This window comes from Nicotiana sylvestris, chromosome 11, assembly GCF_000393655.2.
Source record: "Nicotiana sylvestris chromosome 11, ASM39365v2, whole genome shotgun sequence".
In the NCBI taxonomy this organism is placed as follows: Eukaryota; Viridiplantae; Streptophyta; class Magnoliopsida; order Solanales; family Solanaceae; genus Nicotiana; species Nicotiana sylvestris.
The window spans coordinates 54701672-54773760 of NC_091067.1; the positions used below are offsets into that span (position 1 = coordinate 54701672).

Consider the following 72089-nt stretch of genomic DNA (forward strand, 5'->3'; position numbering starts at 1 on the left):
CTGATACGTCGCCCCCACATTTTTTAGTCCGAAAGGCATCACTCTGTAGCAGTACGTTCCCTGATGAGCGGTGAAGGTTGTCTTCTCCTGATCTTCGTCTTCCATGAGGATCTGATTATATCCCGAGTATGCATCTAGGAAGTTGACCAACCCATGCCCGACCGTTGCGTCAATGAGTTGGTCGATATGAGGAAGTGGAAACGAATCTTTCGGGCAGGCTTTATTTAGGTTTGTGAAGTCCACGCATATCCACTACTTCCCGTTCTTCTTTTTCACCATGACCACATTGGCGACCCATTGAGGATATCTTGACTTCCTGATGGAGCCATTTTCCAACAACTTCTCTACCTCTTCGCGAACTGCGTCATTTATGGTGGCATTGAGTTTCCGCTTGATTTGTCTCACAGGGGAGTGGAATGGGTCGACTTTCAGCTTGTTTGTTGCTATCTCCTTTGGTATTCCTGGCATGTCTGCAAGCAAACAGGTCTACATTACTTTTCAAGAATTGACGGAATTTACCTAGTTCTTGGAGCTTGTGGTCGATGAAAGCTTTCTTGCTGTGGTCGTTATCATCGAGTTGGACGGGGTCGAGGTCTTCTACGGTTGATCCTGTGGCTTCTACGACTTCGGGGTCTTTGATCACATCCTTCTCGTCCTCGCTCGACCTCGACCCTGTTGATTGCTATGCTTCTTTAGCTTTACCCTTCAATTGTTGGGTGTGTGTGTGCAGTCTTGGGCGATGCAGTAGCATTCTCGGGCGGTGTATTGTTCTCCTCGGATGCTGAATACCCCCAAGGGGTTGGAAAATTTGATGACTTGATATAAGCTGGAGAGGACGACTTTCATGGCGTGTATCCAAGGTTGACCTATGATGGCGTTGTACGCCGTATCCTCATATATATATATAATATAATTATACATTTTATATAGAGTACCTTTTCTGCTATATAAAAAATATATAATTATACATTTTATATTATATTCAGGATACTGATTATTCGTTGTAGATTAGTTCATAGGCGGATCTAGGATTTTCGGAGAATGGGTTCACCATTACTTTAAAAGAAAAAATTGAATTTCCGGAGAATGGGTTTACCATTATTTTAAAAGAAAAAATGTTTATAGGGGATTCAATCCCCTGACCTTAAGGCTATTGGAAATAAGAGATCAAAACCAGTGCACCACTTGATTTCTTTTGATTATAGGTTCCATCAAAGATATATATATATATATATATTTATTTTTGCCAAATTATGTACATCATATATATACTTTAACCCGAGAATTACGGATTCACGTAAACCACTTTTTACACTGTAGATCCGCCTCTTATTAGTTGTCCATAGTGTTATGCCAATGATAGTTTGGCGAAGCAAATGAGTGGTACAAGGGAGAGAGCAGGAGGATAGTGTAGCAAAAGATGGAAACCAGCTTGCCCACAAAAGTCGTTTTGAGCCGTTTGAAAACAGGGGACCCATCTACATCCAGATTTTCAAATTTATTGAGAGGTTTGAAAAAGTTAATTTGACTCCTCTCTTTCTATATCTGCCACTCTCTCTGTAGTTTATTAAATGTGTTTTTCTTGAAAGTAGAAGAGGGGGGTCCTGGTCCTCTCTCTATCTGTATCTTATTGTCTGTACTAACAAGGGTCAGTCGTCAAGATACTCTCCTTCACACTTTGATACTCTCCTTTTCCTTTAGCTTGAAAAAAGACCAAAAAAGTGCTTCTCTGTAGAGAAGATGAGTGCTTCAAAGTTCATAAAATGTGTAACAGTAGGTGATGGTGCTGTTGGCAAGACCTGCATGCTCATTTGTTACACTAGTAACAAGTTCCCCACTGTCAGTTTCTACTTAACCAACCCCCTCCTCTTTACCTCTTTTTGTGGTTTTACTTGTTCCTCTTTCTTTCTTTTTCCTTTTTTTTCTTTCTTTTCTTGACCTTGTTGAAGTAGCTAGCTAATAGCACTACTCTATTGGTTAACCTAGCTATTTTGGGCTTTTACTTGCAGGACTATATTCCAACTGTGTTTGACAATTTCAGTGCTAATGTGGCTGTGGATGGGAGCATTGTCAATTTGGGGTTGTGGGATACTGCAGGTACTTCCACTTTTTATTTTTTATTTTCCCAAATGAAATTAGGTTTCTTAGCTTCTACTTGCTAATGGTTTTCTAACTGTGTCTTAAAGGTCAAGAAGATTATAGCAGGCTGAGACCATTAAGCTATAGGGGTGCAGACATCTTTGTGCTAGCTTTCTCTTTAATCAGCCGAGCCAGCTACGAAAATGTTCTAAAAAAGGTACTACTACTATTATCCAACACTTTATTGGTCTCATTCTTTGAAAAATGAAAAAACTTTCTCCTCAACAAATATGTTGGTATATCTTCAACCTGCAATTTCCATATAAATCCATAGATTTACTCCAATAAAAGCAATTCTCAGTTACAAGGATTTAATTTTATTATGAATTGTATGCAGTGGATGCCTGAACTTCGTCGTTTCGCACCCAATGTTCCAATTGTGCTCGTCGGGACAAAATTAGGTATGTATTGAACTGATATAATGACGATCATGATTTACTCTTTGCAGAGATTTCTTCCTAGTCCATAGTATTATAACCTGTGATTAATTTCGCGACAGATCTTCGAGAAGATAATCGGTATCTAGCAGATCATATGGGCTCAAACATTATAACACCTGCTATGGTACTGTGACTATATCATTTTGAATTTGAAAATGCTCAGTATAGATTGTACACCAATAATTCAGTTGGCTCCACTGCAGGGTGAAGAGCTAAGGAAACAAATTGGTGCAGCAGCTTATATAGAGTGCAGCTCTAAAACACAACAGGTATATATTTCAAGTGTGCTACAAAACAAATTTTCCAGAATTTCTACAGTATTATCAGCTACATGTTGACTGCTAGGAAAATTTTCGCTATTAATCATAAAATTTGCCTTTTTACTAAACTGTTTTATGTATCTGTCAGAATGTGAAAGCTGTTTTTGACACTGCAATCAAGGTTGTGCTTCAACCTCCTAGGAGGAAGGAGGTGGCGAGGAAGAAAAGGCGCAGAAGCACTGGCTGCTCAATTGTGTAAGTTCAGCATTTTAATATGTATCTCGTCAGGACAAATTGGACTTTATGCTATTAAACATCTGTATCCTTATCAGTTAGCCTGATCGCTTACATTAGCAACACAAAAAGAAACTTAAGTCAGATGCTTCATCAATTGCAAACCACAACATTGAACTCACTTGGATATTTTATTAAACTAGCAAAATGAGTTTGAAAAAAAAAACTATAACGGTCAATTTACTTAAAGATACTTATCGGAAATATGCTTCATCAGAGCATGTAAAATTGGAACTAGTGTTGTCTGATTATAAGTAAGCAAGCAAGGCAATTGTTTCTGGCTTAGGTGTGGTGGTATGAAGGGTTTTCCAATTTTCCGATATTTGGTTGTCTTATATGTTTTGGAAAATATTTTTCGTTATGAACTCATTTTCCAATTTCCTCCAATTGGAGAAAATGTTTTCCCTGTCAAGAGGCAAAACATTTTTCAAATTTCTTTTTCAACCTTCCTCACCCTATTCTTTCATGTTATGGAACACAAACTTCAACGTTCTTTTTGTGTGAAAAATTGTAGCAGTATATTAGTTTCTTTGGGTTTGTGTGAAAATTTAAAAGAATAATTAAATTCTTGAATAAAATAAAGTTTTGAAAAGATTGGGTATTTGGTGTGGTTGGGGGGGGGGGAGCACAAGAAACTATTATCCGGAAATTGTTTTTCACTCACCAAACAAGAAAAAATAATTGATAAAATCACTCATTTTCCATGGAAAACATTTTCCTTTCATACCGAACACACCCTTATTGATCAGTGCTTTTCTAGTCTCAGTTCTGTACGGTTTGCTCCAAAATTCTAAGAACACACTGAATCTTTCTCTCCATATGCCATAATATTGAGGCATCCTTGGTTGCTCTCACTAATGATAGGCATCTGCAGGTGGTCCATATTTATAAAATCTTTTAATTGCTCTGTCAATATTTTTAACTCTACAGATGAAGTATGAAACCATGATATATTTGTTGATCTTCTATTTGTTCAATCTCTAATGTCTCACTTGGTTTCGACAGCAGGGGGATCGTGTGTGGAGGCTGTGTCGCTTAGGAAAGTTTAGGTTTGACGCTCGTCATATATATCCTTTCCAACAACTACTGACTCGAGTGCTTGCCCGTTGTTTTTCCGTGGTTCTAAGCGAAGGCCGGAGATTATGATATGGCTGAAGAATATAGTATTGTATTATCTGTTTTGTACCAACTAGTCGTGGATAAGCAGAGGGAATTGTTGATTCCTCAGGTCATGGTTTTTGAATATGTGCTTCTCGTGGATACATTGTGCCTGCTTTTACTAATGGTTAGATCAAGATGACTGTCAATTGGTAAAAGGAATATCTTCTTTGTGAGGATCATCTGCATATTTGCCCTAAAATGCACTTTATCTCCATTTAATGTTCTTAATGAGTGTCTAACATTTATCATTTACATCTAATATTTCGCAAAGCATAAAGTAGTCAGAATAATACTGATAAAATATCATATGCCAAAGCTAATATACCCACAACAGTCCTGAAGCATCTAATAACATCTAAATAGGACGTAAACCAAATGTGTCACGCCTCAATTTTGAAGGAGCACATGGACGACACTCGATATCTTTAACTTTTATTGAGCGAATCAACTAAACATATTTACACCCATCATCGTGAACATACAAGCAACATCTCATAAAACATGCATAATATTAAGTGGAACATATGGCTCAATAGCCTAAAAATATCTAAAAGTCATAAACTATGGCTTATAAGCGTCATATATGTTGGTATTACTAATAATAATAGTACTGCATAGTTAAAGATTACTTTGTGGTCCCTTTTTTTATTTTTTTTTTTTATTTTTTTTTATTTCAGTTCTTTGTCTTTTATGAAAGACGAAGTGTCTCTCATTAATCGTGGAAAGTTTCTTTCTTCTCTTTATATTGAATTTCTCTTTGTTGGGTTTGTAAAGAGCTAGTAAAATGGAGTGGCCTCGCGTACGTGAGAAATTGGTGCTGAAGGCAAAATGGGTCGATTTTCCCAACCCTCCCCCCACCACGCGCGAGATATATGTAAGGCCTAATCCAAATCTGGTTTTGCTAAAAAAATATTAATTCTTCATTTTTTGAGCGTACCAGAAAAGTGTCCAAATGCATGCTTATCAAAATATTTCCAAATTCATTCTCTTTGAATTGAATTATGTAACGACCCGACCGGTCGATTTGAGCATTTGCATTCCATTCGATGGTTCAAGGGCATGAGCAGTTTCGTATGATGTATTATGACTTGCGTTTATCGTCGAGTTTAGTTTTTGGGTGATTCAGAATTGATTTGGAAGAATGATTCTCATTTTAGAAGCTTTAAGTTGGAAGGGTAGACCAAGTTTGACTTTTATGTATTAGACCTCGAATCAGAGTTTTGATGGGTCCATTAGGTCCGAATGATGATTTTCGACTTGGACGTATGTCCAGATTTGCATTTGGAGGCTTCTAGAAGGTTTTGGCACTATTTGGAGGTTTGAAAAGTTCATAGGCCTGATTGGAAGTTGAATCTGATATTATCGGGTTCAGATTGTTGTTCTGGGGGTTGGAATATATTTGATATGTCATTTGGAACTTGTATGCAAAATTTGGGTTAATTCCGAATTAGTTAGGCTTGAATCGGACGCTTGGTTCGAAGTTTAAAGTTTAAGAACTTAAGAGATTAATCTTGATCGACGATTCGTGGTTTTAATATTATTATGTGCGATTTGAGGCCTCGAGTAGGTCCGTATTATATTTTGGGACTTGTTGGTATGTTCGGACGGGGTCCCGAGAATCTCGGGTGAGTTTTAGGGTGGTCTCCAACCATTTCTAGGCCCTTTTTAGTTGCTGATTTTTGGCTACATGGGTGTGAATCGCAATCGCGGACATTTGGTTCACGTTCGCGTCGAGCAAATTGTTGTTTAGGCTTTGTGAATCGCGATCACATGAAAGAATTTTTGTTGTCACAAGACTGACTTTGGAAGCTTATATCTTGTAATCTATAAAGAATTTGGAGATAATCCAAAAATAAAAGTTGTAGCCCTTTATGTCTAGTTTTCAGAAAATAAAACTGTTTGTCATTTAGAGTTGTGCACGAAAAGTTATGACCAATATACTAGAGGTTGTCTGGAAGAGTTGGGCAAGCTTGTTGGAATTTGTTCATCGCAATCACGGAGACATGGCTGCGATCGCGAAAGGTAAAAGTTGTGCTGGAATTTTTTGAATCGAGATCTCGAGGTTGGCGATCACGATCACAAAGAAGGACCCCCGACAGTGCATTAAAACATCAAATTTTGGAATTTTAAGTTTATTTTCTTCACTTTTTGAGTTCTTGGAGCACAAGCAAAGCGATTTTGGAGGAGATACACACCCAAATCTTGTGGGTAAGTAATTTTATCTTTGTTTTGATTATATATTTTATTTTTTCATGGATTATTACACCTAAATCAAGGATTTGAAGAGAAAAAATTGGGAGGTTTTTGTCTAAAGTGATTATTTCAGATTTGAAATCGATTCGGAGTCAGATTTAAGTGAAATTAGTATGGTTGGACTAGTAATTGAATGAGTTGTTGGAATTTGTGAGTTTTGTCGGGTACCGAGGTGTGGGCCAAAGTTTGAATTTTTGGTTGACTTTGAGTTTTTGATTAAAGATTCGTATCGTTTGGGTTTGTTCCCTTTCGTATTGTTTGATATTTTTGAGTTGCTTTTGGCTAGTTTTGATCCGTTCAGAGGTCGATTCGCGCGAGATGGCATTTCTAGAGTATTGTTTGGCTTGCTTGAGGTAAGTATCCTATCTAAACTAGGTTGAGGTACTAGTGATCTAAGTTATTAGCGATAGCTACGTGTTATGGGTGCACATATGTGTGGGGTTTGAGCCCATGTGCGAGCCCTAGGGTATTTGTACACGCTCGGGGTAGCGCTTAGACTATGACATGTCTTGAATTGATCTCTGATGTATCTCTTATTTGTATAACCTGGTGTGAGCTATTTGAGCCACGTTTGAGGTTGAGTAGAGTTTAATCACCTGATTTAGCGTGATAGCTGCTATTTTGTGATGTATTCACATATTTTGAGTTATGATATCACACTTGCACATGCATACACCTTAGAATGACACTTATACCTGTCCAGAATTATGAAATTTGGTGTTCTTTGATCATGTACATGTATTCTTGCATATTTGCTTTATGCGTGATATAGTTTGGACTGGTAGCCTATGACCACGCTGGACGGATTATGATATTGTGCATGTAACCACGTCAGGCGGATTGTGATATTTTGTCTGTGACCATGCCGTGTAAATTGTGATTATTAGCATGTGAGTTGTCCGTGTGGTTGTTATATTATTAGCACGTGAGTTGTCCGTACGGATCCAGATATTGATATTATTGGCACGAGGGTTATCTGTGCAGCATGTGAGTTGTCCTTGCGGTTGATATTATTAGCACATGAGTTGTCCGTGCAGCGTGTGGATATGGATTCATTCCCCTTAGGTTCACCCTCTCATACTTTTCTGAGAAATGTAGCCATCCATCTTAAAATAATGGACGCATGTTATTTGTGTATTTATTATTATTTTTGTCTCCCTTTTTTGTCTTCTTCTTCGTGTTCTCGTATGATACTATTTTAAAACAAGGAAAACCTGAGAAAGAGGGTTTCTACATAGAGGGATTAATAGAAATTAGAAAATTATGGGCACTTCGACTAGTACAACCCCTATGTTTTCTTCATCTGCGAAATAATTAAAAAATTATTTACACTATAATATCTTATTTAGTGAGAATGTGAATTGATCTGATTTTTTCTTGGGGGAAGGGATGAGGGGCTACATACTTAATAAATCGCTTCAAATACATCAAAAAAAATTAGAAAATAGTTTGTTACTTTTCCACAATTGAATAACTCATACTCATATTTATTCATTAATCAATAGACTGTTTTTTCCAAATCAATACTCACCATTGTGGTGGGAGGCTTAGGTGTGACCCCAACCTGTATATTAACAAAAAGAAGTAGCAGAGTGCGGGATGGGGACTTATAATCTCATCCCATCCCACAATACAAAATATAAGGCTCTCATTTTCTATAGCTATCATGCTTTGTACATACAAGAGGATGTAACACACGATATAGGTTAGGATTAAGAACTATTTACAGAAGCTATACAACAAAATGGTTCTTTCTAGACTTGATTCTAAAATTAATCAGTTGGTCTCTATCTGTCTTCAAGGTAGCTCTCACCTTCCCGGGTAGGATGTTAGCCTCAATGAAGAAAGTATATGATCTTCTTTGTAAGCTTCAATTAGCAAGATAATCAGTTGTGCAATTGGCTTCTCTAAAGCAATAAGAAAAATAGAAGTTGCCTTCCTGTACCAACTCCAAAATTTGCTCCAGATGTGAGAAATTTGCCATGAGACGAAAGAAAGGTTGTTGATAGCATTGATTAAAATATGTGAATCAGATTCAACAAAAATCTCCTTGTAACCCTTGTCTAGACACCATTTAATTCCCATGATAATGGCTTTCTCTTCAGCCATATTACTTGTGCAAACACCAAAAAATCTAGAGAAAGCCATCACCAAATCTCCTCTTTGATCTCTCAAAATACCACCTCCTTCTGCTAGGCCTAGATTTTCTTTACTGCATCCATCTGTGTTGAGTTTGAGATATCCATCATGTGGTTTTCGCCATTTGACAGGGATAACATTGAGAGCTGGTTTAATCTTTTCCAGAATAAAGTATAGATGCTTCCGTTATTAAACTTAGGAAGAGTAACAAAATTGTTGGTGATAAGAGTAATCATATAGGATTGAATCTGGTAGATTAGCCTTTGCATAGAGCTACTCCTTCACCATATCTACCTGCACACCTCCTTTTTCAGATCTCCCAATAGATAATGCTCGGCAAGCATTGCAAGATAAATTCTAGAATTGTATTGCTACTTTTAGTGAACTACCACTTAATAAGAGTTTTCCTTAAATCACCAGTGAAGGAAACTCCAAATGAATTTCTAAATACATTCCAGGCAACTAGAGCACCATCATTTTTCATAAAGATATGATTAATAGTTTCAGCTTGTGGGATTCTGCAGCATGAGCAACAAAAAGGTCCAATAAAACCAAATTTGCTGGTGATATCATCGGTATGTAATGTTTTATTTAAAAGTCTCATCATGAAGAATGAGATTTTAAAAGGAAGCTTTTTGTGCCAAATTTTTCCAGTTGTAAAAGTGTGTTTCTTGGTCTGTTTTAGCTCCTGCTATGCCGACCTGCAAGAAAAAGCTCCAGTATTAGTATTGGTCCAAATAGGTTGGTCTTTTTTAGTTTGTGTAGGAGGAGGTAAAGATATAATTTCTAATGATATCTTCAGGGAGAACTTCTCTTAGTTTAATCATATTCCAGGAATCCTCCCGGATAAAGGATGATACTTTTTCCTTTCCTTTGCTATGGTCATTAATCAAATTGGCCAATGGGCCTTGATCCAACCATTTATCCCACCAAAATGAAGCATCCCACTTCTCAATCTCCACGTGATATGTTTTTTTGTATCCTCTTTTATGTCTATCAACCTCCTCTAGATTTGTGAGTGACCAGATTTTCATGTAGCTACAACAAGGTGGAGTTTGTTACAATACTTGGCTTCCATAAATTCTGTCCACAGTGAGTCTCTAGCCCTTAAATTCCACCAAGCTTTTGAAGCAAGAGATTTGTTGATGTCATGAATTAATCTAAAAGCTACACCACCCTCATTCTTGTCCCAGCATAATGAAGCCTATGAGAACCAATGGTGTTTGTTATCTCCCTTAAAGTTTCCCCAGAAGAAGTTAGAACATTGTTTCTCAATTATCTCCAAAGTGGTCTTAGGTAGATTGGTAGTAGCAAGGATATGCATAGGAATAGAGTAAAGTACTGCTTTAATTAGAACTTCTTTGCCTCCAAAGGACATGATTTTGCCATTCCATCCTTGAACTCTTTTCCCAACTTTGGCTGTAAGATCATTAAAGTATTCTACTTTTTTTCTCCCTATGTAAATAGGAGCACCCAAATAGGTGAAAGGAAATTGTTTCTTGGAGAAACCAGTTAGTTGATTGATGGAGTCAATTTGTGTGTCCCACCATTCGGATGGATGTAGAAATGGGACTTGTTATAGTTGATAACTTACCCAGAGATGTTGCTATTATCTTAAAGACGCTGGTTGATAATATAGATAGATGTATTATCAGTTGAATTGAATAAAATGGTGTCATCTGCATAAGTTAAGTAAGTAATGCAGGGACCAATGAAATCTTGGCATGTTGTAATTCCATTCAACATTCTAGAAAGAAGCTCATATGATATCACAAAAGAGAAGGGAAAATCGGATCTCCTTGTCTGAGGCCCTTTGATGATTTGAAAAAACCTTTCCTTGAGCCATTTATGGCAATAGAGTACTAATGTTGGAGATTAATCTGAATACTAGATCTATCCAAGTTTCATTTAATCCTAATTTCCTTAGCATAAGACATATGAAAGACTATGAGACTCTATAATATGCGTTTGACATATCTATTTTGATTATGATATCATCCATTGTTGTCTCTGCTCATATTATATGCAAGCTCCTGAGTAAGAATTATATTTTCAGCGATAGCCCTACCTTAGGATATATAATTCTTGGTAGTATCTCTGCTAATCTGTTATTCAAGAGCTTAGAGATAATTTTAGAATTCATATTTTCCAAGATTATTGGTCTGAGATCTGCCATAACTTCAGGTTGGTCTATCTTTGGAATGAGGACCAAACAAATATGTGTAATGTATTTGGACAACTCATTTCCTGTGAAGAAGAAAGAAACTAAATTAGTTAGATCTTGTGAAATGATCTCCCATGCTTCTTGGAAGAAAGCAATTGTGAGCCTATCAGGTCCGGATGCTGAGTCTGGATTCATTGAGAAGATAATTTCCCTAATTTCTTCCTTTGTGGGAACTTTGATGAAGTTTTCATTGTCTTGATCCCTGATCAAGTTGGGCATGCGATCCAGGCAACTCAAATCAGTTTGTTCTTGGGGTTTCTTGAATAAGTTTTCAAAAAATCTAACAGCTTCATTAGCTATTTGATCTTCATCATCCATCCATTGGTCATCTTCATTCTTGATCCTTTGTATAGTCATTGTTCTTCTTTTCCTGGTGACAAAAGCATGGAAGAAACCGATGTTCATATCTCCTTATTTAGCCCATTGAATGTGTAAGCACGTGATTTTTGCCCTATATGAGAATTACTCCAAAAAATTCAAAAATAAAACCAGACCTGGTTTTAATTCGGGATTAAAACGTGCCTATCCCGTTTCGATTGTCCTTTAATTGGAAAAAACTCCCTTGCACCCCGCGGGGGCGGAAAAAGGAGGTGTGACAGAATGTTAGTCTTTTGTTTCCAATTGGCCTGCTGAATTTTCAAGTGTCTTGTAAGTTCTGCTTTTTTATTATTAAGAATAGCTCCCTAGGCACTGATGTGAGGTTAAGGTTTTAACCAATGAAATATACTATCCATAAACATTGTTCTCCAATAATATAATAAGGCAAGAAAGCGGAATTTTTTTAAAAAGTAAATTGGAAAAAGTGCCCCCTTTTGATTAGCCGGTTTCCAAGAGGGAGAAGGTCTATGACAATCTCAGCCCTACTCAAAATCGGTTATTTGGCCTGATCGAGCAACCTATGAACAGTTGTCGCTTGCATAACCTACCTCCCAGACCAAGGGAAGAAGGTATCAGTTCACTTTTGAGAGCCTTTTTGTTAAACCAGTTCCTTTACTCTTTTTGAATAAATTACAGTCAGTAAAGTAAATCTGGTGGAAGGGGTCCATAGAATAAAAATTGCCTTTTTTTTCTACTTTTAGAATAGAGAAAGAGTCGAAACTAAGGGTACACTCTCTAGAAGATTTGCTCGAAGCTTATTTTTTCACTTGGCCTCCTGCTATCTTGAAACCTCTTTGCTTGCGGGGGCAGGAGTGGAAAGAGCGCTTCGCGAAATAATCGTGTGGCACATTGAAAGGTTTCCCGTTGGGGTTTTCGACCCTCTAGGTCTCCACCTACTTGTGGAATAGGGGGGTTCCTTGATATTAAGGTGTCAAGGCGGTCGAAGAAAGCCATAGGTAGAAACAACGGATGCTTTGATCATTCGATTGACTCCTTGCTGCCAGTCCGTGCTTGCTGTCATGCTGGCAAAATCAGGGGTTTCAGTCGGTTTTACCTACTATTGGATTTGAACCAATGACTCTCTCTGTATGAAAGCGATACTCTAATCGCTAAGTCAAGTAGGTCAAACTGAGTCAAGTCACCCTATAAGAGAAAACCGCGCAACCAAAGTAGCACTTACTATACAAGGGGCAGAGCGCTAAGAAAGAGAAAGTGTTATCACTATACTAAATGAAGCAGCGACTAGCACGCTAAGCTAAGATCAACCAATATTCAAACGTAGAGCCTTTCTTTATCGGTCGTAACAAAGTTTTAGTTTTTACGAGGGTACCCCTAGACAGATTCAATCCCAAGGGTCAATCAAGCCTTTGAAACTAGTGAAAGTAGTCGTCACAGTCTGAGTTCCTATTTTCAACGAGAGTTTCTTAGCTTATCAAGTTTTCTTTTCTTCACTAGGAAAGTTATCCGGTAAGCAAGATCTTTGATTGATGTGCCTGAATAAGGTTGATCAACGGTAGCTTCTTGGAGCTTTCTCTATGCCTTAATTGAACTGCCCCGCTCTTAGCTCGGGTTCTTGCTTAATGAGGCATCCCTTGTTTGGTCTTGGATTGGACTAAGCAGCAATCCTTACTGTGGAAGCAGACCTTGTCATTATTCTCCTTCAATGCTAGTGGATAAGTACATTAGAGCTGGAATGCTCATTTATCATGTATGTGGATTACTTGGTCGATTACCTGATTGCACTAGTCTCATAGCCCTCTCTTTAGCGTCCCGCTATTCCTTCTTGTTAACACAGAAAATCTAATTCATTCTAAGGTAGAGCTCTTAGAGTTCTCCTTAAAGTGAAAGGTAGTTCTTTAGTTAAAACAAGGAGAGTAGAAACTGAGGGAAAAAACCTATGTTCTTACGCGGGATGGGAATAAAGGCTACTAAGAGCGGAACTCACAACCTAAGTACTAAGTAACCTTAGAATGGGGATGCCAATCTTATATAGAAAATACCGTTATCTAAAGTAACCTTGTAGGGGGGCTGCGTATAGCATTCTAAGATCTCAATACGAGAAAGAAATCAGACCTATAACCTTACTACAGTGGCTTGTAGACTTGCTTTGCTGCGGAAAGCTCAAGTGAAAACCTATTAGAATTGTGGGCCTCACCCGTCTACTACTCGACCTTAAGTAACTACAGTTAGAAGGATCCATCCAATAGCTTAATGACTTACTTGGGTCATCTAAGAGGTAAGGCCTCCTCCGATCGACCCTAACTTTCATTATTGAGCTAAATGAGTTCCCTAGCCCTTCAAGTTTACACGCTGATCCCTCTATGATGGCATTATTTTTCCTCTCCAACTTTAAGATATTATTCTAGCACAAGCTAGTGAATTTTCAAGTGTCCATTGAATGTCTTTAGTATTGCTCAGAGTTTTTCACTATGGGCTATTCTTCTAAGTTGTCAATTTTCTTCTCAATATCTTTAGTATCTGCGAATATATCCCCTAGCACTTTCCTAGACCAAGAAGATAGTTTAGAACTTGAAATCTTAGTTTTATAATGGAATTTCCAATAGGGATTACCCTCAATATGAGTATTGCAAGCTTCTTTTATAAGTTCTCAGAAAACTATCTTTCTTAGTCCATATATTCCGAAACTTAAAGTATTTTAGCGGGGGTGTCTTATGGGCTGCAACTTTAAGAGGTAAAGAAGCATGGTCAGAGTTAATCCTCGATAAGTGAATGATTGATGATTTGGAGAGTTTATTAACCCAAATGTGATTCACTATTGTATATGGTAAAATCGGAGGGTCCAATTTTCCGTCGTTACGATGCCTCGTAAGCACGTCTCGAAGGCTCGAGGCTACGGTCGAGTTTCATCCCTCGAGGGCCATCGACGCTCGACCTTAAGGCAGTACAGACCGACGATTACTGAGAGAAAATAGGGAGTTCCCAAGGTGCATAAATAGGGCTGACAAAGTCTAGTAGACTAGTCCAGAAATGAATCAAGGCATTAGCTAGTTGTACCATCTCCATATCTTTGTAATTAATGCATTTGTACTATGTTAGGATTCCCTCTCATATATAAAGGGGATCCTTGTCATTTTGTAGACATCTGTTGCTCAATACTAAATACACTAGAACATTCTCTCTACTCTCTAACATATTCTCTTGATCTCATTACTTGCATTTATTATTCATATCCATTGTGTTCTATTTATTGTTCATCATTTATTGCCTATCATTGATCATTAAGAGCCTTCACCATAGCTCTCATAAAGTGTTAGTCCTCCCTCAATCGCTCTAAGCTGGTTACCCAACTTGACCTCGAGGTATTATAATCGATAGCTCGAGGCCCTGATCTCCAACTATTCGGTTCGATTGTCATACCATTTCTAAGCTATAATCTTAATTTCTAACCTTTTACCAAACATCAATTGCTTAACAACTAGCATAAAAATAGATCACGTATTTTTAGAACCTCATAATCAAATTTAATTGTTATTACCATTTTCACGGTAAACAGTTTGGCATCTACCGTGGGGCTAAAAATAATAGTGATTATTTTCTTGCTGGTTTTACTACATAACGCAAGTTATCTTTCACACTTTTTCTTGCCCAAGATCATTGATTTTAGGTCAAAATGTCTGACTCAGTGAACAACAATCTTGAGAACCATGGAGAGAATGGTGTGGATGTTCCAGGTGCTAGTGTACCACCACGAAACCCTGAGAACGCACCAGAACCAATTCCCATGGACACGGTCTCACGCGATGCCCAACACGTCGATATAAGCTCCATACTAATAGGAACGTGCACCAAGGAGACCAACAAGAAGCTTAGAAAACCCCAACTAGAGAAGAACGGGAGGTTAGCCTTCACATTATTTTTGAAAAGTTACAGGCACAACAGCTAGCGATTACTCAGCTGCAAAGTCACCAATAAACTCCCAACACGATAGCACTGAGGACAGTTGCCCCAGTCGAGTAGGTACCGAAGAGATCAAGCAACAACGGATCGGCAGCCGACCCCGCCATCGTAAAGATGCTCGAGGACCTCATAAAGAGGATCGAATCAGGCGAGAAGAAGATAGAAGCTAACGACAAGAAGGTAGAGACCTACAATTCCAGGGTCGATCAAATTCCGAGAGCACCACCGATTTTAAAAGGGGTAGACTGGAAGAGGTTAGTGCAAAAGCTGTTCCCGCAGGAAGCAGCCCCAAAACCTATTCCAAAGAAGTTCAGAATGCCCGAGCTTCCAAAGTACAATGGAACCTTGAACCCCAACGAGCACGTCACTACCTACACTTGCACAGTGAAGGGCAACGACCTAAAGGACGACGAGATCGAGTCTGTCTTGCTAAAGAAGTTCGGGGAAACACTCTCAAAAGGGCCCATGATGTGGTATCACAACCTAGCTCCTAACTTTATAAACTCATTTGCCATGCTGGCAGATTCTTTCATAAAGGCACAGCCGGGGCCATAAAAGTAGCAACAAGGAAATCCGATGTCTTCAAGATCAAGCAGAGGGATAATGAGATGCTGCGTGAGTTCGTATCTCGCTTTAAAATGGAACGAATGGAACTACCACCAGTCTCCGACGACTGGGCAGTGCAGGCCTTCACTCAAGGTCGAAATGAACGAAGCTTAATGGCTTCGAAGCAGCTGAAACAGAATCTGGTTGAATATCCCGCCGTGACCTGGTCGGACGTTCACAACCGATATCAATCGAAAATCAGAGTCGAGGACGACCAACTAGGAGCCCCCTCGGGCTCATTATACCCAAGCAGGCTTTTGGCGAAGGATCTAAAGCCAAACAAGGAAAGGTACCGGCCATACATCGAAGACAGGAGAAACGCCCGAGGCGCAACATACCCCGTAATGATCAAAGGATGGGCCGAAGCCAGAATCCTCGAGGACCCGTCAACAGAGATGAATCCAATAGGTACACAGGGCTAACGGAGGCACCTCGCTTGTCGGAATACGACTTCAATGTCGACGTATCAGACCTCGTGTTCACCATCAGTAAAATCAAAGACGCCAGGTGGCCCAGGCCTGTGCAATCAGATCCTTTGTAAAGAAATCATAACTTAGTGTGTGAATTTCATAACATGCAGGCCACAGGACCGAGGATTGCCACCAGCTCTGAGAAGAAGTATCCCGACTACTCAATAAGGTCACCTCCGAGAATTCCTCAGCGACCAGGCCAAAAATCAGTTTCGGGAAAGAGAGGCAACTAAGAAGAACGAAACAAATGAACCACAACATGTCATCTACATGATCTTGGGAGGCATAGATGCCCCACAAGAGCCCATGATGAGAAGAACAAAAATATCCATCACCAGAGAAAAGCAAACTCGGGGTTACATACCCAAGGATGCTCTCACATTCAGCGATGAGGACATCGAGACCTTGTCTCAGCCTCACAACGACGCACTGGTAATCTCTTTCTTTGTAAATACATAATTAAACGTGTACTTGTGGATCTAGGTAGCTCGGCTAACATTATCAGGTCGAGGGTGGTAAAGCAACTTGGATTGCTTGACCAAATCGTTCCCATCTCTCGAGTACTCAACGGATTCAATATGGCGAGCAAATCAACGAAAGGGGAAATCACCCTCCCAGTCAACGTGGCCGGCACAACCTAAAATGCCAAATTCCATGTCATCGAAGGAGACATGAGGTACAACGCCTTGCTCGGAAGGCCATAGATACACTGCATGAGAGCAGTACCATCCACCCTCCATCAAATGATGAAATATCTAACAAAGAAGGGGATTAAAACCATCTACGAGGAACAACATGCGGCAAGAGAAATGTTTGCGGTACACGATGTGACACTGACACCAGTACCTTCACCATCGAAGGAGCCAAAGGGTAATCAAACAGTAAAATAGCGAGAGTAAACTACGTCTTCAGCTAAGCCCAACTAAGCAAAACAAAGGACCGTACCGAGTCCTCGTAATAAGAGATTGAATCACATCGAGATCCAAAGCGTCGTCAGCAGTAAGGTATGGCCATACCCCTTTTTTCAGTTACATTTTATACTGACCTAAATGTAGGTACCCAATCAAAACGGCCGAAGCGCTTCCCAACTTGAAGGCCTTAGGTTTTAAAAGCATGCGTTGCCCTCTTTTCCTTCGACCAAGTTTTTATCCCAAGAAGGGTTTTACCAGCAAGGTTTTTAATGAGGCAACATCTATATGCTACCTAAGGAAGACCCAACAAGTATTTAAGGCTTCTTTTGCAATCAACCTCAAATACTGGGGGTATAACCTGGAAGGTCACCTACTCGGAGAAGCCAAGATGCGCTAAGTTGGGTCTCGATAGGAAAGTAATGTACTGGGCCAAACGGTCGAAGGAACCGTGTCTGCATAGAACAACCTAGCTCGTAACAGCAAAAACATGTATACTTGTACCAAGTAATCAAAGAAACTCGGTATTTTTGCAAAAATGGCTCCTTTGTCAAAAGCATCCCGAACACTTGAGGACTGGCGTCAAAAACTCAAAACAATGTGACCCCCGGGTCGGAGCTCTTAACTCGTAAGCCCTCAATGAGGTAACATCAAGAACACAAAACAACTCCAGAGCCAAAAATGTCCCAAACACTCGGGGACTGGCGTTGAAAACTCAAGGCCACTTGACCTCCGGGTCGAAAACTCCAAAATCGCAAGCCCTCAATGAGGCAATACCAAGTTTACAAGTAATGGCTCCTGAGCCATTAAACCCTCGATGACTGCCGCCAATTGCCACCCCCATCGACTTATCAAAACCCGAGGCCATAAGACCACATGCGGGCAGCCTCAGTCTCGTAAGACCTATATAAGGCAACAACAATATCTGTAAGACCTCAAGCAAGACATGAACCACACTTGTACCAAGTGACAATATCTGTAAGACCTCAATAAAGGCATGAACCATACTTGTACCAAGTATCCAAAACTGTAAGACCTCAAAGGCATGTAAAACTTGTAAGACCTTACTAAAGGCATAAACCCGATATCAAAGTTAAGGTTATATATCAAACTTGTAAGACCCTTAAAAAGGCATACCCTCGATATAGATGCTAAAAATACTTCACTCAGGACTGAAAGGCTCCAGCCAAACACAAATGACTACGGTCACAAGGCTGTACCAGCCAAACTAACATGACTCAGGGATGCCCAACCATCACTATAAAATCAATGCCTTCAATTACTTCGAATATACTTCGAAAAGAACCGATTAAATAGGCTACCCTAGACATAGGCAAAAGAGCTTCGACTATGTCAGCTCCTAAATACAAGCTTCAAGATACTCAGTCACTGAGCTAAACCTCTCGAGGTGCTCGATCATCGCCATATAACGACTCATAATCAAGGTTTTTATCAAACCGTCGAAGAGTCAGGCAAACATTATTTCAAAAAATCCTTATCGAGGGAAAAATAAAGCGTATATTATAGGTTGCATCGACCCAAAGCATAAGAGCCACTAACGCCAGCTCATATAAAAGGTCACATCGACCCAAAGCGTAAGAGCCACTATCACCAGCCCACATAAAAGGTTGCATCGACCCAAAGCGTAAGAGCCGCTGTCGCCAGCCCACACAAAAGGTCGTACCGACCAAACGCGTAAGAGCCTAAGGGCCAGCTTGAAATTCAAAAACTTGAGGGTCGAATGAGCTCGAGTCGATACCCGACTCGGAGACTGAACTCAAAAAAGTTGACCAAACATGCCTAAGAGTATAAGCATAAGAGCTCGAACGCCGGCTTATACTAATAGGTCATATCGACCAAGCGTGTAAGAGCCTACAGACCAGCCTAATGAGCCTCAGGGTCATACCATGAAACTAAGTATTCCTTTTAACTCAAAGACCAGTTCATCTAGCTAAAATCAATGCAAAACGAAATGCAGGAGAAATGAAACCGCGAGGTTTTCCTTTTATACATATATGCGAGAAAATACAAGCTCCATTTATAACGTACTTTGAAAGTACTATGTACATAAGTAGAAAAGGAAATCTACGTCCCCCTTGGGGACTATGGCCCGTCGGCCTCATCCTTGCTATCCTCAGCGTCAGACAGAAGTGAATTAGCGCCATGTTCGTTCGCCTTCGCCCTCTTCACCTCTTTCGAGAGGTTAAAACCCCTAGCATGGATCTCCTTGAGGGTTTCCGTTTGATATTTACACCGAGCGTATTCCTTGCTCTTGCCCTTGCGGTCAAAGTCCTTCTCAGCTCAGCTTGAGGATCGGAAGCATTTTTCAAATAGGCCGCCACTTTCTTGTCAGCCTTAGTTCGGCTCATCACAGCTTTAGCCCGGGCATCCACAACCTTAACCTTTATCTTCAAAAGCTCAGAACTGAGCTTTGTAATCATATCTGTTCGAACCAAGCTATTATCACAAGCTAAGCGAAGTTGAACCTCAAAGGCAGAGGCTTTAGCCAGAGTACCCTTCCCCGCTGAAACCTGAACGTCCGTCTGAGCCTTTAACTCATCGTACTCGTGCTTGGCTCAACCAACTTCATTCTAAAGATGTTCCAGGTCCTCCGTCTTTTTCTACAACTAAAATAAACAAAACATTAGCCTCAGGAGCTAGAAGAAGGAACACACACTCCCTCAGAACAAAACTACTTGCTTCTTCAGGTAGCTCTCATAATTCGAGCTTTGACTCGCCTCATACCTTAAACGTGCAAACTCATCTTCCCTTTTATTGCGAAGAAGCCTAAGGGATTTCTCCCCATCAATGGTTTTTCGCAATCTGGCCTCACGGCGAAGCAGCTTAGATTTGAGCTTATTAAAAGCCCGTGGAAGAGAAACATGGTAAGAAAGTAAAAATTACAAAACTATAAAACCAGTACGAATGGCCTGAACCTACCTCTGAGCAAAGCCGCTAAGCTTCCTCAAGAGTTGAGCATACATCTACTGGCCTGGCTCCATCTACCCCAGTAGAACCGCCCCAGTTTGGGACACGATCGCTTGATATACGCGCCCCCTGGCATCGAACATCCCTTGAAGTGACTTCAATAGGAGAAGAAGCCAACGGCAGAGAACCCTCGCTCCTTGAAGCACCTTTGACGATAAAGAAAGATGGCAGAGGAGAAGGGACCGTTTCTCTGGAGCCAAAGACCTCAGGTGCTGTAGGTTTAGCTGATACGCCCTCTCTAAGCCTTCGGGTTGTCTTGCTACAATCATTATCGTCCTGCAAAGGCCTCTCCTGCTTATTGTTATTATTATTATCATCCCTCAGTCCTGAAGATGGCGGTCTTTCTCCCTCTCCTAAAGGGCACGACCTCGCTTTAAGGGACTCCCCAATGTCTATGATGGCAGAGTTAGTACGCAGAAAGAAAAAGCACCCTTCCGAGAGAAGGGGGTGGGGAGGGGAGAGAATCACATAACATGTACCGTGGTGTTTTGCCTCCCACCTATCCTTAGATAAAGTGTTGCTCCCAAATGCACACGCAAGTATACATGGTCGTACAAGTAATAAAATGATAAGCCAAGTGTCGAACCCACAGAAACTTGTATCAACTACTCACTAACTCACAAATATTATTATTCAGTCAAGCTAAATTCGATTTCAAGAGTTTAATTATACTAAACTACAATCCTAAGTAATAACTGAATTATCAAGCAGTAGAGTGATTGTTTTGTATTCAATAGAGACAAATATTCCAGGGTTGTGATCGATTCACCAATTCTATTTTGTTCTAGTTAACTCTCCCTCTCATACAATTCACTCATGGTTGCTAATTAATCGATAATTGCTCTCATAGACTTCTCCCAAAGTACTACTCGCCTATTCAAAATAGATTAATGCCTATATTCCTAAGGAGTCAATCTATTAAGAATGCATTAAGATTATGATATTTAATTAAACACGATGACTAGATATATTCTTGTCCTAACCACAAATCCGCCCCTAAGGGTTAAGATCATGCTCTCTTCAATTCTTCTCTAATCTAAACACGGCTTTACCAAGCATAACATAGATAGTAAGTAGAACCTAACCGCTGGCCAGACAATTAATACATTAATCACAGAATTGAAGAAACAACCATATATTAGTGAATTATAATCAAGGTTAAGTTACCATTAAACAACAATATTCATGGCTAAATTACAACCCCAGAACAATGGGTTTTTAGCCACTCATGATACTAGAAAACAATTGCATAAGTTTTGGATAATTGAAAATACTAGAAAAGATGAAGAAATCTGAGATGTTCTTGCTCCCGGGTGTTTCTTTTGTGTATCTTTCCTCCAAAGTGGCGTCTCTCCCCTCAAAAATAGGCTTAGTCTTTCTTTTATACGTGTTGGGTAGGTCTAGGGCCAAATAAACCGTGTCTCGGGCAAAATAGGACAAAATCATGTCATCGACACCTTGGGTAGTGCCAGGCGCCCACTAGGGCGCTGCCTCAAACTTCTATTCTGCCTCCAATGCCACAGGTGGCGCCAAGCGCTGCCTGTGGTGCCCAAATGATCAATTCATCCTGTTTTGGCTCAAATCTTGCGCGTTTCGCCCCCAATTGCTTCCGAATCATTCCTACACATAAAAACACTTCAAATTAATATAAATCATAGAATTTAACATCCCAACTTCATGAAACAAAAGTAAAATATGAGGAGATATACATAGAAATATATATGCTTTAAGCTAAACATCAACAACCCACACTTAGACTCTTGCTCGCCCTCGAGCAATGGGACTATCCAATAAACCCCCAACTACGTACAAGTCTCAATTATAGAGGATCACCTTAACTTTTAATCACATACTATACCCTTGACTATGATCAATACCGGCATACAAGCATGAACACACAAAATTTCACATTCTTCCCGTTTAAGCATGCCCAAGTATAACCCTTCAATTCAATCAATTTCAACAACCTATTTGTCACCACCCAACCTAAAAAGCCGACTTGCAACCACTAAGCCCCCTCAACTCATGAACTTACCCAACAAGAAAGTTTACAACATCACCAATCATTCATGAGATCATGTGCTCTTACCAACAAACAAAAGAGTGAATATAGATAGTCCACACATTCAAATATACTTTTGAATATAGATTAAGGACATCACACAATTGAACAAAATTCGCTCACTCTCACAAAGAGTTCATATGCATCCCGTGGTCGTACCATAAGCTTGCCCGTAGTGTATATCTCTACTAATTTAAGCTAGCCAAATCTAGGATCAATTAGGACTTTAAGGTTGTAATGTAGGCTAAGGGACAAGTATGGTACATTTAGAAATAGTGACTAACCCTCCTAAGCACTTTAATACACTACATTCCCAATTCAGACACATATTCTTTTCAACCAATTCACTTGCCATATACATCATAGCCCTCTTTTCAATTAAGCACTTCTATAATTCCACTAGCACAAATCATTACGAATTGGAGGTGTGTATTTTTTCTACATACTTTCACTATCATTTTTTTACTCTTGAAATTTTTCTTTCTCTTTTTTTTCACACACTCCATACATTAAGGTTCATTGGCTAGTGACTTTTGATTTCAACTTTAATGATCCAATGGGACCTTCCATGGTTCCACTCAAAAGCTACTCCCCAACCTCTAACCTTACTTCTTTTAGCGACTAAGTGCCTTAGGAGATAAAGGTTCAATCAATATCCAATTAAGAACAAAATAAGGATATGGCTTGTAATATGGGTGCCAAAAGAAAGGTCTATAGGCTCAAAGGGGCTATCAACGGAAAATTTTATTTTTATGTGACAAGCACATCCATGATCAAGCAAGAAAATGCCTACGTCATCTTCTAGATTAGCACAACTTACATCGCTTCAATTAACACACAGGGCAAGTTCTAGACTACACAGGATATCACAGAAAATCACAAATCATCACACATACGTTGCACATGACTCAATCAAAACGGTTCTGTTCAACTCTCAAGTCAAGCAAGCATACATAATTGGGGAATTTAAGCAACATTGTACTATGTGGTATACAAGTCAAACAACTGAGAGAGAACGTCACAAAACAGACTATTTACTTTACTTAGGCTTCACAATTCAACCCAAATGCACGGAAAGATAGAATGTATGTCCTAGCCTAATGTGCCAGCATCAACCATGTCAATGAGTATTTCAAAGAGACTCAGTTTATTCCTAAACTACTCCTAAAAAAATAAAGTATCTGGTTCGAGCTACATCCTTGGAAAAGAACCGGTGCCCAAAGAAACTAAGGAGCACTACCTAGCTATTCTAAAAATAAATAAATCTTTTTGGTATTTTTAAATCGGACTTTTATCCCTCAAGAAAATTGTCCAAAAGATCCATCGTCGGGAAAAGTCCAAGATTTTTCAAAACTTTTTTTCCTTTCTTTTGTATTTAAAGCAACTAAACTACACTACACTAACTACACTAGAACTACTAAAAGAAACAAATTATAACAAGTTGATACAAGATATATAGCTACAACACAGGTAATATTCCTCCCACCCTGCACTTAAACTATGCATAGCCCTCCATGCAAGTAAAAAAATGTAACACAGAGTAGGGTGAAAAGAAAACTCCCTGTCAGGTGGAGTCCACCTCCGCAGCATGCCCTCCACTAGCAGCTCTGGGCTCATTATCATCCTGTCCTAGAGGAACCAAAGCCATGGGCCCCGTAGCACCACCCCCCATCCTCGTCCTCAGTGTCTGAGCCCTTGATAGAGTTGGCGGGCTCCGACGAGTGAACGAGGATGCCAGGTACAATCCCCAACATCTCCTTGTATGTGTTGGACAAGTCATTGCATAAATGCATACGCTCCTCGTCTGAAATACCTACCCTGCTCATGAGTAAGTTCAACGAGTTATAATGTTACCTGTTGAAGTTCTCGTCTCATTCAATCCGTGCTGCAAGAGTGAGTTTTGACGACGTCTCCAAAAGAGATGTGATGTCCATAAGCCCGGACAGAGTCTCCACCACCTTATCATATCCGTGGTACTCCGTCACTCCTCGAAATAGCATATACTGAGTGAGTAAATTGCTGAAGAAGAACCGCCTAATATGGCGCCCAAATCTCGTGCGGGTCATCTCACTGATCATAATTGCAGCCACATTAATGGGTCGGCCGGTCATCAAGAAAAAGATGACACACACTCTAGCTCGAGTGCAGTCGCTGTTGTGCTCCGGCAGCATGAGTCTCGCTTGCACAAAATTCTGCCACACTTTGGCAGCTTATTGAAGTCGGAGCGAACCATAGAAAGGTGAATGTTGCTTTGCTTCCTTATCCACTTAGCATTGGAATCCATGACATAAAGTGTGTGACATATCAACTCATATTTTGGGCTTCTGATAAATCGTTGGAGTCTCCTTGGGTTAGCATTCTCAACCCCCAAATAGTCATATAAAGACTCTCTATCCATTGGTACATCCTTCCCTCTTACACGTGAAGTGTCCAATTGGTAATCCCAGTTAGCATACAGCTCTCGAACCATGCTCAGGTTTGCATGCCCTGGGCATTCCAAGAACTTATGAATATTTAGAGCTTGTAGCCTGCCAAGTACCTCCGGGAAGTTTCTTTCTAAGGCCGTCGTATTAATCCCCATCTTAGTAATGTACTGTCCAGATGGAACGAAGTCCATGTGCCATGCAATAGCTGCAAAATTGACAAAATTCAAACAAGGCCTCGGCCTTAATGGCACCTGCTGAGATCCCTAGGCGACCTATTTTCCTTTGGACTACCGTGAAGAGCTTTCTCCCTGCTTTCACTTTTTTGGGCGCGGGAGAAGTGTGGAGGACTTTCCAATGACTTTACCTTTGCTAGAACCATCACGATCCATAATATCATACAACACAAATAAGCACGATTGTGAGAACACTGCAAGAAATATGCCTACGGTTGTTGTGCAAGTCATGAAATGACCCCACACTTAAAACCGAAGGCACAATGTACACTATGTCACAATTTTGGATCCAACATGTACAAGTGTTGCACCCTAAAGCTATGGGTACTCAAGAACTCCCCATGCCACACAATAGTGATTGGTCATGGCTACGCAAATTCACATTAAGGTAAGCAAGAGGCATATGGTACGCACCTTTCACAACTACTAGACTATACTAAATTAGTCAAATTTATAAGATTGTACAACATACATTATATAAAATAGATGGTGTAGGAACTTGTATTGCATCAAAGCCACACCCCCTAGCATGTAAAAGCATCCCTACACCCCACACTTAGCCCAAATTCATGCACAAATATACTCGGTTACTCAGACTTTACCGGTATACCAAAATCCTCATTAAAGCATTTTAACAAACACCTTGCGGCATAAAGTGTGTGCTTCTTATTCAACAATGGCGGAATATGGTGGCCCTCCCAATTTTCAATGAAGTAGAAGGAATTCTAGTTTACTACTCCGTATACACAATAACCACATAAATTCGACCAGCACAAGCCATCCACCATAAAATTTCATAAAAACTACATAAGGAAAATATTTGGGGGAGTTGGGGCTCTTGGGAATGGGATATCTAATAATTCAAAAAACACACAAGAAAAGAAGAAGAAGAAGAAGAAGAAGAAGAAGAAGAAGAAGAAGAAGAAGAAGAAGAGGAAGAAGAAGAGAGAATAACTTACCTAGAGAGTGTAGAAGAAGGGCAAGAGAAAAACTTGGAGAAACTTTTGTGAGGAAGAGGAGAGAAATCGGGCAGAAGCACTAGATTTGTTCTGTGCGTTCCCTTCCCCTTTTCGTTGTTTTGTTTTGTGTTTGGGTGGGTTTGGGTTATGGTTATGTTGGGTTGGGAATGGATATGGGTATTAGGATGGGGTATAGTATTAGTGTAAATGGGTATGGGTTAGAAAATAAAAATTAAAAAAAATAGAGTTACCTGTATCACTCGCAGCCCGACACCTTGCACCCTGCCTGGCGTTGGGGTTTTTGCAGATACTGTTTCCAGTACCCCAGGCAGCGCTGGGCGCTGGCCTGGGCTATTTTTTCGATTTTTTAAAAAAGAAATCCCTATACCCCAAGCCTTTTATATACCCAATTTACATGTCCTACACCACTATACTTATCATTTCTACTCCTACAAAGAAAATACAAATTAAGAAGTTAAACTAGGAAAGTAATAAAAATTGGGTTGCCTCCCAACAAGCGCCTGATTTAACATCGCGGCACGACGCAGAGTCTCGCTTACTCATCAGCGAGTACAACATTGGTCTTCTCACGACTAATTACTCATCCCCAATAGTGCTTGACTCTATGTCAATTCACCAAAAATTTCCTTTCACCATTTAATGCTCGCAACTTAATTGCACCATAAGGAGTGACTCTCACCACCTTAAACGGGCCTGACCATCTCGATTTTAGCTTTCGAGGAAACAACTTTAGCCTAGAATTGAATAATAATACCAGTTGGCCTGGCTTGAAGTGACGCATCTTGATATGCTTGTCATGCCATTTTTTTGTCTTTTCTTTATAGAGCTTAGCATTTTCATAAGAGTGCAGCCTGAATTCATCTAACTCATTTAACTGCAAAAGTCTTTTCTCTCCCGCGGCTTCAAGGTTTATGTTCAGCTTCTTAATGGCCCAATATGCCTTGTGTTCCAGTTCAACGGGCAAGTAACATGCCTTCTCATAAACAAGCTTGTAAGGGGATGCCTCAATTGGCATTTTATATGCAGTTCTATATGCCCATAAGGCATCATCTAACTTTGCAGCCCAATCCTTCCTATTCACACTCACCATCTTCTCTAATATTTGCTTTATTTCTCTGTTTGACACCTCAGCTTGTCCACTTGTTTGAGGATGATATGCTCTAGCAACTCTGTGACGAACTCCATATTTAGCTAGAAGGTTATTCAACAACCGATTGCAAAAATGAGTCTCCTCATCACTAATTAAGGCACGTGGAGTCCCAAATCTCGAAAATATGTTCTTTTTCACAAAAGCAGCTACCACCATGGCATCATTTGTTAGCAAAGAAATTGCCTCCACCCATTTTGACACATATTCAACTACTAGCAAAATGTATTTGTTTCCTCTGGACGGTGCAAATGGTCCCATAAAATCTATCCCCCACACATCAAAAAGCTCAACTTCTAGGATGTTATTCAAAGGCATCTCATGCCTCCTTGTGATTGTTCTTGTTCTTTGACATTGGTCACACTTCTTAACGAATGCATGGGCATCCTTGAATAAAGTTGGCCAAAGAGACCGGATTGTAGTACCTTTGAAGTTATTCTATCTCCTCCATGATGGCCCCCATAAGGTGATGTATGACAATCATACAACACTAATTCTTTCTTCTTTTCTGGAATACATCTCCTCATCAACTGATCAGCACATTGCTTGTACAAATATGGCTTATCCTAGTAGTAGAAGTTCACATCATGTAAAAACCTCTTTCTAGCTTCAGATTAGATTTCAGGAGGAAGTACCCCACTCACAAGATAATTCACATAGTCCGCGTACCATGGGGTCGGGTCTTGGGTTATAGCAAAAAGTTGCTCATCTGGAAATACTTCTTTAATTTGGCCACCCTCCTCCACGTGATCGTGATTTTCCAGCCTTGATAGATGGTCAGCTACTTGGTTCTCTATCCCCCTTCGATCTCGTATTTCTACATCAAATTCTTGCAGCAACAGAACCCAATGCATCAATCTAGACTTAGATTCTTTTTTTGTAAACAAATACCTGATTGCTACATGATTGGTATAGACTATGACTTTCGTTCCCACCAAGTATGCCCTTAAAGGCTCACACAACAACTAACAACTCCTTCTCAGTGGTTGTGTAATTTAGTTGTGCATCATCAAGAGTCTTACTCGCATAGTAGATGGAATAAAACACCCTGTCCTTCCTCTAGCCTAGCACTGCCCAATAGCATGGTCACTCGCATCACACATAAGTTCAAACGGTAAGGACCAATCAGGTGCCACAATAATGGGAGCATACACCAACTTCTTTTGGAGTTCTTCAAATGCCTTGAGGCAAGCATCATCAAAGTTGAAAGTTACATCTGTTTCAAGCAGCCTACACAAAGGAGTAGCAATTTTTGAAAAATCTTTAATAAAGCGCCGAAGAATCCCGTGTGTCCCAAGAAACTCCGGACACCCTTCACCGAAATAGGTGGAGGTAGTTTTTCAACCGCCTCCACCTTCACCTTATCAACGTCAATGGTGCTCCTAGATACTCTGTGACCCAACACGATGCTTCTTGTACCATAAAATGGCACTTTTCCCAATTCAGTACCAGATTTGTTTCTTCATAATGGGCCAACACCTTGCTTAAATTCCTCAAACAATCATCATAAGAAGACCCAAACACTGAAAAATCATCCATAAGCACTTCCACGAATCTTTCCACCATGTTGGTGAAAATAGCCATCATGCACCTCTGGAAAGTGGCTGGTGCATTACAAACACCGAACGACATTCGCTTGAAGGCAAAAGTACCATAAGGACAAGTAAAAGTGGTCTTTTCCTGATCCTCTGGGCATATGACAATCTGATTGTATCCCAAATAACTATCAAGGAAGCAATAATATTCATGCCCAGCTAATCTGTCTAGCATTTGGTCAATGAATGGAAGTGGGAAATGGTTCTTGTGGGTTGCTTTGTTCAGCCGTCTATAATCAATGCAGACTCTCCACCCCATCACAGTGTAAGTAGGAATTAGCTCATTCTTCTCATTCTCAATCACAATCATTCCTCCCTTTTTAGGCATATATTGAACTGGGCTTACCCAGTTGCTGTCAGAAATAGGAAAAATGATACCTGCATCGAGCAACTTGATTACTTCCTTTTTCACCACCTCTTTCATAATGGGATTTAACCTCATCTGCTACTCCACACTGGGGTCGTGTCCATCCTTCAAGAAGATTTTTTGCATGCAAAATGATGAACTAATTCCCTTGATGTCAGTTATAGTCCACCCAATAGCCTTTTTATGCTCTTGGAGTACTCTGAGCAATTTTTCTTCTTGAGTGTTAGTCAAGTTGGAGGATATAATCACACACAATGTCTCAAAGTTCCCTAAATAAGCATAATGCAGGTGCGCTGGTAAGGCTTGATTTCTAGCTTTGGGGCTTCTTCAATAGATGGCTTCGGAGGGGTCAGAGTGACAGGTCTGTCCAACTCCTCAAATTTTCCAAACCCATGGACATAATTACAGGACATATCAAGTACCTGCTCATTTTCTCCCTTCATTTCATCTTTACTATCTTCTTCATCCCCAATCAAAGCTTGTTCAAGAGGATCTTTAGGGCTCATGTAAGCCACTAATGATGTAGAATCACTTTCCACCATAGAGATCATGGATAGCTCTTTATAGTGGGTTGGTAACTTGAGTACTTTATAAACATTGAATACCTCCACTCGATCGCCCACTCTCATTGTCATCCTTCATTCGCAGACGTCGTTTATAGCTCGGCCCGTGGCTAAGAATAGACGCCCCAAAATAAATGGGACTTCCTGATTAGGCTCGTAATCCAAGATAATGAAATCAACCAGGAATATGAAAGAACCCACTTGAACTAACACATCTTCAATCACTCCCTCAGGATGAGCAAGGGAATGATCAACGCTGCCAACTGTAAGATAACTGTTGTTGGGCTTGGCTCACCCAACCCCAACTGTCTGAAAATAGATAGCGGCATCAAATTGATGCTTGCTCCAAGATCACATAAAGCTTGACAAACAACATATTTACCAATCGAGATTTGGATAGTGAAACTACCTGGATCCTTCAATTTCTGAGGTAACTTACCCTAAATTCTTGAACTGCACTCCTTAGTGAGTGCCATAGTTTCGAACTCGGTCAGCCTCCTTTTATTTTCCACTATATCCTTGATGTACTTTGCATATTTGGGTACTTCTTGTAAGATGTCAACCAATGGATTATTAATTAGCACCTTCTTCAAAATATCAAGAAACTTTTTATATGCGGTATTATCCCTTACTTTCTGCAATCTTTGAGGGAACGGAGGTGGTTGCCTTGCAACCAATGGTGGGGGTTGCTCAACCATCGCCTCTCCAGCTGGCTTCTCTGACTCCTTAGATTTTTCTAATGTTGATTCTATAGTGGTAGGCCTCTTATTAAAAGTCACTTGTTTCCTCTTTTTGACTGAACTTCTTCTAATTGCCTCCCATTCCTCAATGACACAACATTAAGGATGCCTTAGGATTAGCTTCAGTGTCACTTAGAAGAGCTCCAGCTGGTCTAGTGTTTTGAGCACTGGCAAGCTATCCCATTTGGAGCTCCAAATTTCTCATTGTTGCGGCTTGGGCTTGCTGCTCAGCCATAAATTTATGAGCAAGGGCTTGCTGTTCAGCCATCACTTTTTTCAACATGTCTTCAAGGTGACTTGTTGGACTCGCTTGTTGTTCAACCTGAGGTGGTCTATATATGTTGTTGAGGTGCTTGAGGCCTGTATTGATTCTAAGTACCTTGGTTTCCACCCCAAGAGAAGTTTGGGTGGTTCCTCCAGTTGGGATTGTAAGTGTTTCCTTATTGATTTGTTTGGCCCCTATTTGAATTACCCACAAAGCAGACAGACTCTGGATTAGCGGGGCATATGTTTCTCGTGTGACCCTCTCCACATATTTCACAAAACACTTGAACCTGTTGTACCGGTTGTGCTTGTTGCTTATTGATAATCAAGGTCATCTGATTAACTTGGTTGGTTAGTGTAGAAATCTGCGTTGATAATGCTGAGACGACGTCTAACTTAAGAACTCCTCCAGACTTTTGCACTGTGTGTCTACCCATCTCTCCTTGCCAATCCAGATTGGTTTTGGAGAATTTGTTCAATAATGCATATATCTCGTCAAAGCTTTTCTCTAACACTTGACCTCCAGCTACATTATCTACTACAAACTTTGTTTCAGGATGTAGACCTTCTATGAAAGTGTGAGCCAATACTTCTCTTGTCTGATTGTGATGACGACAGTCTCTGATTAGCCCCTTGAATCTCTCCCAAGCAGAGTATAAAGACTCCCATTTTCTGTTTGAAGGCAACTATCACACTTATGATCTTTGCAGTTTTGCCTGAAGGGAAGAACCTAGCCAGAAATTTCCTTGCCAAATCATTCCATGAGGTAATAGAATTAGCTGGTTCTGCCTTCAGCCATCGCTTTGGTTCATCTAACAGCGAGAATGGAAAAAGTGTGAGCCTCACATAGTTTGGAGTGACTCCGTTAGTGATATAAATGTCACTAATCTCCAAGAAGTTCAGGATATGCTGTTGTGGATCCTCGTGTGGAAGACCCATAAACTGCCCATTCGCATGAAGTATCTGAATCATGCTTTGTTTCAGCTCAAAGTGCCCAGTGATTCTGGGATTCACAATGCTAGAGGTGACATTGGAAATACTGGCATTGCCACCTCCTGAACAGCCATGTGTTGCTCCTCTGCCATGTTCCCAGGAAATTGAACAAGTGTCTGAATATTATTTGTGTCCCTTGCTTCCCTCAACCTCCTGTGAAATATTCTCTCAGGTTCAGGGTCAAAGCCTTGAAGTCGGTCTTGACTTCTGACCCTTCGCATTCAATCAAAGTACCTAAGATCCGAGCAACAATCAAGTAATGTTAGACTTGACGAAATAAACAATTAAAACAAAAACCAGAAAGTAGTTAATAGTCAAGTCCCCGGCAACTGCGCCAAAAACTTGTTGCTCCCAAATGCAAATGCAAGTATACGTGGTCGTACAAGTAATAAAATAATAAGTCGAGTGTCGAACCCATAGAGACTTATATCAACTACTCACTAACTCACCAATATTGTTATACAATAAAGCTAAATTTGTGTTCAAGAGTTTAATTATACTAAACTATAATTCTAAGTAATAACTAAATTATCAAGCAATAGAGTGATTGTTATGTATTCAATAGAGACAAATATTCCAGGGTTGTGATCGATTCACCAATCTTATTGTGTTCTAGTTAACTCTCCCTCTCGTACAATTCACTCATGGTTGGTAATTAATCGATAATTGCTTTCATAGCCTTCTCCCGAAGTACTACTCGCCTATTCAAAATAGATTAACGCCTATATTCCTGTGGAATCAATCTATTAAGAATGCATTAAGATTACAATATTTAATTAAGCACAGTGACTAGGTATATTCCTATCCTAACCACATATCCGCCCCCCTAAGGACTAAGATCATGATCTCTTCAATTCTTCTCTAATCTAAACACAGCTTTCCCAAGCATAACATAGATAGTAAATAGAACCTAACTGCTGGCCAGAAAATTAAGCAATTAATCACAGAATGGAAGAAACAACCATATATTAGTGATTATAATCGAGGTTAAGTCAAAGTTAAACAACAATATTCATGGCTAAATCGCAACCCTAGAACAATGGAGTTTTATCCACTCATGATACTAGCAAACAATTGCATAAATTTTGGATAATTGAAAATACAAGAATGGATGAAGAAATCTGAGATGTTCTTGCTCCCGGATATTTTGTGTGTATCTTTCCTCCAAAGTGGCGTCTCTCCCCTCAAAAATAGGCTTAGTCTTTCTTTTATACGTGTTGGGTAGGTCTAGGGCCGAATAAACTGTGTCCCGGGAAAAATAGGACAAAATCATGTCACTGGCGCCAAGCTCCCACCAGGGCACTACCTCAAACTTCTATTCTGCCTCTAGCGAGACAGGTGGCACCCAAATGCTCAATTCGTCCGGTTTTGCTCGTTTTGGTTCAAATCTTGCGCGTTTTGTCCCCAATTGCTCCCGAATCATTCCTACACATAAAAACACTTCAAATTAATATAAATCATAGCATTTAACATCCCAAATTCATGAAACAAAAGTAAAATATGAGGCGATATACATAGAAATATTGTGCTTTAAGCTAAACATCATAAAGCTCGCCACTTACGCTCATTGTAAGTCGAGTGGGTCGCCAACTTCCAAACCCAATCCGGCAGATCAGGAACCTTGCCCGGCATCTACGAAATCGCTATAGAAAAGGAAAATAAGGCGCATTTATGAAGCCCGCCTTTGCCATAAACAAAACTACGAAGGCATGAGTGTACCACTTACGTGTAAAATTCCATTCCTCAGGAAATGGCAGAAACTCCACTGGAATAATATCGACAGTCCGTACCCGGACGAATCGGCCCATCCATCCCCGATCTCCATCTTCTTTATCGTCAACAACAAAAGGTATGGTGGATCGGCATTACAGGGTCAGCAGGCCTCGATGGTGAAAGGGCCAATACAGCCTGATGAGATGACTAAGAGTGAATTCAAGACCTTTTTCTTCCACAAAGAACCTCATCATCAATACTATCCGCCAAAATGATGGGTGAATCTGCGCCAAGGTACCTGGTACTTTCGATAGAAGTCGAGCACAACCCCATCAAGGGGGCCCAGTGTAAAGGGGTACGTGTACACGTTCAAAAATCTCTCGGCATGGTCCATGATGCTCTCCTCCGGGTAAGGTACTCGCAATGCTACCTTTTCTCCCCATCCACAATCCTTTCTCACAAACTCAAGGTGCTCCTCTCTTATTAAAGAAATGAATTTCGAGGCATACTCCTAATAACCTCGAACGTTGGGAGTCTTTTGTGAAGGGAGATTCCCTCCCGAAATAAAGTGCCCAAAGGCGGAGCTCCTTTTTCTTTACCGAGTGAACCCTTATGTAGCAGCCGTGACTATGGTAAAATTAGAGAATTGGAGCGGGAACATGAGCAAGGGCATCAAAATTGAAATGAGGAAGGACCTAACGCAGGAAAGGAAAACTCTATAAAAGAGGATAACTACTTAGAATAGCAGAATCTCCAAAAGGGCGAAGACAACCTATATATGGAAAAAGCGGCGACCACCCGCCTGCCTCAAAGGCCGATTAAAAATACTGGCTAAAGCTTTTATCGCTTTGGAAAGATATGACAGCGGAATCGACTTAGTCACTTTATAACCGTGTCATACACTTGACGCTGCCATACTACGTTTCGGGTTTGGAGACCCTACATCAACCAAGCCTCGAGATGGTACCCGATCTTGAGGACCTTCACCAAAAAGAAGATAGGATCCAAAACGCCATTGGCATCATTACAGGCCTCGAGATAGTACCCGATCTCGAGGACCTTCACCAAAAAGAAGATAGGCTCCAGAAAGCCATTGGCATCATTACAGGCCTCGAGATGGTACCCGATCTCGAGGACCTTCACCAAAAAGAAGATAGGCTCTAGAAAGCCATTGGCATCATTTCAGGCCTCGAGATGGTACCCGATCTCGAGGACCTTCACCAAGAAGAAGAGCGACTCCAGGAAGCCATTAGTATCATTACAGGCCTCGAGATGGTACCTGATCTCGAGGTCCTCCACCAAGAAGAAGATAATCTCTAAGAACATACTCATACGGGCTTGGCCTCGAGGTACCATCCAAACCCGGGTAAGCCCTTATCCGGGATCTATCTACAACGCCTTAAGGCTATCTACACTAAGTTCAAAGCAAGTCTCTAGGTAGCCTGAGCTTGAACAAACCCCCACTCTGGGACTTCTCCCAAAAGCCCAAAGTCTATCTTTATTCTCAAGCATCCGAGCAAATCCTCCCATCAAGGACTATCGCAGGGTCTAAAAGGCTAAGTCTCGTACTAAAAGTTTGAAGCCCTACTCTCATTCAACTCAGAGTCGGGGATCTCGATGACCCAATTTTATCAAACCGATCCGGGCTCGATCCAAGGAACAGAAAAGGGTTCTATGGGGAGTCTTTTTGATCAATCAAGGGCTACAAGAAATACTTGCACCCGGGCTCAATACTCGCACCAATCAGTGGAGTTGTGCATTCAGATTCTCCACAAACACAGATAAAAAGCAATATAGCATAAATCAGAGGTAAATTGAAGAAACATCTTTGTATTCATAAGCATATGATTACAAAAGCCCACGAAGTGTCCTTACACAGATACAAAGAAGCAAAAAAATACACATATAGTAGAGCCAAGAGCCTAATCTATTCTCGGGGATGCATCCACGGCGGTAGTATCTTCGAGCGCCATCTCCTCGAGGGTCTCATATCGGTCTTCCAAAATGATATCTCCAAGGGAGAAGATGAAGAAGAGGAAAGTGAGAAAATGGAGAAGAGGAAAGTGACGCAGAAGAAGCATAAAAGGATGAAGAAGTGACTGAGTGAAAAATCTGGCTAGTATGGATTTCGCTAGCACTACTATTATGAAGCCACTTCTTGAGACGTTACACCGGTGCGGGATGAAACAGTTAGTAGATAGTACCACCTCACTCCACAGAAAGCAAAAGGAGTGAGGCGCCGCGCCGGGTATTCAGGAGAGATGAGTAGAAGTTCATAGTCCTTATATCCTCTAATGCGAGGATAATTTGAGATTTCTCTCTCATCACCTCGGGTCAACAACAACAACAAATCAATACAATCTCACTCGGTAAGGAAAAGCCCTGTAAAAAGGCCATGTCATAACTGATGAGAACGCCGCCATGTAACCTTAGGGCCATGTTCCTCAAACATGGGAAATAACAATGAATGAGGATGGAGAGAAGGGGTGAAAGGCTGCTGAAGAACATTTTGAATGAAGAATTGGTTCCAGGAGGTTCCCATTTATAGAAAGGGCAGCAACGTAACCGACGGCGCAATCAATGTCTTTGAAAGACGTATCGGCAGGCGCAATCAATGCGTTTTTGGGAGCTGGACCGACGACGATATTATCGCTTTAAAGAATAAGAGTCGTCCATGCATTGAATAATCTTGGGAAGATGGATCGACGGGATGCCTCAGTTGTCATAAGGGCTCACGTCATAAGTATGACATTATCAATATAACATCATCATGGAAAGTTCGAAGAGATGTGTATCAAAGTCGTTTCTTATCGTTCTACTCTAAGAAACGCGGGGACTATCTGTATACGGTAAAATCGGAGGGTCCAATTTTCCATCGTTACGATTCCTCGTAAGCACGTCTCGAAGGCTCGAGGCTATGGCCGAGTTTAATCCCTCGAGGGACATCGATGCTCAACCTCGGGGTAGTATAGACTGACGATTACGGAGAGAAAATGGGGAGTTCCCAAGGCGCATAAATAGGGCTGACAAAGTCTAGTAGACTAGTCCAGAAATGAATCAAGACATTAACTAGCTGTACCATCTCCATATCTTTGTAATTAATGCATTTGTACTATGTTAGGATTCCCCCTCATATATAAAGGAGATCCTTGTCATTTTGTAGACATCTGTTGTTCAATACTAAATACACTAGAACATTCTCTCTACTTTCTAACATATTCTCTTGATCTCATTATTTGCATTTGTTATTCATATCCATTGTGTTCTATTTATAGTTCATCATTTATTGCCTATCATTTATCATAAAGAGACATCACCGTAGCTCTCATAAAGTGTTAGTCCTCCCTCGATCGCTCTAAGCTGATTACCCAACTCTACCTCGAGGCATTATAATCGACGGCTCAAGGCCCCGGTCTCCAACTATTCGGTTCGATTGTCATATCGTTCCTAAGCTGTAATCTTGATTTCTAACCTTTTACCCAGCATCCATTGCTTAACAACTAGCATAAAAATATATCATGTATTTTTAGAACCTCATAATCAAATTTAATTGTTATTACCATTTTCACGGTACACAACTATAGCTCTATCTAGTCTTTTCCATATTCTTCTATCTGGTGCCCAATCATTACACCATGTGAATTTGTGCCCCGAAAATCATAAATATAATAAGTTACAATCCAGAATGCAATTGAGGAGGGGGGCTTTTTGATATTTATGAGGAGCACCCACTTCTTTTTCTTATTCTTCATTAAGGCAGTTAAAGTCTCCTGCAACACACCAAGGTAAAGAAGTGCCAAATAATCTATTTAAGTCATCCCAAAGGGAGTTCTTAAATTAGATTTAATCTTGGCATACACAATAGAGAGCATAACATCTTCATCATTGTTCAGATGCAATGTACATGTAAGAACATGTTCTTGGTCATCTACAATGGAGCAATTCATATCATCTTGAGCAAAAATCCAAATTTTACTATTGATGTTGGAGAAAGCTTGAGAGAAACCTAGTGCTCTCTTGTATCTTTGAATCTTATCAATACTGGCAAGGGGCTGAAGGATAGCTATGAAAGTGTGATTGTTGCTAAGTTTGAGAAATTTGAGTCTTTCAAAGGCATTCTTAATGCCTCTAATGTTCCATATGATTGTATTAATCATGAAAAGTTTGGGTAGGGGATGCCAGCTTAGCTCTGGACCTTGTGAGAGGGGCAATACCACCCCCTCTACTTTTACCTATTTTGTATAATCCTTCTCCTCTAGGAGACAAGTTATGGGTATCTGTAATCTCTTCAAATTCTCTACTAACATCAGGGTTAGAGAGAGCTTGAGGACTGCATTTGTCAATAGTTTGGTCTTCAACATTGTCTTTCTCTGCACTTCCTATTTCACGTTCTTCTTCTTCACTTAATGTGTTTCCATTATTGCTCTCATATTCATCTTCCCCATCTGATGTGATATCATTAATATGAAAAGGATGATAGTTTTCTTTGGGAGGTATAGCAATTTGAAGAGGCATAACTTGCAGGTTTGGTTGTACCATATGAAGCTGATCATTTGCAAGGGTAGGAGTGAGTTTGTTCTTTGAGGAAATCTCCTAAATATTATCATCCTCCGGTGATTCCGTGACATAGAATAGTGAATCTAAATTGGTGTTATTCTTGGTATTAGGAGTGTTTGAATTGGTGTCTTGTCCATTTTCTTTGCAGGGGAGTTTGTTGTGGAGATGTAGTATTCTTTTCAATATTGACAGTCTCTTTTTGGTGATTATTGGCTTGAGTTGTAGGGGTGTTCTTCATTTGGGGTGAAATGTGGGTATGCTTCTGGGTTGTTTGTTTTGTCAGATTTATAGCTAAAGGGGGGATAGTATTCTTATCAGTGTTGGTGGTATCTTCCTGGTGCTTGTTGGATTGTGGTGAAGGAATGGATGTATTGGTTAGTACAGGCTCTAGTTGGATATTACTCTGGTTGTGCTTGTGAGCATCTTGCTCTGCATGTGACCTAGTATTCTCAGTGTCGGCAATGTTCTTTTGAGATGTCTCAAAATTTGATTGATGGTCCTGTAAATTGGATTAAGTGTTGTCCCAATGACTGGTAGTAGTCTCTTGAGTATTTTGCTTCAACACCTGCTGAGTCTATTGTTGGTTTTCAGGTTGGCCTTGATTGTGCTCCTTCTGAGGTTGTTTATCAACCCTCTCGTATCTTTGGTTAGTTCGTCTTTTGTTTCTTCTCCTGACTTGTTGAAATGGAGCCTCCTCATTGTTGTTTTGTTCTTTTGGTTGTTCCACATCTTTGATAATTTCTTTCTCTCTGTCTTTCTCCAAGTTTTCTTTCCTTTCCTGATCATTGTTTTTTGAATAGCACTCATTCTCAGAGTGTCCTTGAAGGCAGCAATACTGATAATATTTTGGAATATGTTCATATTCCACTTTCAACCAAAATCCATCTTCACTATTGTCTTCCAATCTGCTATAGCCCACCCATATTTCATCATCTTTGCACTTAGATATATCAACCTCAATTCTTATCTTGGCTATATTGCCCCTATATTTAGAGTAAGTAGCTTGGTCCAAAGCTAGAGCTTGACCAACAGAAGAAAGCATTTTCGTCAAAATGTCCCATTTGTATAGGTGTCATTGTTACTGATGTAGTAATATGCAAACTGGGGCTAATGGGGTTTCAATTTCTGGGATAGAGTCTGGTGTCAAAGGACCTAATTTCATTGTGCATCCAGCTAAATTGATGAATCTTTTGAAATATATGAAATTATAGTCTGTGAGGGCAGTGAAATCTAGGTACATATGTTTAGGATCAAAATATGCAATTTTGATGGTACCTTTCATGGGGAATTGGCTGATAAAACTTCTTCTAATATCTTCCATTGCAAGTCTACCATTCAAGAATGATACACATAATTCAGCTAGCAAGGTACCCAATGCCAACTCAGATGCCAGCTAGGATGCCATGTGGATGAGCAGTTAGTTAACATGTAACAGTTGTGCCGACAATTCAAAAAGAGGGAATGGTGGGAAAGTTAGTTAAAGTCAATTTCAGCTAGTTTGCTCTTCTTTTACATGTATTTGAATTCCTTGTATTAGATATATAAGTAGGAGAAATATAAGAGGGAAAACACATTATTGAATACTAAAAAAATTCTGAAATCTCTTAATCTCTGATCTCCTCTCTTCTCCTTCTTTCTTCTTATCTCTTTCTCTTCATTTCATCAGTGTTGCACTGATCGATACCTACAATTTGGTATCAATTGTATCATAGCTCGTAGACAATGGGACCGCATAGAGCTGTTGATGTGGTGATAGTAGCTCAACCTACACAGTAGTTAGATCTCAGGGAAGAGCTAGCTTAGAAGCAGCAGGAACTGCGAGATGACATTGATAAGCGACACGCTGATTTGCTTCATATGATAAGTTTTCTCAAAAGTTCATTCAAAGATTGGAAATTGAATCAACAATCGAAGGACAATGCATCAACTCGAATGCTAAGGATAAAGTTCTCCAATCCGGGCAAGGGATCTTAGGTCTGAATCTTTATTGTGCTAATACAAATCGAAGACATAACTTACTTTTCCATCGTTTCAATGGGGAAATTTGAAGAGGTGGTTGTAAATGATCGAGCAATATTTCTTTGTTGATAAAACTCCTATTAATCAAAGAGTGAGTCTAGTTGTAATGAATTTGGATGATGAGGCCTTAGAATGGCATCAGTCCTATATGAAATGTCGTGAATCACTTGAAGTGCCTGACTGAGATGACTACTTAGCTGCCTTGGTTGAGACATTTAGTGAAGAGTTCTCTGATCCTATGTTAGAATGAGAGAATTTCAGTTTGCTTTTGCTCGACTTCTAGCTCAATGTGATTTGTCTATCAGTCAAGCTATCTCTTCTTTCCTGGGAGGACTTAAGGAGGAATTAGTGAATCCCGTGAAGATGCATGAACCTCAGACTCTCTCTAAAACACATAGGTTAGCTAGGTTGGCAGAGTCTACCTTGGCTGCTAATGGTATAGCACATAGGTCTAATTCTGGTAAAAAAAAATTCCCTTGCTTTGGGAAGACATGTTTATGACTCATCACCAACCTGAGCACATATTCCTAATTCTACTCCAAACACTAAGCTAGCTTTTCCTGCACCTAGAGCTCCAGTTGTTCCTAAGAATAGGAGGACAATTTCTCCTACTGAGATGCAAGCTAAGAGGGCTCAAGGCTTATGTTATTTCTGTGATGAGAAGTATTCACCAGGACATAAATGCACACTTCCAAAGCAATTTTTTGTATTGGGTTTAGAATATGGAGATGATGAATGTTTAGAGGAATCAAACCTTAAGATAGAAGGTGAGGTCACTACTGAAGATTTGTCTGTTAGTGAAGGTGATCCTCGTATGATTTCCTTATGTGCATTGAGTGGAATACAAGGTGCTCAAACAATACATGTGACTGGGTACAGTAACAAAAGGCCACTACAAATTCTATTGGATGAGGGTAGTACTCACAATTTTATAGATTGTGAATCTGTAAAAAGACTTGGTTGTACCATCTCTTCTACTAAGGTTGGTTATGTTAGACTTAGTAATAATTCTATGGAGGCTACATCTGGAGTAGTGAGGGATTTCCAATGGATGCTACAGGGCACTTCTTATACTTCAGACTTGATAGTCTTTCCAGTTGGGAGATATGATTTGGTTTTGGGAGCTTTGTGGATGAAAACATTCGGACCATTCACTATGGACTACACTGACTTAACCATGTCCTTTACTTATCAAGGAAAGTTACATTTGTTGAAGGGTGCCTCTGAAGAATGCAAGTTGTCCAGCACCAAGGCTATCAACAAAATGAATGGGACCAGATGCAGCTCTTTATGCTACAGGTTTTAGTTGCTGAATCTGAGCCGCCTTCAGTAAATAAGTTTAATGCATTGCATTTATCCAAAGAAATTCATATTCCTGCTATTATTGAGAACCTTCTCAATCAGTATAAACAGGTGTTTGCAGATCCAACATCTTTGCCTCCACAAAGAGGTACATTTGATCACGGCATTCCCTTACAACCTGGGACTAAGCCTATCAATATTAGGCCTTACAGGTACTCTTTTCTAAAGAAGTATATTATTGAGAAACTAATTAAAAACATGTTACAGTAGGGTGTGATCCAATATAAAAACAGTCCTTTTGCATCTCCAGCGGTATTAGTGGGAAAGAAAGATGGAACATGGAGGTTATGAGTGGATTATAGGGAACTGAATCAATGTACTGTCAAGGATAAGTTCCTTATTCCTATTATATATGATCTACTGGATGAGTTAGCAGGATCAGTGATATTCCCTAAAATTGATATTCGATCACGTTATCATCAGATAAGAATGGTCCCAACTGACATACCTAAGACAGCCTTCAAAACTCATCTTGGTCATTATGAGTACTTGGTTATACCCTTTGGCTTAACCAATGCCCCTTCTACCTTTCAGCGTCTTATGAACCACTTATTTCAACCATTTTTGAGGAAATTTGTCCTAGTGTTCTTTGATGACATCTTAATATATAGTAAGACCTTACCAGAACATGCTTCTCATCTACAGTAGGTCTTTGATGTCATGGTTTCTAACAGTCTTCTAGCCAAACATTCTAAGTGTGTTTTTGGAGTTTCTAAGGTGGAATACTTGGGTCATTTCATTTCTAGTAAAGGTGTTTCTACATATCCTAAGAAGATCAGTGTTGTCCAACATTGGCCCACCCCCACTATAATGAAAAAGCTAAGAGGTTTCCTTGGGCTTGCAGGATATTACAGGAAATTCATTAAGGGGTATGGTCTTATTCGTCGACCATTGACTGTGCTTTTGAATAAGGATAGCTTTAAGTGGTTTATAGATGCTACCTAAGCCTTTGATGCTATGAAGTTGGCACTCACTTCTGCACCTATATTAGCCTTACCTGACTACTCCATCCCTTTTGTGGTGGAGACTGATGACAGTGGCACTGGAATTGGTGTTGTTCTGATGCAGCTTGGTCATCCTATAGCCTTTATTAGCAAGGGATTAGCTCCCAGACATGTTGCCTTGTCTGTCTATGAAAGGGAATTGCTTACCCTTGTCTTTGCTGTCACTAAATGGTCTCACTATTTGCTTGGCCAGCACTTTATAGTGAAGACTGACCAAAAGGCCTTGAAGTACTTATTAGAGAAAAATTTACACACTGATTCACAGCTTAGATGGTTATCTAAGTTGCTTCCTTTTGATTTTGAAATTCAACACAAAAAAGGAAAGGAGAATACTGTTGCAGATTCACTCTCCAGGGTAGATGGTGTTGAGTTGATGTCCTTGATGGTCTCTTTTGTGCAGACTAATTTATGGCAAGCTATTTCAGATAGTTGGCACAATGATCCTGAGCTTAAAGCTCTTATTGCTTCTTTAGTTCAACATCCACAAAAGCATTTTACTTGGATCAATGAGCAGTTAAGGAGGAAAGGGAAACTTGTAGTGGGAAATGATGCTATTCTGAGGATGCAGATCTTAACATTATGGCATTCTACTCCTACTAGGGGTCACTCTGGCATTGATGCTACTAATAGGAAGGTGCTAACTTACTTCTATTGGAATGGAATAAGGAAGGACATCCTGGATTTCATTCATAGATGTGATATTTGCTAGAGGGACAAGTATGACACCTCTGCTTACCCTGGGATCTAACAATATCTACCTATACCTGCTACCCCTTGGACAGACATTAACATGGACTTCATAGAAGGCTTGCCTAAATCTAGAGGTAAGACTGTCATTTGGGTAATCATTGACAGGCTCACTAAGTATGGACACTTTGTTACTCTTGCTCATCCTTACACTGCCCAATCCCTTGCTACTGTGTTCATGGATTCCATCTTTAAACTTCATGGTTTCCCAGCCTCTGTCACAAGTGATAGAGATCCTATATTCATCAGTTCCTTTTGGAAGGAGTTCTTATCAGTTCAAGGTGTTACCATCCAAACTTCAACAGCCTATCATCCACAAACTGATGGCTAGAGTGAAGTGCTCAATTGGTGTTTGGAAACCTATCTGAGGTGTTTTTGCACTGATTCTCCTGCTAATTGGTGTTCTTTCTTATCTATAGCTGAATGGTGGTACAATTCCAGCCCTCATTCTGCTATTAAAACCACTCCTTTTGAACTTCTTTATGGCTATCCTCCTCCTATACACCTTCCTTACCTTCCTGGTGATTCCTCCATTGATGTTGTTGAAGACACTCTTTTAGTTAGGGAATTAAAACTTCAGTTAGCTAAATTCCATTTGGGCAGAGCACATCAACAAATGCAAGCACAGGCTAATAGTCACCGGTCTGATCGTTCCTTTAAGGTGGGTGATTGGGTGTTTGTTAAACTCCAACCTTATAGACAGTCCATTCTTTCTCTCTCTCTCTCTCTCTCTCTCTCTCTCCCTATCATAAGTTGAGTTCCAAGTATTTTCGTCAATATCCTATTGTTTAAAAAGTAGGAGCAGTTGCCTACAAGCTCATCTTTCCTCCTGATGTTCAACTTCATCCTACATTTCATAGCTCTCAACTTAAATTCTGTTACTCCCTACCCTCCACTATTGTTCATCCTCCTGTATTGGAGTTAGCTAGTCCTTTATACCCCTCTCCTGAAACATTATTGGCTCGGAGACTCATCAAAAAAGGGAATAAGGCTGTTGCTTAATGCTTGATTAAATGGACTGATTTGGATGCAGCTCAAGCTGCTTGGGAGCTGGCTTCAGACTTGTGCACCAGATATCCCCACTTCACCCTTGAGGACAAGGGTGTTGTTCATCGAGGAGGTATTGATACACATAATTCAGCTAGCAAGGGACCCAATGGCAACTCAGATGCCAACTAGGATGCCATGTGGATGAGCAGTTAGTTAACATGTAATAGTTGTGCCAAAAATTCAAAAAGAGGGAATGGCGAGAAAGTTAGTTAATGTCAATTTCAGCTAGTTTGCTCTTCTTTTACATGTATTGAATCCCTTGTATTAGCTATATAAATAGGAGAAATGTAAGAGGAAAAATACATTATTTAATACTAAGAAAATTCTGAAATCTTTCAATCTCAGATGTCCTCTCCTCTCCTTCTCTTTTATTATCTCTTTCTATTCATTTCATCACTGTTGCATTGATCGATACCTACAATTTGGTATCAAAAAACCTCCCAACTAGTGTAAGTTTGCAAGCCTCTGCTAAATTAACGAAATTGTCTTATGCAGTGAAGAATACAACAGGTTTTCCCATACGAGTCTCATGTTTCACTTCAATTGCAGGCTTCAGATTTTTGAGATGATTTACCCTTTGAGTTTTTCCACGAAGGATGGCTTAGAGTTAGGGATTGTTTGTGAATTTTGGGGTTGTTCTGAGTTTTTGGGGATGGTGCTGAGAGATGTTGATGCATGAATTGTTGGTATGGAACTGGTCGTCACAGCTAGTGGATCATTTTTGTGCTCCATACGCGCTGGTCGGAGGCAGGCCGGTATGGGAATCAGATGGCGCATGAGTTCACTAGCTGTAATTTGGGTGATTGAAAGGAGAGAGAAGAGAGAGAATTCTATCCGTTTCTTGTGGAGATGTTAATCAATAGAGTGTTGATATGTAATTTAACAACCAAGAAAGAATAAATTACTTCAAAAATTGGGGTAAGTTCAATTTGATGAGCTATTGGCAGGCCAACAGGAGGAAAATCTATGCATTGAAAATAGTGGCTATAACTTGTCAATAAATTGGGGCTAAAGGCCATTTCGGATCAATAGAAAAAATATGGGCTAATAAAAAATTTAGGGGGGGGGGGGCATAGAGCGTCATTTTCTGAAGAAAAAAAAAATTCTCATTTCATATAGAAAATTTTACCTCCTATAGAAAAGGTTGATACCTTATTTATTATAAATAAATATCCTTTTAAAAAATTATCTCCTATAACTACCTTTTAATTTTTATAGCAAAATATCTATTTATAGTCACTTCCTACATTTAAGCCATTAAATTCTCCGTATATTATTTTTCTCTCTTCCCTCTCTCCTCCTTTCTCTTTCCTTTTTCTTCTCTTTTTCCCTCGGTATTTTACTCCCCTACTTTTAGAAACCCTAGCAGGGCCTGTGTTCCGCCAACAACAGATCCGGCCGACGGCCACTTCCCCTTACTTGTTGTGTCACCCCTAACCCCTTCTCCGGGCGGCGATTTCTTTCATACAGTTGTGTTACACAATATAAATTTTTCTTAGATTTTGCATTGATTGTTCATGTTTGCCTTGTGATATCTGAAGAAGTTCTCTCTCTAGTTTCCGTTTGATCCTTTAAATTGGCGCTTCTTCAACAATTGTCTTCATTTAACCGGCGGCGACGCCCCACATGGCGGTAGCCTGGATATCGGTGGATTGGGGATGGAGTTTGGGGCTAAGGAACTTGAAGAGTTTGTTACCTTTTTTTCATTGTATTTCAATGTATCTCACTATATTCCATGTATTCCATTGTATTCACTATCTTTAGTTTTTTTACTTTTTCAATATATTCACTATATTTAACTGTATTCAATGTAATTATATAATTTCAAAGCTTCACTTTGTTTCACGTTTTGTCTAGCAGTAATTTATGTATTCAGATGTATATATGTATTCAAATGTATCTGCAGTATGTATTCATATGTATTTGCACTATAGATGACCTGCTATACTTCATGTACTCAATGTATTTTTATGCATTTAACTACATTCAATGTAATTATATAATTTCAATATATAAATCTATTTGTAAAAATACCACTAAAAATATCCTATTAAAGATACCACTAAAAAAAGAAAATATGGATTGAATCCCTAAGTTTGTTGAGTTATATTAAGAGTCTATCGCGTTAATTGATTCACTTTCCGTTTTTAAACAGATAAAAGACCCTTTTTTCCCCACAAATTCCGTTATTGTATTCACGAATACAACTCGCGAATACAATCTAATACATTCTTTGCTTAGCTGGACTCCTCTGTTTTCCGCCGAGTTTTGTTACTATATTCATACAGTAGCAAAAATACATCGAATACAATCTATAACAACTGAAAACATAGCTATAGGAAGTAATTTAGTAAATGGTAGATATAGCAAGCTAATAATCACTAAAAATAGTGGTTTCCGAAAATTCACACCAAGTCCATACTGTAACAGGCCTAACAGCGTTATTGTTAATCTTATAGGCGTCGCAACACCATCTCATTTCTGCCCCCAATACTAGGAGGCTGCTAATAGCTGACAGCCCTGCTCAGATCCTATTTAACTCTAGTAGCAGAAATCCTGGCTGCTGGGGAAAAGCTGCTAGTGCCAAAAACAGTTAATGAAGACTGTCAATCAATTACAACGGATGGTGCTCGTTATCTTTTCCTCTTAAAGGAGCTTGATCTCTAGATTAACACGATATCTGCAATGCAAAAAGAACAGGATTAAAAAATGAGTCTCTCTGTAGGCTCTTATCACTTATCAGTTCAAAAGCTTTAACAACAAAAAGAACCATTTGCTATTTCTTTTTTGAAGCAGACATAATGGTTTCAATTCAAGAATTCTTTTTCAACTGAGAAACTTGTTTAGTCTTGGGACAACTTGGTGAGTTGTGTATTTGTGTCCCTGGTAGGTGGTCTAAACAAGTATGTAAACAAAAAATACTGGGAAAATGGAGAATATCTGATGGGCAAAAGACCAGGGAGAAGCTAAAACTGCAGCTTATATACAGGGCCAATGACACTGAGTTTCACCACATTCAATGTATAAAGCAGAGAAGAGCCTGAAAAGAGCCCATGATTTGATAATGGTTTATTCTTTCCCCGCACTTCCGAAGAACAATTTCTGAAAACTGGCAACAATTAAGGGGAATAAACATCTTCATCTTTTTTTTCAAGAAGAATGCATAAAGAACTATCTGGTACTGATCAGTTGTCTGCAGTATGCTCTGACAGCATCTATAAGCCCATTAGTTCCCAAAAACTTACTTTATTCTTGCGGAAGAAGGGCTATCTCAATTTCTTGAAGTGACTTTCCCTTTGTTTCCATCACATTCCTCTTTACAAAAACCACGGCCATCACGCAGAAGGTGCCAAATATGGAGTACAAAAAGTGCGGCCCAAGTTGCTCGAGTAAACGCAAGAACATCAGTCCAACAAAAAAGTTTACCACCTAAACAAGCACCACAGACAATTAAGAAAATCAGTTACAAAGATTTCTGCGCTCTCATCTTTCATCCAATCCATTTCCCCCCCAACTCAGTAATATGAATTGAACAATGGTATAGTCTATCAGCTGAACAAAGGTCTGATGCCGGTTGTAAATAAAAAACTGGAGAATTTGACGAGTCTAATTACCCAGTGAACTGACATACAAAATGCCATAGCTTTAGCCCTAATCCGACTGGGAAATATTTCTGGGAGGAGGAGACCAGGAACTGGACCAGCTCCAACAGCAAATGTCAAGACAAACCTGCATAAAGTCTCAAACAGATACATCTTGTTCAATATTAGTAGATGATGTCATTAATGAATTGAAGAGGAAGGCTTACATGCAAAATGAGAGAGAGAGACTTGACAACTTACTAGCTCATTCTTGCTCTTTTCTTTGGTATCAAGGAATAGTAACGACTCCATGCTTTAATCATTTTAAAGGTATCGATGGTAAATAGTGTGACAGGTATTTCAAAGCACAAAGCATGGCTCTCTGGTAGCAAACAAAGTGTAGGCTGTGGATATATTCAAATTGCTAAGTCTGTTTTAAGTATGTTTCTAATGATCGTGTTAATTGAGAGACGTGATAACTTACTAGCTCATTTGTGTCGCAATAATTCTTTGGAAATTTGTGGTGTTAAAAATGCCAGAGTATTTATGTGGCTATAAAAGCTTCTTACTGGGACAGAATAAGAAGTTGAAGTTAAATTATTTCCAAATCCACAAAGGGGTCATTCTTTTTGGAATGAACCAAAAAGAAAATAGGTTCACATAAACTGGAATGGAAGGAGTAAAAAAGTATCAAGTTCACCATAGATTGTTCCGTATTCCAGCACTGGACATCAACCTATACAAATCAAATCATCTGCAAGAATTTTAAGTTACGGGACTACTTACAGCAGCATGCCACCAACAGAGAAGTAAAAAGCTCCATAATTTGAAGCAACCCCACTTGATGCAAACACTTGAACGGCCATGGCTAAAGCCTGAATAAATTCAACGCCCCAGACATGTCAAATTTCAGATATTAGAGATGGCCAAATACCTCAAATAGGGTAAAGAAAAAAATAGAAGTGTTTGTTAACCAAAATTGCCAATTCAAGGTTTCCGTGAATAAGGGAAAAAAGATAGAATGAAATAGAATAATAATAATAATTCAAGCAGTGCCCACATATGGTCCAAAAAATGAATTCATATGTTATGCCACATTAGTTCTTTTATTATCCCCGATGAAGTAATAGTTGAATGTTATCAACACATATAGCGCCATGAGTTTCCTATAATTAGAAAATACAATAACTAGCCGCTAATCAGGATTTTCGGATTCCATCACATTAGCTCAGTTTCACCCTCTTTATTTCCTTCCAACAAACAGGTAATGGCACTTCTGTCGAGAATCCATGAAGTGAAAGACTCATCTTAATGCATTTTTGTGCCTTGAGCTCAATACATTTTTAGGTCTGAAGTTGCTTTCCAAGTATTAATGAATCCAGTCAAGCAGGTATACAATATAAAAGGTACATTACCATTCCAAAGAAGCTCCAATGAAGGAGGACTTTCCTTCCTAAGTTGTCCATCAGAACCAACGCAACAATTGACCCTTGGAAAGTGCAGAGAAGGAGAAGGTTAGCTATGGACTTAGGAAATAATACCATTGGACCAAATTAGAGAAATGTAACTATACAGGGGAAGATAGAAGAGAGGGACCACAACTCGAGGACGTTCTCTAGTCTGTACCTGTTAAGTTTGCAATCCCAACAAAAACATTTGCCAGGTTCGAGGATACTCCCGCACGTCTAAATACAGTTGAAGAGAAATAAAACACAGCATTTATTCCAGATAGCTGTTGTAAAGCAAATAGGGTTGACCCAATAAAAACAACTGCAAAAGGAGTAGGTAAATGACAATGAACTTGGCAAATTAAAAATGGATTAAGAGAATAAATGAAGAAGATTCTGCATGGCAGAGTTAGATGCCAAAACTTCATTATTATAAGAATAACTAGTTAACTACTAACTTTAGATTGTAAGGCAAATCGTTGAACTAAAACAGACATTTATTTTCTTTACCTCTAGAATGCCGACCATAAAGCAATTCAGAGATCTTAACACTTTCAGTCTCATCCCCTCTATCCGACTTTGAAAGCTCCAGCATTGCACTCTTAACAAGTGCACTTCCCAGAAGCCTCTGAAACTCGACTTCAGCCTCAGCAGATCTTCCTTGCTGCAGACAACAGAAAATTAAGCAACTAACTTAGAGCCCGTTTAGATTAGCTAGAAAAAAGTAGCTTTTAAGCACTTGGTCTTAAAAGCACTTCTGAAGTGTTGAAGCTCAATTTATGAATAAGCAGTTGATGTGTTTGGTGAAAAAGTGCGGGTAAGCATATTCTTTTAATTAAAGTGACTAAAATGGCCGTAAAGCTGTTAACACTAAAAATGAGCTCATTATTTTTAAAAAAAAAGTTCTAAATTGATCAAATGCAAATTAATTTATATCACAATTCAAATTTAATTCTAAAATTGACTATATATAATTTTTTAAATAAGTATTGATTATTCATTTATTTAATGTATAATACTTAATTTTAAGTTTTTAACAAGGTAACTTCAAATATTTATTTAAATGTCATATTATCATTAACTAGTATTCATACCCGGGCGTTGCGTGAAGAATATAAAATATAATTTTTCATAAAAAAATATTACTTGAAAAATACGACACATACAAAGAAGTATGTAAATGATATTATTTTTATGAACATATAAATACACTGGATATTCATACATAGCTTGTTTGGATGGCTGTTACCCATTGTATCGTATCGTATTGTTTCTTTAAATACAATGTTTGTTTTGATTGTTACTTAAATTTTATTGTATCGTATCGTTAAATCCGTCGTTACATAACGACGAAATGTGCCACTTTATGTAACGACCGATTTGGTGTGGTCGCATCGTTATCTTGTCTTTTTCTCTCAATCTCACCCTCTATTATTATTAAATTATTTTATTTTATCATTTATCCTACCTTTTTATATAGTAATTTTACGTTGTATCATAATTTTTCTTTATAATATTGCAAGTTTATTCTTCATATTGCTGGTGCATGATATCATGAAACGATGACACTCGACACAATCTATCCAAACATTGTATTTATCAAACGATACAGTACAATACAATACAATACAATACGATACGATACACATTATGAAACGATGCGTAACAACCATCCAAACAAGCTGGGGTCTATCCAAATTCTACTATTTTTTCTTGAATTACAATTTTATTATTTAAGTACTTGAAGAAATAGAAAAAATTTTAGAATAAAGTTTGCATTTAAATATTTAAAAATATTTATCATCTTTTTATTTTCTTCATGAAATAGTAGATAATATTATTATATAAACCTGCCAACTGATAAATATTGGTGCAACAATATGAAAAGAGATCAGTAATAATATAACTAATAGTTTGAAAAGTTGCCTGATTTGATAAATATATATTCCTTGGGGAATATTTTGGCCAACCAAGAAACCTTGCTATGGTGCATAATTCCATTTGTATATTGTTCGTAACAATTGTCATCGTTTGTGTTTGTGAGAATGCTGATATCTGCTAGCATAGTTGGATCAAATAGAAATTTTGAGAATAATAGGTTTTTAATTAAGACAATGTTGGTTATAGAGTTAAGGGCAGTAGTTTTATTTTTATTTTTTAAAGACGTGTATTTTGGGGCTAGGTGTTATCTAGGAATAAAGTTAATTACTTATCTCTTGAAATTTAAATGTTAAATTAATTTTTTAGGCGTTCTGCCGCTTGGATAATTTTGCAGATTTTCATATTGATAGTTACAAAAATTACATCCAACTTCCACATAACTTAACAGTAAAAAGTTTTTAAAAAAATCAATGTCTAATGTAATTAGAAATGCCGCATTTCACAATCATATTAGCAAAATTAAGCACACTAATTCTAAACTAACTAATATTATTACATTATTTACTTATCTTATCCTAATATTGCCAGTTGTCTTGAGAAATGCGAAGTGACTTATTATTAGGTTGTCACTTCGCTTAATGTGGATACTTGAAAGAAGAAACCACATTAATAATTATTTGCAGAGGAGAATGTGAATAAGAATCAATTATGAAGCTAGTTTAGAATTGTTGTTCCAAGCTCACGTTTCGGAAGAACTTTCGGGTGAATTGTTTTTTCATCCTTATTTCTTGTTTCTGTGTAACAGAAATATTAAGTATATAAATAAATTACAAACTGCAGCACAAAAAAATACTGGAGAATTTAAATTATTTTTTGTAATCAATTCAAATTATAAATATCCTAAGATTATATTTATTTCCTCTTTTTGTATATCTTTTTCCACTTCTATATTTAATTAGTTTTTCTATTTAGTATTTAACTTATAACTAAAATACCTTATTTTTTTTATTAAATTGTAATTTTGAATTCATTAAAATTATAAAGAGACTTTAATTATTTTGTTCAAATGTCTAAAGAGAGAAGCCTTCTATTATTCACATTCTTCAATTTTTCTAAATTTATAAATAATACTTATGTATATTATTTACTATAATTTTATCTTGGTTATTTTATTTTTTTGTGTTTAAATTTTTTTTAAAAATAATGTATAATTTATCAAGTGGCTTTGTATTATCTTGACACTTCGCTTAATCTTATGAATAACAATTCTTTTTCCTAAAACTACCAAGTGACTTTTTATTATGTTGCTACTTGGCTTAATATGGTGTCTTTGCCTCCCTTTTTTATTATATTTATATATAGATAATATATAATACATAGATACCTCCTTTAATATAACATAGATAATATAGATTTCTTACTTCATCAAAAATATATGTTATTTATATTATTTTGTATAAATGTATCAATATTTTGATTATTTTCTTTCTACATTATATGAAATAAGCAATTACATTTTTCTTCTAATTTATTTTCAATATAAAGTTTTGATTTTTACATTTTTTACTTCGTCAAAAATTTATGTCTTTTATTTATTTTGTATAAAATGTATCAATATTTTTAGAATATATTTTCTATATTCTATGGAATAAGCAATTAGACTTTTTTTCTATTTTATTTTCAATATAAAATTTGATTTTTATATTTTTTACTATGTTACTTGTATTTGTTTCAAATTCAAACTAGACTTTTCTTCTATATTTAAATTCAAATTCAAAAAGAGTAACTAATTATTAACAACACATAATGCATAATTTAATTTTTAAGAAATTTTAAATTCAAAAAGAAACTAATTATTACCTAACCTAACTCATTTTGTCCTAAAATTGCCAAGTGACTTTTTAATATGTTGTTACTTGGTTTACTATGGTATATTGATAGGTTCCCCTTAAAATATTTCGCAAAACTGTGCAGCTTGTGTATTCTTGGAGAGCTTATGAAGCATGTGTGCACGGATATTATTTGCAATGAGTATATGCAATACAATAATAGTAGAAAATATTAGGAAACTTTTCTAGTGACCTACAAAAATGGCTGGAAAACTGCAACGGTATAAGGCAATCATTTAGTTGTAGAGATGGAAAGGCAAGTGACTCAACAAAATTAAAAAAACGAAAAGGAGCTCTGATTTTTGGTGTAATAGGTGGTATTTTGAGGTTATAAAAGTATATAATGGGTAATATGGTAAACTACTGGTCAAAACCCAACTAGATTTTAAGCCAAAAAGTCATAAGTTGGGGTTGCCCAACTTGTTGCTTTTAGCTTATTTTGGCTTAAAAGCTGCTTTGGTGTTTGCCAAACAATGAAACAAGCTAAAAGGTGTTGTTAAGCCAATTTGACCAGTTTTTGAGCCAATTTGACCAGTTTTTGAGCCAATCCAAACACCCTCTTAATTGACTAGCATGTGAAAGCCAATTGAGCCTTGTCCTTAGTGATATCATTCCTTTGCTTATAGTATATTAGTAAATAAGCCAGTTTGTAGGACAAAAATGGAGTAGAAATCCCATAATAACAGACCAAAAAAAAATTCCAAAACCATCTCACTGTATTCATTGATCTATCGAGTAGAAATTTATACTTGCACAACTTGCATATCATAAGTTATGTAGCCTTGTGTCTTAGGATTCAAAAACAATACTCCAAAACCAATAATGTTTTCATTTTGAGAAATTCTGAGCTCCCTCTACGGGAGAAGTTTTATTCTTCCATTATCTTTCTCTTGTTTGAGACAAATCTGCATCTAGATTATTGTAGTCTTTTACAATCCAAGAAGTTGGGACGAGATTGTCAATAAAAGATTACCTATAGAAATAGGTAAAGAAATTTCCACCCAAGATTTAATAGTTGGTCCATTCTCAACAACCTCACTAAAGTCCATCTTGTTGCCACAGGAATGAACAAAAACAAATAAGTTTTGACTAATGTGATAAACATACCAATTAGTGCTCCAAAGACTTTACCCCTTTTATTTATGCCAAATAGCTCTAGACTATATATTAGCTTCAACCTTATGAAAAGTGCAATAGGGAGGAACAAAATGTAAAAAGATAGTGGTGATGCAACCCTTTATGAGCAAGGGAACATAATTATAAGAAAGTAAAAGAAAACGATGCTTGAGAAGAGATTGGACACTCAGCCAGTAAAATTGTCAGCACCAAAGGAATTCACTTGGTATACATCTAAATATGTATTAGCTTAGAGACCCTAGGAACTATAGCAACTCAAGAACTCAGTCAGAGGATGAACATTGAGAATAATCATCAAAGGAGCAAGAGGCCCATACATTAAAATACCTTATATAGCCAATGAGGGGACTCAGCACAGAACATCATAGCAAGTGCAAGTATTGCAGCTGGAATAGTAGATACCCAAAAGCATACACGCCACCTGTACACATAATGAGCTCAGATACAACTTCATTGCTACACAAAGCAAGTCATCTACAGAAGTTTTCCCAGTAAATACTATTTATCGTACCAACCCACTATGTTCTTGACAGGGATCCCTATGACAAGAGCTGCCATCAGCCCAAGACATGTTGCTATTTGGATCGAACTCCCATAAGTACCCCTCACATGAGCAGGAGAAACCTGCATCAATATCAAGAGTTTAAACAGAACCTAAGAAGGTTAGAAATAATTAAAAGCATCATACCCTAAAGCTGATAGTAGCTTTACCTCTGTTACGTAAAGAGAAGCAACAGGAGGACCCACGCCCAATCCTAATCCCACTAAAAACCTTCCTGCAAGCATGCCTGCCAGAGTTTTCGCTGTTGCACTGGAAAATACATGTGTCACTACCAGTCCAAATGACTTTAAGAACAAAAGAGATAATAGGAATTCTGATACCAGAACCATGAGACAGAAAACATAAATTCTGTTACTTCTAGTGGGACTAGCAAAGCATCTTTTCGAAAGGCTCAGACAAGATCAACAGAACTCAGAAATTTCCACAAAAAGCATTGTTAAACAGAAGGAAAATGAGAAAAGATAAGAAAAGTCAACTCCTATGCAAAGGGCGCAGGAGTAATTTTAAGTGATTCCAGTCTTCCAGAACAACTGTTAGAAGTTCAAATCTCATGTTATCCTGTCGAGAACAAGTCTTCCACATACTCAAACAAACACTTAAGCTATGCACATAGCACTAAACATCGTAATTCTTAACTAACTGAAAGATCATACAATGAGTTGCGAAGGAGAATGAAACTTCACAGAGGAGAGCAAGAAGATGATGGGAGGGGGAAACAACGTGAATGCACTTGAGAGATCCAAAAGCAACATTCAGTTATTCAAATTCCCCAGAACTAAATTCACACATTCAACCAACACATCCAATAGCTTTTTTCAAGTGAACTACAAATGCTTCTACAGAGTAACGTTCATAATGATCACTAACAAGCGTAAAATACCATCTAATCCACAAATGTACACTAAGACACCCCAATGTAAAAGCACATAACTGAACAAACTACAAAGCAAAACTTCTAGCTTAATGTAAGAGGAATAAACCCTTTTCCCAGTATTATACTCAATGGGCTAATGTACATGTTTCTTAAGCCATATGCCTTAGTGTCTACCATATGCAAGCTATACGGGCTTCGCAGTTTACAAGGTTAGAAGACCTAGACATCTGTCATATCCTTAGTTACAGGTCTAATCCAAATTGATCCAGATTGATATTACGAGAATTACTTATGAGACTTGATAAACAAAAGAAAAATGGGCCAGATATTGCACTGCTTCCATAGACCCAATATCCGTCAGTCTATTTAGGATATCTTTTTTATATTTTAATATTTAATAAATGGAGATAGTAGTTTCTTCCCAGCAGCACATTATTGAAAAGTCATTCTTGTATCTATTTTTTTTTTTTTCCTTTTTTACTTTTGGCATAGTTCTTTCAGATAAAAATCTCTCAGAACTTTGGCTCCTGCAAAATCCTTCCCGTGAAGATATCCAAGTAAAACTTTTACAACAGGCCTTCCCTAAATCATGGACCTTTTTCTTTCATAAACTTCTCAGTGCACTGCCTTCCTATAAGTCCTTACTGGAAACATTACCGGAAAGAGCCTTCCCTAGAAGAAGCATGTAAGACCCTAAGAACCGCTTAACGCCAAAAGGAGCATGGCTATTTCTCTCAAACCTAACAAGCAATTCAGCGATCTTCTATACTTTAAGTAGAACACAAAGAGATCATATTGAAAGCACAACAAGTTCAGTAATAAGAGGAAGAACCTTTAGTCTACCACCCAAACCATTGGATATAGATGAGCATTGGAGGAAATTTGGACTTTACCATAGAGAAGCACCCATAATCATAGGCAATGAGCACAACTGAAAGGCTCGACGACGGCCAACTCCATCAGCAATCCAACCACTAATCAGGGATCCAGCAAAGGCACCAGCTAGACAAGTACTCACCACCAAACCTTCATTCATGGAAAAATATTGAACTTGAAATTCCAAAAAGAAATGACGGGTATTCCAAAAGAATAGAATATCAGTTACCTTCAGCCAATGTATCCCCACTGAAGCCAAGATCAATTGAAATGCTTTCAAGTGGTTCATTCACTACCCTGCAGATGAGACAGGGAACAGGACAATATTTCTTTTAATCATGGAGAAAATCTCTGAGAACAATTTCCAGAATTAACCCAAGACGATACTCAAGATTATAAAAAGACAGTGTAGAGGAAGGAGTATGATCCAGAACTAACCCAAGATGATAGCCAAATAGAAATGCAACTATTGTTGCCACAAGTACATGCGGGCACGAATACCTCCAAGAGGGATTTGTCATCTCTTGCTCGCCATTCTCAAGGAGATCTAAGTTGAAATTCAAGAATTCAAAAGAATATCAAACAAAGCATCATAACGAGTATGACAGGAAAAACAAAAAACATTCTTTTAGCTCTGCCTTCTTTTTCCATTTTAATTTGTCGTGCAAAGGAAATGCAGTCAGAATAAGGACATATACTATTAAATTTCTACAGTATCTGACAATTCTAGATAATTGCACCCCCCGGACCAAAACAATTGAGTGTAACCTTCATGAATAATCCTCTTCTACTAGATTTCTAAAATTAATGCACAAGATAAAATGCAGTGTTCGCAACAAGAGAGCTGACTCACCAGAATTGGCTTCGACATCAGCATTCATGGAATCCTTGGATGTCACGCGCTTATTCATTGAGGATGAAGCACGCAAGTGTCCCCACATACCACAACTGCGCTCTTAAAGAGAATCGACATCACTCAGTGTCACATAATAGTAATCCAAATCATTTGTTAGGGCTTGCTACCTTTATTAAGAAAACTGTTCTAGATGTTACAGCAAAACAAGCATAAAATTCTATAGAAACCTAAAACAACAACTATTGCTATACAGAACACTACTGTAGGTAAACATTATCATAGAGATCACAAAGGCTCAAGCATGCTTCCATTCCTAGTACTCGAACATGAGAACACACTATAATCATAATCAACTTACACAAACAGAAAAAACTATAAACATCAAAAGAAAATTCTAAGGAATTCGCGAACATTCTACATAAATATTAACGATTTATAACTTCATCTACCTTTCTCTTACGATCCGATCATCAAACGGTTTGAGAGAAAAAAAGAAATCCAATAGAAGCAAAAGCAACCGCAACGCTGGCTAGAAGAGTCCTCGTCTCACACGACTCTGCTGGAACAGACGAAACTTCTGGAACCGCCTTAACTGTATCTGTAGATGCAATTCTAGAAAGGAGGAGGATGAGTGATCTATGGTTGCTAGTAATATACGCCTGGTGTGATTGCTTCACCAGCTTCTCTTTCATTCTGTTTTCTTTTAAAGAAAAAGAAGATGACGACACTGCAACTGTTATTCTTTTTTCTTCATTTTGGAATAGTCGTAATAAAAATGAATAATCACGTCTGATTTAAGATGGTGAAATAAAAAAAATGTATAATTCAGAGACAGTTATCTATTTTTTGAGTTTGTTAATTATAATTAACTGATGTTTTTTTTTTGTGTGGAAAAAGTAGATGCTTTTTCAAAGATTCAGGTGAGATCTCTGTGGTTTTCGCGGATGATGCCTCTGCCACGTGTTGGTTAAAATATGTGTCACTATAACAGATGGCATATTCGTTGTATTGATCATTTCACTTATGGTTTTGTGAAGAGCCAAGTAATCAATTGGACCTAATTGGAGAAACTTATGTTGTACCGAACCATAATCGTCAACTAAATTCTCTCTTTCGCTAACACAATCTTGTTTCCCTAGTACTCTGACGCGACCGCGTGACACAAATCTAGGAGACGTATTAACTATTAAGTACTTCTTTGTTGAGTTTATGTAAATCTATTTTCTGTCCGTTTTAAAAAAAAAAAAATTAATAATAATTTAGCTTAAACTTACAATTCTATCATTAATGAGAATCTTTTATAACCACGCAAATACTCTGGGCCCTTTTTTAACTTGTTTAGGATCACAAATTCAAAAATTCTTCATTTTTTCTTAAACTCTATGTCCAGTCAAACATGTTCACATAAATTGGAATGGAGAGAGTAACGTATTTGCATTTGCAGTGAAAGAAATATGTATTTGCAATTTGTGTTATACTTTCTAAAGAGAAATTGTAGAATACATAAGTTAACCCGGAACTTATATCAAATTCCGATGATACATTTTTTGACCATCAAAGTCACTTCACACAATCAACTTTTTAATGTGAACTAAGATATATCACTTTTTATTGACCAATTTTTCAAAACGTGTGTAATGTCACGCACCAATAAAGTCCTGACACAACAATAACAACAACAACAACAACAACAACAACAACAATATAGTATTCCCACAATATGAGGTATAAGAAGGGCAATGTACACGCAGACCTTAAAATTACAACTATATTGCTTAATCATCTTCTTTTCTCTAGCAAATTATCCTCATGCTGTCGACCGCTAGCAAAATCCAAACCACCACCTTTTATTTAAAACAAAAAATTAAAATGGAAAAGCTCAAGGAAGTGTGAAGAATAAAAATCTTGAGATTAAGTGTAGAGTTTAGTATGAGTACAATTGACCTCGTGTGCTTAGTAAGTACTATGACTAGCTTCGGCAAGGTAGTGGCCAGAATTGCCAATATACTCACTTAACAACCTGTTCAATTCATAAATATGCAAGTGTACAACAATGATACCAAAATCTAAGCATGAAGTAAAGGTACAACCAAACAGTGCATATAGAGAAGATGTGCACAAGTCTAGTAACAGTTTAGCAACTCGGCATATAGAGAAGATATGCGTCTAACATCAATAAGTCCTCACAAGTTTCATATAGAGAAGAATTGCGTCTAACATCAATAAATCCTTACAAGTTTCATATAGAAAAGATATGCTTGAATAAGCAAGCAAGCTGCATAGGTGAACATATAGAGAGAGAATATGTACTGTGAATCAATTCTTCAATAAAAGCAACATCTAGAGAAGATATGCATAAAGAGGCATGTATACATTCCTCAGCTAGCATATAGAGGACATACACGATAAAAATCATGTATACACCAAAGGTATTTGCATATAGAGAAGATACACAAAAATCAAACACTGATTAATTTCCATAATCCGTGTGTATTTCATCAATAGAGAAACATGAGAGGACGAACCTAAGGGGATGAATCCTTATCCACACTAAGGTTTATGCATGTGCGAAGTGTACGATTACAACTCAAATTAGGCGGTTACACCATACAACAATGAATGTCATGTTTCATCAAGTTTGAATATTGATTTTTATTTATATATATATTTGGATCGGGCCTTGGGTGGCCCTGGAAGGATTCAACAGTTTTTATTGAAAGTTGGCAGTTTGAAGAACTTTAGAGTTCATAAGTTTGAGTTGCGATTGACATGTGTTATTGCATTTCGCTTGGGATGGTTTGCATGGGACCCTAGGGGCTCGGTTGAGTTTCAGCTTATTTGGAGCAAGTTTAGAAGAATTGAGTTGCTGAAACAGGGCTTTTCTGTAGCTAGCCTAACTTTACGAGAGAATTTCTCCCAATATATAAGGAATTTGGAGATAAACCAAGAACAAAAGCTATAGCCCTTTGCATTTAGTTATTCAGAAATTCAAATTGTTTGTCATTTCTACATTTTTGGCAAAAAGCTATGACTATTTTAATAAAGGATGGAGTTGCAACTTTTGGTAGAGTCTAGTGTCAGCGCCCAAGACTCCACATTGCAGTGCATGTGGTGCTGCAACCAAAAAGGCAAAAAGGGCCAGCGCCCAGATCTCCACTACTTTGGAGGATTGAAAGCTCGATTTTGGGAGGTTTTGACCTATATTTTTATCTATATGCTTGGGGTAAGTGATTATAATCAAAATCTATGATTTATACATGAATCTATCACTAGATTTAACATCAAAACATAAGATGAAATAACAAAAGATAGGGTTTTATCCAAAAGTTAGAAAAGTGTATTTTAAGGTTTTGAATGTCGATTTGGACTTGGATTTGGAAAAAAATCACATATTTGGACTTTTATAGTCATGAGTCAACGAGATCCAACCTTATACTAGAGTATTGATCATGTAGCATGTGTTGACTTTTTATTGACTTTTGGGATTTGATGAAAGTTTGAATTTTTATTGTTTGGAGTTGGTTTTTATAGCTTTATTTCACTTTGTTGAGTATTGTTTGGGAAAGATTGGGCTCGTTGGATGGCGTTGGATCTCAAAAGGGGATTTTGAAGAATAGAGCTAGCATAAGGTGATCTATAAGCATGGTGACAATATGCGGGCGCCAAGATTATTGTCACAACCCAAAATCCCACCAAAGATCGTGATGGCACCTAACATGCCAATTAGGCGAACCAACAGATACAACTACCAAACATTCAATTAAGGTAGAAAGAACTACCCCAATATTCTAAAATCGATCAATGTCATAGATAATAAATCTAAAACTGAAGTAGAAGTACGAGACAACATACAACCCCCAGAGCTTGTACCAAGTGCTAATTACAAAGATCCAAAGTAAATGCAATATCATCATAATCAGGTAACAGTAATAACGATAAATAAGGTGACTCTAGGGCATGCAAACGGATATGCAGTACTACCTCGAGTCTCTATTGTCTACAGCTAAGTACCTTTGGAAACCCATGTGGTACCAACACTTGAATCTGCACAAGTGCATAAGTGTAGTATGAGTACAACTGATTCAACGTATTTAGTATGTATCGAGCATAGCCTCAATGAAGTAGTGACGAGGCTAAGACAATACACTCACTTTATAAACACGTGCAAGTAATAAAATAAAAAAGCAAAACAAGAGAAAAGACGAGTAATAATGAAAAAGGTCAAATAAGAGAACTAATCAAAAAGTTTCGGGGATATGACAACATAATCATAACCTTATAAACGAATTACACAAGAGAGAAGAAATAAGCATAATGTATCATCTCCATTGCAGTGAGCAATTCGGTCCAATCATACTACTGTTGCAGCATACAACCCGATCTCATATTAATATCATTGCATCGTGCAACCCGATCCACTTGACTAACTGTTCTGGAAGGCGGGAAACTTATGTCTAGCGATCATGGGAAAGCCAAAACTTGTATATAATAAGTCAATATTGGGTTCACACCAAGCACATGTGTACCAATGACAAGCATAGTAGAGTGCATGGGTATAGATACGGAAAAATTATTAACATACGAAAATAGATAAGCATGACAAGGTGCAATAGGAAACAAACATCTCAAAAGCTATCTCGAAGGTATTTCTCAACAAGGCCTAAATATGATCACTAACATGCGCATAATTGAGTAGTCTCAGAGTCCATTATACATAAGTTGATAATACATAAACAAACAAAAACATGCATAAGACTAACTCTACCCCAACATGCTATAACCTTGGATACGTATATACTCCCGTAACCACGAATATGCATCGTTCCCAACACACTAAGAACATAGCACATAAGACCATATCCAACCTAATTCCCTCAAGTTAAGGTTAATCAAGATACTTATCTCTTTCTGGAACAAGCTCAACAATCCAATACTGCTTTTCCTTTTAGAATTCGTCTCCAATTGCCTTAAATCTAGCTAAAATAATACTTAATAAGATCAAATAAAGTCATAAAAACTAATTCCAAACAATAAAGCTTCAATCTATAATCAATTCTCAAATGTCAACAAAAGTGAACCAGGGCACACATGGTCAAAACCTGAGTTTAGGACTAGATCACTTTAACCCACAACCTTACAAGTACAAATATGTGATTAGATTCCAAATTTTAGTCCAAATCGGTACTCAAAACCTCAAAATATACTCTCTTAAGTTGTAAATAAAAATCCCATTTTTTTTAAAATTCCATGTTTTGGGTGTCGAAATCCTAGGGAACCAAGATATATGATCAAGATCAAATAGAAATATTTACCCCCAAGTTAGTAGTGAAAACCTCTTAAAATCTCCTTCTCTCGTTCTTCAAAACTCAAAAATGTGAAAAATGGGCAAAATCCCGAATTTTTGGACTTAAAATACTAGTGGGGCCAAAATACTCTTTGCGATCGCGAAACTATTCCTACAATCGCGTTGCACTGCAGACTCACTCCTATGTAATTTCAAAAGTGCCAATGCAATCGCAAAACACCATCCATCCCTAGCCAATCCTACTATACAGTCGCAACCACAACCACGTGATCACAATACTTCACCTGCCCAAAGCTAAGCGATCGCAAAATGAAACCATGCGACCGCAAAGGCCAAAAATCTCAGCCCCCTCTTGCTCCACTATGCGATTGTATCCCCAACTATGTGATGGCGATGAGTAAACCATCCCCTGCCACAAAACTCTTACGTGATAGCTTGACAAGCTCCACGATCGCGAAGCACACTAGCAAAAACCAGCAATCTCAAATATGCTCAAGGTGGTCCAAAACTCACCCTAACCCCTAAGACCCCGTCCAATCTCAACAAGTTCATAAATACTAACCGGGTCTATCCAAGGCCTCAAAACACATACAGAGTTCATCACATCTAAGAATTAAAGGCCAAACCACTTCTTTGACTCTCTTAAGTTCATAAACATCCAACCAAGCATATGATTCATACCTAGGCACCTCGAACTTCAACCAAACTTTGCATACAAGTTTCATCCAACCACACAAATATATCCATAGTCCTAGAATAGGAGAACTTCAAATTGGAGTTTGATACCATCAAAGTTAACTATTGGTCAAACTTATGAACTCAAAATTTCTTCAAAATGCCAACTTTCGATAAATGGTGTTGAATTCTCCTAGGAACCTCCAAAACCAAATTCGAACACATTCCCAAGTCCAATATCATCATACGAACCTATTGAACTTCAAATCTTGATTCTATGGTTATTTTTAATAAAAAATTAAACCTTAATTAACTCATAAAGCTTAAGGCTTCCAAAATAGAACTAAGTGTTCCAACTCACCCTCGAACCCCACGAAAACCAAAAATCACCCATCCTCGCAAGTCATATAACATCAAATGAACCTACAAATAGGAGAACGAGATTCTAAAACTCAAAACAACCAATCGAGTCATTACATTCTGCACCTCTAAAACAAATATTTTTCCATTAACAAGTTTAGAAATGTCCCTAAATTGCCAAAAAGATATGGGTATTTTCTCCACATATTAGACTTGGTCTCCCAATTAGTCTCCTCGCTCAGTTGACCTCTCTAAATCACCTTCACCAACACGACCTCCTTTGACCTGAGCTTTTGAACCTACCTGTCCAAAATGACCACTAGCTCTTCTTCATAAACCAAATTCTCATCTAATTGCATTGTGTTGAAGTCCAGAACGTCCGACTTATCTTCATGATACTTCCAAAACATAGATTACATGAAATATTTGATGAACTCCCGAAACGCTAGGAGTCAAAGCAAGCCCATAAGTGTCACGAACCGAAATCCCACCAACAGTCACGATGACACCTAACCCCTATGACTAGATAAGACAACATCCAACATAGAACAAACCCAATATAATTAAGATGTAGTATCACTGAAATAGTATAAATAGCGGAATAAATCATTCAACAACGGAAATTATAAAGACACTACAACAACAATCCTCCAAAACAAGGTAGTACGGAGTCATGAGCCCTAAAATAAGATACAAAATTTTCTCAATAATACAAAACTATTTGAAATCTGAATAACAGTATAAAAATAAGAGAAAGAGGACTCCAAGGGTGTACGAGTGATCATGTAGTATTACCTCAAGTCTTCTTTGTCAACTACTAGATACCCTCTTGAAGATTGCTACTACCAATGCCCAGATCTGCACAAAAATGTGCAAAAATATATTATAAGTACAGGACAACATGAGCTTAGTAAGTAGCAATATTAACCTCGGTGAAGTAGTGACAAGGTTCAAATCATGTGATACCTATTAATCAAATAAATATGTAAAATTCATATTATACAAAACAATATTATGAAATGAGATTCAATATCACCAAAGATTATATCAAGAGATATCAACTCAACATGGACAATTATAAGGCTTATAACAAAGGCATCAAGTAGCATGTTAGCATTCAACATACATATCATATACAATGCATGATATGGTATAAAGGATTCACTTGGATGGTCAAAACATCCACCTTTATGCTCAAAACTCACCACATCAGATTCTATATCAAAATCAACTAAATATCTATCAATTTATCACAATCTGCGTGTATGCCATCAAGAGAGAAACATGAGAGGGCAAGCCTAAGGGGGTGGATCCATATCTACATGCTGTATGGCAAAGACTTCATGGCATAACAGTAATAATATCACCACAACTATACGGCAAAAATCTCATGCCACAACATTAATAATATCACAATAGCCGCATAGTAGAAACATTGTGGCATATCCAATTTAATCTGCTCAACATGTCCAAATGTCCCATAATCTTAGATTGAAATAAAATTTCACCTTTAAAGAGGTATATGCTCGCAAATAGTCAATGAGGTGCACAAGGACACAATAAATAAAAGTGTGGATGTGTGCTCAAGATGTGAATTATGACTATGGCTAAATCAAGTATAACAACAGTTTCATGAGTATCCCATCTTGGCCAATTACAAAGTAGTAATCCTAAACATGGATACTAGTATGGAGGGATAAGCTCATATGGTTATAAAATTGATTAAAACATAAATCATGGACGATACGAAAGGAAACAAAGCATAATAAAAGCCTAACGTCTAATCCGGTTAGGAATTATACACATCACCCATATATATGCTCATCGCCTCGCATATATGTCGCTTCCGACATATTTCAATTAAGCAAACACGGTCATATCCTAAGGGTTATTCCCTTAAATCAATATTTGGAAAAATATTTTAACTTAGCAAGCCAAATCAACTCTTCAAAACTATCTTTCCTTTAGAAATGACCTTCCACCATCTCAAATCTAACAAAACAATACTTAATAATTTCAAATAACATCATAGGATTCAATTCCAAACAAATAAAGCTTCAATCTTTAATCAATTTCTAAAAAGTCAACAAAAGTCAATCCGGACTCACATGGTCAAACCCGCGTTTATGGGTATATCTCATTTATCCATAACCTCACGAGTCCAATATGTATTTAGTTTTAAAATCCTAGACAAAATTATTACTCATAAGCTCAATTTGCACTCTCTTAAGTTGTAGGAAAAACACCCAAGTCTAAATGATTTAGGGCACAAAATCTGTCATAGATGTGAAATTCGCTAATTTTCATTATCAGCTTTCTCATCACATGAATGAGACATAACTTCTTATCATAAGAATAGTGAACTTTTAACTTTAAAATCCCATGTTATAGGTGTAGAAAATACATATAGATTCTTGAAATATAACCACAAATTAGTAAAAATCACTTAACCTCTTGCCATTTATGAAAATCTCCTTGAATAATCACCCATCTCCTAGTCTAGGGTTCAAAATATGAGAAAATGGGCAAAAATCCCGAAATCCCCAATGTACTGCGCAGGGATACCCTTAATTAACACAACCCAAGCCTCACATTTGCGAAGCACAAGTCTGCCTCTGTCCAAAATCCTCCTGCGCAAATGCGACATGAGTCTCCCGAATGTGAAGGCCATCTGCCTTACCTCTTCATGAATGCGACCAGCTCCATTGTGAATGCGAAGGCCAGTGACTTAGCCCCTTCGCAAATGCGACTTACCTTCACAAACATGAAGGCCAAAACCTCAAGGCGAATTTCTTTCTTCACGACCGCGACCCTTCCCCCGAATTTGTGATACACACTAGATACCAACAAAATTCAGCTATCACAAGCATGCTTCGAGTCGTCTGAAACTCACCCGAGCCCCTCGTGACCCCGTCCAATCATACCAACAAGTCAATAAACATTACTTGAACCTATCAAGGCTTGCAAACACATACCAGGTCATTGCATCTAAGAATCAAAGGCCAAACCACATGTTGAACTCTCTTAAGTTCATAAACTTCTATACTTCCAACCAAGCGTCTGATTCATGCCTAAAAACTTTGGGTTACAACCAAATTTTGCACACAAATTCCACTCAACAAAATGAACCCATCCATAGTCCCGGAATAACAATCAGCGTCCTCTAATGTCACGCCCTAACTTCGAGGAGCGCGACCGATGCTCAACCGAGATAACCTGGCCGAACAAGCCTGTTAGATTTCTTTTAAACCAACTCACCCATAAATAAAGAATATATACATTTCATTAATTAGAAAATGATATAGTCAAGTGTACCTCTCCAATTCAGTACCATTAGATGCATCATTTACAAATCTCCAAGTAATACATTTTACAACCATAGTTTAACAGTGTAAGCATATGATACAATTACGACACCTTTAGTTTAACTTGCCCAATACCCATACACAACCAACACTATGTATATGGAGCCTCTAATGGATACAAAAGAGTACAATGATAGTGCTGGCAACAAGGCTCCGATTATACCTCAAAACATAATAATATATTTGGAACAAGAGATACACGGCCCCGGAATGAAGTGGGGCTCACTGAATCAGCTGGGAGAATGTGAACCGCTATCACTGGTCAATGCCTTTCGCTGTAGAACCACCTCCATCCATTAAAGATACAGCTCCCCTGGCAAAAAGGATACTAGTACATGTCGAATAGTACTAGTATGAAAACCAAAAACCTATTCAAGGACTTGGAAATACAACATGAATATGATGAATCATGGAAACAATAAAAAGGCTTAGATGACTGGTAAATCCATAGCGAACTCATTAAGAGTTTCCAACAACATTAATAAATTTTAAGATGAGGATCCTTTATAACCACCTTGACATAAAGCGGCCCCGCCACCTCACCCCATTGTATATGGGTGGAGGTGTAATCACAATACCAAAAATCTTACACAAGAGGCCCTACCGTCTCACCCTAATGTATGCGGGTGGAGGTGTATCCACAATACCGAAACTTAACACAAAACGGTCCTACCGCCTCACCCCAATATATGTGGTGGAGGTGTAATCCCAATACCACAACTCAACACAAGCGGTCCTGCTGCCTCACCCCAATGTGTGCGGGTGAAGGTGTAACAACAATGCCACAATTATACACAAAGTGGCCCTGCCACCTCACCCCAGTATATGTGGGTGGAGGTGTAACCACAAAATCATGATTTGTATTTTCAAATGATAATAGTTCGTATAAAAGGTCCCCTTTCAGTTTATTCCCTTTGGCACCTTTGGCCTTAACAAGAATATAAGTTCATAAGATCTTTTCATATGGGAACAAGAATTTAATCATACTGATTTCATAATAATCTCTCTCCCCAAACGGGATATAACATAATTAAATCAACAATAGAGAATTGTTAACATATGAGGGTTCTAACACGCTATGCCAATCGGGAATCAATTTACTAGCTTGAACATTTCACACCAATAGTATTTCAAGTTCGAACATCCCACGATGGAATATTATAAGAGTACAAGCATTCCAACACCAGAATAAGAGTTTAGCCTTCACACCTCGAAAGAGATTTTCGCAGTGCAATGATATGTCCCCAACACTCCTAATGATGCCAATCTATAAAGGAGGAGAGAATTACAAGCACGATCAAAGAAATTCCATGGCAAGGGTTGTTACAACTATGACCCAACCTTTCCCTCAACTATTTCAAGAGCAAAATTACCCAAGATGGTTCAACAATTTTCCCATAGTCTTTATTAGCTCATGCATTTGATAAATCTACCCTAATCACCCATAATCAACCCCAAACCCAAAATTGAGGAATTGAGGAAAGATATTTTTACCTCTTTGAATCCCTAGTAAGTTCCTTTGATGAAATCCTAAAGTTTGATTCAAGGTAGTATAGTGAAATCCTCGAACCTCCACTTTCTCACTCTAGAATAACTCTCCCCTCTCTCTAAAATATCAGATAATCCATCAAGAATGACCCCTAGGGCTAAATAAAACGAAATGGAATCGATTATAAAATTAGAAAAATGAAGCCCCAATGCAGATGTGACCGCAAAACATTTCTGCATCCGTAAATTGATTGCACAATTGGTGCTCCAAAGCTGGGACATTCGGATTAGGTCTGCGGCAGTTCTGCGGCCCGCAAACTTATTCTACAGTCGCATAATGCATCGCATATATGTTCTACGGTCGTCTAATACACCACAAAACTCCCCCCTCAAAAAATTTTCATCTTGGTTCTGCGGTTGGTATGCGGCCCGCGAAACGATTCTACGGTCGCATAATCAACCGCAAAATGTCCTCCAAACTTACCCAGTTTTCTGGTTCACTCTATGGCTATTCTATGGTCCACAGAGTGATTTTGCGGCTGCATAGTGGGTTGTAGAAATGTATTTTTCTGTCAAACATTTCCCTTTAACTCCCAGCGCACTGTTCTACCATCACCAAACATATTAGCCTACCTCAGCACCACAGAACCTCAAGTTTTAGGTGAAATTTTACGGGGCCTTACAGCTAACATCAAAGTCAACTATCAGTCAAACTTACAAACTCTCCAATTCTTCAAATTTTTAACTTTCGATAAATCGAGTCAAAATCTTCTAGGAGTATCCAAACCAAATCCGAATATACGCCTAAGTCCAAAATGACCGTACGAACCTATTGGAAACCTCAAATCACCAAACTGAAGTCGTTTACACAAAAGTCAAACATTGATCAACTCTTCTAACTTAAAGCTTCCAAAATAAAACTAAGTGTTCCAAATCACTCCCGGAACCCATGAAAACCAAACCAGCCATTCCCAGAACTGATAAAAAAATCAAATAAACATACGGAAAGCATTAAATAGGGGAACGAGGTTCTAATTCTCAAAACGAGCGGTCGAGTCATTACATTCTCCATATCTTTAATTAATCATCATCCTCAAACGAGTTTAGAAATATACCTAAACTACTGAAAAGATGCAGATATCTCTCTGCATATCTGACTTGGCCTCCCAAGTAGCCTTCTCGCTCAATTGGCCTATCTAAAGCATCTTCAACGACGCGATCTCCTTTGACCTAATCTTTTTTTCTTAACCTGCCTATCCAAAATGGTCGTTCTTTTTCATAAGCCAGATTCTAATCTAATTACACTATGCTGAAGTCCAAAACATGTGACTTATCTTTATGATACTTGTGGAGAACAGAAACATGAAATACCATATGAACTCCCGAAAGACTACGAGCCAAAACAAGCCTATAAGTGACCTCACTGATTGAGGACAACCCTGCACTACTATTGAGTAACGAGAGAGGTCGAAGCAGCTTTTACCCGATTAAGGTTGGGAGGGAGCTAGATATTAGAGTCGGGTGTCTATCTAAAGTGGAGTTGTGTATTTGCTCCAAATTGCACTTCTACACATTTTTGGTTTTGATTATGATTCTAATTTTATAAAACTACAATACTCAATTAAACTAAAATAAGCTAAGGTTAAACTATTGCGAGTTGTTCAAATGATTAAAAAGGCACTAGGGTAGTGACTTTTGCCTAGGTGGTCAATTGACGGATTCTTGAGTCCAAAGCTAGATTGTCACATTTGGGGAGTATGATATAACCATTGCATGATTCTACTCACTCTATACCTCTCGGTAGTTTGAGTGATTTTGCCCGAATGGACTTTCTCAAGACCAATTGGGTATGCAAATTTGAACAAGCAATCAAAGTTCAAGTCGAGCATTACTACTCTAGGTTTAACCCTTTAATTGGGGCTATCAATCTCTTGAGTACGCCCCAATTCCTTGTTGGACCAATTTCAGAGACTTAGGCTCTCTTTCTCAAGAAGAGCCAAAGTCAACTAAACACAAACTAGTGTTTGCAACCACTAATTCAGCAATTAAACATGAAATTAGTCCAAATATCAAACACCCATAGACAATTAAGCATCAAAACACAAGACCCATCAATTACTCACACTAGAGTTGAGCCACAACCCTAGTTTATGGGTCTAGCTACTCATAATTAGAGAAGAAAACAAAGAAATAGATGAAGAAAAACTCATATTAATTAATTGCTAAATTAAACTTGAAGATTCAATGGTAAAATGAAGCTAAAATTACTCAAAACAGATAAAAGAAGTGAAGTCACGAGTGCAACTCTGTCCAAAAACTATCTGATGACCTAAAAATGGGAAAAGAAGTTGTTTATACTAAGCTGACAATTCAGGACAAAAATACCCCTGCGAGGCTATTGCGGACTGCACAAATCAAGTGCGGCCGCACTAAGGCTCTTGACTTGAATATCCAGCTTTCTGAACTTGGGCAATGCGGACCGCACAAAATCGAGTGCGGTCGCGGTGGCTTCTAGTGCGGTCCGCATGAAATGGAGCGCGGACCGTATTGGGCTTCAGTCTTCAAACTGGCAACTCTCTGAACCTTGGCTCTGCGGACCGTACTAAATCGAGTGCGGCCGTAGTGAATCCAATGCGGATCGCAGAAAACCCTCTGTGGCCGCATTGCCTTTTGGCCTAAGATGCACACTCTCTGAACTTCACTTGTGCGGACCGCACTGGCCTTGTTTGACTGAGCTTTGCCTTGTTTTGGTACTTGTGCAAGTTTCACTCCCTTTTGAGCTGGTTTTTGACACCTTCTCACTTTGTTGATCAAACCTGCAATCAAGCACAACTTGTGAGCCTTTGGGACTATTTTGTACATATTTCTAATCAAAACTTGAGCATGAAGGAGTGTAATATGCAATATAATTCCTAGCTATCAACTCCCCAAACTTAAGCTTTTGCTTGTCCTCAAGCGATCAAAATAAGACCCACCCCTTAAGAGAAAATTCAAGAAAATTCAGCTGTCCTAAAGTGAGCTCATCTAGCATCAATTAGGACTAACAATTGCCCTCAATACAAATGAATCATTAACAACATTTACTCTTTTAAATACCATGGATTAAGTGCGACACAAGAGCATCAAGAGTTGACTCTACACATAAAAGAACTCTTTCTATTACTTTAGTCATTGTGGAACCCAAACTCACACATTCTCAACTTTTCCTAAGCAAACCTCACCTTTAGGATAGTGGCACTCAGAACGAGGTTAATGGAAACACACTAATCTCTCTCAAGGAAAAGTCACAAGTCCGGCTCTAAGTATCATATGCTTGCCCCTTATGTGAGTCACCACTAATGTAAGCTTCATTCAACTCAAGATCATATAGGGCTTTTGTGGAGACACAATGAAGGCTTTTGGTTCAAGGTAGGAAATGTTTGGTCTAAGTAGGTTCCATCTTCCCTTAAGCACTTATTTTGTTTCATTTTGGCACAAATTCGCTTGACTTTTTAAATCATTTCACTTCTTTCTAAGGGGTTAGAGAGACACACTGTGACTCTTTCTTGTTCATTTCAAATCTTTTCTCCTTTCTCAATTTTCCACACCGTTCATTCTTTGCTTTTCTTGAATCCCTTTTATTTATTTCTGCATTGAACATTCTTTTTGTCCTTTTGCTTTTATTTCTTTTTCGTTGCCCTTCCTTTTCTTTATTTTGTAACTTTTTTCCATTTTTTTTCCATCCTCGTCTCTCCCCCCAAACTTATACTTTTGCCATGTGCTAAGGAAAGATCGGGTGCCATGAGAGGGTAT

The 72089-nt window shown here is 38.4% G+C and overlaps 3 protein-coding genes across 4 annotated transcripts; 1 reads left to right on the top strand and 2 right to left on the bottom strand.

Moving 5' to 3' along the window:
* The first annotated feature begins 1573 nt into the window (after positions 1-1573).
* LOC104230985 (rac-like GTP-binding protein ARAC7) lies at positions 1574-4470 on the top strand. The gene is made up of 8 exons (XM_009783902.2): positions 1574-1839; positions 2010-2097; positions 2187-2296; positions 2477-2540; positions 2639-2703; positions 2783-2848; positions 2988-3094; positions 4139-4470. The coding sequence occupies exons 1-8, from the start codon at positions 1741-1743 to the stop codon at positions 4170-4172; spliced, it is 633 nt and encodes a 210-aa protein (XP_009782204.1). The 5' UTR covers positions 1574-1740; the 3' UTR covers positions 4173-4470.
* A 25521-nt stretch (positions 4471-29991) lies between these two features.
* Positions 29992-31769, bottom strand: LOC138881048 (uncharacterized). The gene is made up of 4 exons (XM_070161248.1): positions 31596-31769; positions 31286-31497; positions 30855-31227; positions 29992-30375 (listed from the first exon to the last, which is right to left on the bottom strand). Exons 1-4 carry the CDS (start codon positions 31767-31769, stop codon positions 29992-29994), a joined length of 1143 nt encoding a protein of 380 aa, XP_070017349.1.
* Positions 31770-46334: 14565 nt separating this feature from the next.
* LOC104230997 (probable plastidic glucose transporter 2) lies at positions 46335-57941 on the bottom strand. 2 transcript variants are annotated; one of them, XM_009783921.2, is made up of 15 exons: positions 57554-57941; positions 57102-57196; positions 56687-56795; positions 56478-56545; positions 56266-56398; positions 54648-54747; positions 54448-54560; positions 54264-54357; positions 49540-49693; positions 49208-49351; positions 48997-49070; positions 48368-48456; positions 47615-47729; positions 47246-47429; positions 46335-46680 (listed from the first exon to the last, which is right to left on the bottom strand). In XM_009783921.2, exons 2-14 carry the CDS (start codon positions 57187-57189, stop codon positions 47247-47249), a joined length of 1464 nt encoding a protein of 487 aa, XP_009782223.1. In that variant the 5' UTR covers positions 57190-57196; positions 57554-57941; the 3' UTR covers positions 46335-46680; position 47246. The 2 variants fall into 2 exon arrangements, with proteins under 2 accessions (XP_009782223.1, XP_009782229.1); XM_009783927.2 differs by having other exon boundaries at positions 57102-57203; positions 57554-57727.
* Positions 57942-72089: the final 14148 nt, after the last annotated feature.

Excerpts from the sequence above, each read along its gene's own strand:
- LOC104230997 (XM_009783921.2), bottom strand. The coding sequence starts at position 57,189 with ATGTGGGGACACTTGCGTGCTTCATCCTCAATGAATAAGCGCGTGACA. Across the intron at positions 54,748-56,265 it reads ATTATGGGTGCTTCTCTATG|TGCAACAGCGAAAACTCTGG; the intron begins GTAAAGTCCAAA and ends TGTATTTTCCAG. Across the intron at positions 47,730-48,367 it reads TCTGTTGGTGGCATGCTGCT|GTTTGTCTTGACATTTGCTG; the intron begins GTAAGTAGTCCC and ends GACTTTATGCAG.
- LOC138881048 (XM_070161248.1), bottom strand. The coding sequence starts at position 31,769 with ATGCGAAGGGTCAGAAGTCAAGACCGACTTCAAGGCTTTGACCCTGAA. Across the intron at positions 31,498-31,595 it reads TTCAGGAGGTGGCAATGCCA|TTTATGGGTCTTCCACACGA; the intron begins GTATTTCCAATG and ends GCGAATGGGCAG. Across the intron at positions 31,228-31,285 it reads GCAAGGAAATTTCTGGCTAG|AAAATGGGAGTCTTTATACT; the intron begins GTTCTTCCCTTC and ends GCCTTCAAACAG.
- LOC104230985 (XM_009783902.2), top strand. The coding sequence starts at position 1,741 with ATGAGTGCTTCAAAGTTCATAAAATGTGTAACAGTAGGTGATGGTGCT. Across the intron at positions 2,098-2,186 it reads GGGGTTGTGGGATACTGCAG|GTCAAGAAGATTATAGCAGG; the intron begins GTACTTCCACTT and ends TGTGTCTTAAAG. Across the intron at positions 2,704-2,782 it reads ACATTATAACACCTGCTATG|GGTGAAGAGCTAAGGAAACA; the intron begins GTACTGTGACTA and ends GCTCCACTGCAG.